The sequence below is a fragment of the Sorex araneus genome, chromosome 6 (assembly GCF_027595985.1).
Source record: "Sorex araneus isolate mSorAra2 chromosome 6, mSorAra2.pri, whole genome shotgun sequence".
NCBI classification, from domain to species: Eukaryota; Metazoa; Chordata; class Mammalia; order Eulipotyphla; family Soricidae; genus Sorex; species Sorex araneus.
Genome location: NC_073307.1, coordinates 89,275,123 through 89,347,211, shown reverse-complemented (window position 1 = coordinate 89,347,211; position 72,089 = coordinate 89,275,123). Strand labels below are relative to the sequence as shown.

General features: G+C 41.3%; 2 protein-coding genes across 2 annotated transcripts; both read left to right on the top strand.

The window, feature by feature from the left end:
- Window positions 1-23,153: 23,153 nt before the first annotated feature.
- Window positions 23,154-43,466, top strand: LOC101548933 (C-type lectin domain family 4 member A-like). The gene is made up of 6 exons (XM_055143601.1): window positions 23,154-23,250; window positions 30,118-30,231; window positions 34,582-34,683; window positions 37,700-37,851; window positions 41,020-41,129; window positions 43,328-43,466. Exons 1-6 carry the CDS (start codon window positions 23,169-23,171, stop codon window positions 43,464-43,466), a joined length of 699 nt encoding a protein of 232 aa, XP_054999576.1. The 5' UTR covers window positions 23,154-23,168.
- A 4,016-nt stretch (window positions 43,467-47,482) lies between these two features.
- On the top strand, window positions 47,483-62,805 carry LOC105943072 (C-type lectin domain family 4 member A-like). The gene is made up of 6 exons (XM_055143600.1): window positions 47,483-47,564; window positions 51,729-51,842; window positions 55,865-55,966; window positions 58,377-58,528; window positions 60,437-60,549; window positions 62,661-62,805. The coding sequence occupies exons 1-6, from the start codon at window positions 47,483-47,485 to the stop codon at window positions 62,803-62,805; spliced, it is 708 nt and encodes a 235-aa protein (XP_054999575.1).
- The last annotated feature ends 9,284 nt before the right edge of the window (window positions 62,806-72,089 follow it).

The following is a 72,089-nucleotide window of genomic DNA, read 5'->3' as shown; positions in this document are numbered from 1 at the left end:
TACTTCTGTCTCTACACTCAGGAATTATCTCTGGCAGTGATCAGGGACCATATGGGATGCTGGGAATCGAACCCAGGGCGTGCAAGGCAAACGCCCTACCTGCTGTGCTATTGCTCCAGCCCCCCCTGGAGTGTTTTTAATGGACCAGTGGAACTTTTACAAAATCTATCTAGATTTTTAAAAACGATAATTGAAAGTGTATTTTTAGCTACTTCTATAAATATGACACAGAACACATACAAGCAAAGCACAGCAATTTCCATGCAACCAGTAACAACAATTTACTAATGGGAGTTATAGGTTTAAGCACATGGAATACTTCGGGAGCGTTTTGTCCTTCCTGATTTACCTATGTAATCCTCCAGTGTAGTATGATTTTAAACTTTAGTATTGACTGGTCCTCGCTCAATAAAATTGATGAGCAACAGGATGAATTGTGTTCAACAGCACCACAGTAATTGAATTGAGTCTATGGTCATATTTTTATTGGGCAATCAGGTCCTCAATTTTAAAATGCAAGTTCCTAAGGGTGATTCCCGGAGAAAATTTCTTAGACCCTCTTCTTTTTCCTTTTTCATGACATCCAACCTCATGAACAAGCCTCAAGTCCGTCAGCAAATATTGCATGATCTCAAGCGGACGACCCATGGGGACCCCCACCCCGGCCCCTGGCAGAACCACCTGCGCAGCCTCCTCCAGCCGGGTCGGCCGCTGGACCATCAGCTGCAGCCACAGACGCCGGAGCGCTGGAGCAGCAGCGCAGCCAGATGTGGAGTCGGGCGCCCGGTGCCAGCCGGACTAGTGGCAGGAGTGCCTCCGGGCCCCAGCTGGCACAGGCCCGCCGGAACCTGCACCCTCGGGGCTGCCCATGAGAAAGAAAGACCCCCGGATCCCTTGACTCTTCTGTTTCCCTATGGCCTCGCACCCCAAGCCCTCTTTTTAGTCCCAAGGTCCCCAGAGTCCTCAGTGGGTACAGACCAGTGCCCTGCCTGCCCCAACGCATTCCCCAAGCCCTGCCCCTCTGCAGGAACCTCGCAGCGGCCCTGTGCCAGGGCTTCTGCAGGGACGCGTAAGTGTCCGTTTCCTGTGTCCCCTCGTGTCAGCCCAGACACATGACTGTGGCCTGTGGGAGCCCCACGAAGGGACCTGGTTCCACCCGCCACCAACAGGAGGGCAAGTGGAGGGTCCTCACAGGGGACAGCCCTTGTCCTCCCGAGGGTGTTCAGGGCAGTGGGGGACACCGCACTAGCCACTGCACCCCGTCTTCACCAATGCCCGAGCTGCAACTTATGTAATGTTGGGGAATAAAATCATGATTCAAAATATAAAAAGTTCCTCGTTTATTTTTCTTCCCGTATCTTCTACTTGATTTCCAAGTTCCTATTTTATTACATTTTTCTTCTGAGTTTAAGGGCTCTGACTTTTGCTGTCTTGGTCTTGGGGATCACACCTTTGGCTGAGGGTTTTAGGTGTCATGTGATTCCTCTGAGCCTGTGTGATTGGTGGGACCGCAGTGGTCCTGCAGAGCTGCTTTCAGTTGCTCTCAGAGTGACGGGGAGGCTGGTGTGAAGAGAGCAGAGCGTCTCTCCTCAATATGACGACAGAGATCACTTATGCTGAAGTGAGATTCATAAACGAAGCCCAGGCCTCCTGCACCCCATCACAGGCTCCTGCAGGTAAGAAACGCTTTCTGCAAGTTCATAAGTGATGAAGGACGGGAAAGGAAGAGTGTCAGAGAAGCATAGTTAACAACTGTTGCTAATTTTTTTTCTACTGCATGCAGTTGGGAAATGCGGGTTGTTAGAAGCTTGACTTGTCTAATAAGAAGCAGGAAGGGAGGTGACTACCTCAAAGTGAGGTGTGAGAACTAACTCTCACATCCATCCCCAGCCATGCTAAGGAGAGTGCTGTCTAGTTGAGTGTTTCTCTGCCTTGTGGGGCTGAGTGAGTCGACAGCCAAGAGATGGTGTTCAGCTCTTGTAACCATTGGCCCAGGTGCAGCATCTTTGATGAATGAATAAATGTGCTATATTCATTGATTAGAGAGGAAGAGGTTTTCAGGGACTGTGTGTTTTCATTTGTTAGTTGTGTACTCAGTTATAACAAAGACCTCTGCAAGTTAGAGACCTGAAAGTCTTACAAAGGAAACAGCTCTTCCTCTGCACTCAAAAATGAAAGTCCTGGCTGGGAGTCAAGAGACCATATGGGGTACCTGGGATCAAATTTGGGTCATCTGTGTGCAAAGTAAGCACCTTAACTGCGGGGCTATTTCTATGGCCACACCCAGAAATGTCATGTCATACCAGTTTCCAAGATGGATTAAATACAGTGTTGGAAGTGGAGCAAGGTGATTTGGGTAGCATGTAAGAGATCTTGCACAGAGAGGAAAACAGAGAGAAAAAATCATATATGGAACTATGAAACACTGTGTGTGGTCCTAATTGTTATTGTTTTTCAAAAAGTGGAACCATGAGGAATTCTCAGAAAAATTTCTTCTTCCTGTAACATAAACTACATATAAAGTTTACATCTATTTGAAGTGTTTATTATAGGAAAAATGAGCTTTAAATTATATTTATTCTTATCATCTAGAGATACTACTTGATGATAGTAAATCTATCTTACTAAGATAGATTTTAGTGCATGTAACTCCAGATCTAAGTAATTGTAAGCATTTCTATTGAAAAATAGAAATTGTAATATATATTCCTCAGGGGCTTTCTGCTTACTTGGGGCTATATAATAAATTTGAATATATTAATTAATTTCTGCTTGGAGGCCACATCAGAGCTACTCACGAGCTCCTCCTGGGTCCTTGAGAGGTGTGCCTCCAAAAGATGGTTAGGGGGTCATGTTTTCCCAGAAGGCAACAGGGGCTTCCAGCATGCAAGGCATATGCTCAGTTCTTTAGGCTATATCTCCAGACAAATAGTTTCTTTCATTGAAGTAATACTGGTTTATAACAGGGCTTAAAAAAACTTACCTACTTGAGAACTCTTCTCCTGGGGAATGGAATGTGGGTGCAAGCTGCCAGAAGGACCTCAACTTCATTATGTGGTTGGTTTGGAAGTAAGTTTGGATCATTGCATGTTCAGAAACATTTTAGTACATTTTACTACAAAACTTGACAAGGGTTGACTCTAAGACTTAGCTGCTATGGCATTTTTTAAGAACAGACACAATTTTGCAGGTATCAAAATCCAGATAACAATTTGCCTGTAAACTGAAATACTATGCAAATAGAAAAGAGACTAATAAAGACAAGCTGCTGGTACCAAAATTGATCAAGCTGAAATTTCCATGCTTTCCTAAAGTAGGGGTGGACTCCCTCCCCCAGCATCCCAGTATTTGTGGAAGCACTGGCAGTCACCCCCACAAACCAACCCCAGTGCCACTCTGTCAACTCTTTTACCGGACTTGCTTCAGAGACCCACCAATAAATCTCGAAAGAGATCAAAAGTTCCAGTTAAGCTCAGAAACACGCAAGGCTGAACAGACAGGGTTAATCGGAGGATGTTGGGCGTTGGCCTCTACCAACCCCAGCATTGTCCCTGGAGTCGCTTGTCCCCACAATCCAAAATCACCGCCATATCTGGGCCTGACTCCATAGTCTCAGGACAGACCTCATTGAGACATAATCTATTGACAATTCTGTGAGACAAGTCTGGTTTTTGTGACTAAAATCTTCAGGCCCATAATAAGTTCACACGTATAGAGATATAAAATTTATGGTAAAGAACAAACACCATAAAATAAAGTAAAGCCTCTTCAACAAGGTGGCAGGAAAACAACTGCAAAAACATAAAACTAGATCATTACTTAACAACATAAGCAAAATTAAAACAAAAGACAAAATGCAAAAAAGTTTGGATATTAGACCTCAAACCATAAACTACATAGAAGAAAACAAATTGAAATACTCCAGGGCCTACACTTTAGGACTCTATTTTGGGACTAACTCTAATGTAAGCAAATAAAATACAAAACAAAAGAAAATAAAAGGAAACAAAATCTGAATAAACAAATGGGACTGCATCCAACTAAAATGTTTTTGTCCAGCAAATCATAAATACATCATCCCATAAATCAAAACAGCAGTATAAAACCTAGAGAAATGTTTGCACACCTTGAGTTTGATAAGGGTAAATATCCAAAAACCATAAAGAAAGAACACCTACAACTCAACACCAAAAGAGCAAGCAATCCAATCAAAAAGTGGGCAAAAGATTTGAAAAGACACGTGTTCCCAAAAAATACACAAAGATGTCTTATAAGTACATGAAAAAGTGTTCAGTGTCACTAATGAAAGGGAGATTAAAATCAGAACTACAATGAAATATCATCTCACTCCAATGAGAGTGGCCCATGTTAAAAATATTGGAAACAGTGTTGGCAAGGATTTTGGGGAAAAGGAACTCTGACATACTTTTGGTGAAAATGAAATTGGTGTACCCTGCAGAAAATGCTAGGAGTTTCCTAAGGAAAAGAAACATGAAAATTATGTACGATCCATGATAAATTTACTAGTTGTTGATGTGAAAAACAGAAAAACACTCAAAGAAAAGAAGATGTTTACCTCTATGTTCATAATTGCATTACTCACATTAGCTAAAACATGAGATCAACACAGATGCTCACCAAGAGATGGTTGGATAATGAAATTGTGGTATATGAACTCAATACAAATTGTTTTTAAAAAAGATAAAATCCTGTTTTTTCAGAAAAAACGAATAGAACTTGAGGTGATTATGCTAAGTGAAATTAGAAACTGAAATAAATTTACTAGACCATTGCACTTATTTGTGGAATATAAAGCATCAAAGAAAATGAACTTAAAAACCCAAGAAAATGGGGCATGGGCTAGCTCAGTGGCAGAGTCCTTCCCTTGAAGGCATGAGGTCTAGAGTTTGCTCCCCATCCCTGCCCCACATGTCAAGTGTGATTCTGGCAGCCTCGATATTCATGACTCGTGGTGCCACAGAAGAGTCTGTGCCCCACCACCAAGTGTGTTCCAGCTCTTCACGCGTGTGTAACCCCCGGGGAGCAGCACAGCGAAACTGTGTAGCATTGAAACTAGGTGGGCATTTCCTGTTACAGCAACCAACAACAAAGGGAAAGAAAGGAACAAAACTCTCAGCACAATAAATAAATAAAAAATAAATACAACAATAAAACTAACTCTTAGAAGAGTTTTGTTGGAAACTCTATTTATTGCAGATGTGCGAGGAAAAGTTAGAAGAATCTTTCTGGCAATGTAATGGCCGTAGAACTTTGGTGGTAAGTACGACAAGACTTATCCACATATAGGATTGTGAAAGCAAGCCCCGGAAATTTTTTTCTAATTTTTTAAAAATTTTATTGAATCACCATGAGATAGTTACAAGCTTTCATGTTTGGGTTACATGAAACGCCCATCCCTCCTCCAGTGCATAAACCCCACCACCAATATCCTGTGTATACTCCCCCCTTCCCACCCTCCCCTTGCCTCCATGGCAGACAATATTCCCCATACTCTCTCTCTACTTTTGGGAATTATGGCTTGAAACACAGACACTGAGAGGTCATCATGTTTGATCTATTATCTACTTTCGGCATGCATCTCCCATCCCAACTGGTTCCTCCAGCCATCATTTTCTTAGTGATCCCTTCTCTAGTCCATCTGCCTTCTCCCCTCCACTCAAGAAGCAGGCTTCCAGCTATGGGGCAATCACCTGGACCTTGTATTTACTGTTCTTGAAGCCCCAGAAATTCTATATATTGTGAATCAATGAAAATTAAGAATTACATACCATGTGTTAAAAATAGTACGTCGTCAAATAATATATGGTGATCCAGATACTTTGTAAAATGTTGCTATTAAAATATTTATTATTTATATATTAAATATTTAAGTTATAACACATTTAAATATATTACATTTAAACAATGTATAACTATTTCATGTTAAATTATTTTCATATCAAAATATTAATAACAGTAATCCTTAGTGGTAGGAACTCATGCTCTTACATGTTTTCCTAGGTTTGTACAATGAATGCTATTAGTTACTTTTTTCTTTAATGTCATACTGTCTGTGTTAATGCCCCAATCTCAAAAAGGGAGAAGAGGAAGGACTGGCCTGACTGTATTACTGATGAACCTCATTTGGTTTCTCTTGCAGCTCCCAATGAGAGGACTCGCCCTCCCCCAAGTAACTCTCGGTGCCTCAAACTGCTTCTTGCCGCGTTGCTGATTCTTCTGCTCCTGAAAATCTCATTTTCAATCACTGTTGTCAGTAAGTAGTTAATGGAATCGGGAAGGAATATCTCCCTTACCTGAAGAGATGCATCCTTTAGACAATGGATTCAACCAAAAAGCTGAAGTCTTCTCTAGGGGAAACACTACACACAGGCACCATTGGGAACATGGTGCTTTATTTGAATTTAGTTACTCTTTTGTGAAATAATGACACCAACTTTCTTTGGAGAAAGTAAAGTATATATGTACGTGCACAAGTTTGTGTTTTACAGTGACACTTACAGGGCATCACTGTCTACATTAGACTGCTTGGGTAAATGAGGACAAATGTCTATTCCTTACTACAGTTGTTCAGGCCTTTTAAAGTGCAGGCACATAGTTTGGGATGACCAAGCAGAAAAGAAAATGGGCAAAAATATTTCAGGCAGAGTTTTTTATTGATTTTTTACCTTATTCCTTCTTCCCCTATCAACATAAATGTTGTAAAGTCAGTTGCAAAGAGGTGGACATCCATAACCTACTATCTGCAACATGCATATCTTGGCTTTAAAATTTTTAAAAATCTTCGGGACCACACCCAGAAGTGTTTAGGGCTTACCCCTCACTCTGTGCTCAGGGATCACTCTGGTGGGTCTCAAGGGAGAGTCTATCTACTGCACAGCTCAGGTATTATCACCTCATAACTCAATAATGGAGACATTCTCAGGTAGCAGATTTATGAGTGAGGATGGTGATTTAAACTTTGGGTACATTGTTTTTTGTTGACTCTTGAACATCATGTGTCTCGTGGGAGACATATTGACCAGATTTTGAAAAGGAAGTCTGGATTTTGGAATGATTCCATATCAAAGAGGAAACCGTGGGTACTCATGCTATCACACATGGAGAGGCTTTCAATGAGAGGGAGGATAAGAAATTTACAATTGAAAGAAGGATAGATAAAGAGGAGAGTAAATTAATTAAAGAAGCATCAGTACGAATTGTGAGGAATATTAGATTTTTAAAAGAGGCTTGAAGACTATTGAGATGAAGAAGCATGAGAAAGGATCACTTGGTCACTTGACACATGACATCCTGTTACTCATCCATTTACTCGAGCGGGCACCAGAAATGTCTCCATTCATGCCTGTCATGTGCTAGTGTAGTCCAATGGCGTCTGCTGACTCTAGGAACACGAAGAGACTCAAACCATCCATTCAAGGTCTGACGAAGTCTGACCTTCTCATAGGTTGGAGGCCAAGCGTTCTTTTGACGTCCTGTGGAATCCAGTTGGTAACAACTCTAGTCCAGCAGTCGTCTTCAAATCATGCATTAAGTGTCCTGCCCGTCTGATTTTCAACTCCTTGGCCAACAAGACAGCGTCCCTGATTCTCAATTGTGGACAGAGGTCGAAGCTCCAGATTCCTTCTCTCACTTGAGTGTTATGTGATACTCCAAGCCTAGCTCTTTCGATTCCTCTTTGGGAGATATGAATAGTGTTCTCATCCTCTTTTCATAGGGCCCAGGTCTCTCAGATATATGTTAGTGCAGGAAGAAAAATGGGAGTCAAAGAGATGTGCCCAGAGCCAGATGTTCTTCAACCTCTTAGCTATTTCTTTGGCCTTTTCCTTATCAATCGAACTCACAAGCTTAGGCTCGCCCACTTAGTGCAAAGTGGGGTCCTGGTTCTGCTTCCTGCTTGAGGGCAGCGTCCAAGGACTCATCTTCATGATCTGGTTGGGCACCAACATTATACACAACAAGCAATACAAAATAAAATATTTTAGGCCTGTTCTTGGGGCAGGCATGGGTGGTGGTTGGGAAAATTTGAAATAATAGTGGTGGGAAGGTATAATGGTTGTGGGATTGGTGTTGGAATACTGAATGTAATTAAGTTATTGCGAACAGCTTTATATTCGAAAAATGAATTGTAAGAGGTCCAAGACAAATGCTGTTAGAAGTGTCCCAGGGATGTGGTTTGGACATTCCAAGAGTGCAGTGGTGGAAGTGGAAGCTAGCGTTGGTTGATCAGGGGTGTACTGAGAGGTGAGGAAGAAAATGAGAAATTTCACCATTTAGAGAGGGAAATAGTTTTATTCCAAAATGTGAGAGACTTGAGTGTACTGGTGTGCAGAGGAGTGACAGTTGGGATAGAAGGAAGGGAAAGGATAAAGAAACGTGCTCTCCCCTCCTTGTTAGATTTCTTTAAAAAACGTTCCCTTTCTATAGGTAACCCAGACCTCAGCATTGATGATTTTCTTCCCCAAAGATATGATTTTACATCCTCAGATAGAAATGTTTAATCATTTCTCACCTCTTCGTTATCCAAGGTTTGGCATTTGCATACATATTACCCACTGATCATTAAAGGTGAGGTTGGATAATTGCCTTAAGATAGATTCTACAAGAATTGTCATAACATCTTTCATCCCGTTCTGAAAACAAATCTGTAGCTTCAACATCTGTAGGATTAGAATGTGTTGAATGCTGGGCAATGCGGTATTTTGTTCCACAGTTAGCATCCTTCTATTGGAGAAACTGTGTACTATGGATTTTGTTCAAGAAACTAACAGTAAAAAGAAAAGCCTTAGCAGTACCAGGAAAATGACTGGTGCTATTCTCTTTCTAGTTTTGTTCCAAAAATATTCTAAACTTCTTCAAGAAGAGTTTACACAAGATCTGACTCACACAATGTTGGAATGTAAGAAAGAAAACTTGACCATGAAAGGTAAGAACTAATATGCATATCCTTGAATTGCTGACTATCCTAGTAGAACTAATGATTGTACTTGTAGAATTAATGTATATGTAGTTATTACAAATCAAAATAGCTGTTACTGATATGGAACTATATTACATTTATATAAGTTTCTGACCAAACTAGGTAAGAACAAATATACATGTAATTGAGTTGTGGACTATACTATACTAGCACTACCCCTGTTCTGGCAAGAAACCATGGACCATTTCTCCTGACCCTTATTTCCACTGTCATACCATGTTTTTTTATTAAAATTTAAAAATATTAAATCACTGTGAACTAAACAGTTACAAAGTTGTTTGTGACTGTTTCATTTTACAGTGTTCCCACAACCATCCTTTCACAAGTGTACATTTCCCACACATATCGATAGTTCCAGTAATATTCATGGGTATAGTATATTTAAGAGCAGTTTCATAATAGCTTTAAGTGTGCATCTATATTAGGCTCTAATTGTTTTGTGTGCATATATTTTTAATTAATCTGTGAAAAAGTGATTGATAGCTTTTGGATTCCTTCTCTGTTTTGCCACACCGGGCGGTGCTCAAGTCTTAACCGTGGTTTTGCATTTAGGGATACTCCTTGTTGGTACTCTGAGTATATTATAAGGTGTCATGTGCAAAACCCAAGTCAGCTACATGGAAGGCAAGTGCCTGCCCATTGTACTATAACTCCATTGGATTCCTTTAGTCTTCACTTCTCTATGTACTTTATATTCACTCTTATTCGCCCCCCAACATTTGTTCTAACTGACTTACCCAAGAAAGATCAAAATCAGTAGTATTTTAAGGAAACACAAAGATTTCATGCATTCAAATGGTTTCTTAGAGAATGCACATCATACTTATTGGATAGAGTTGAAAGCTCTGATATACTGTTTCATTTTAGTTTTTTCTACTTTTGAAAGTATACCAAAATGAGAACACAATGTCATTTTGGCTTGCAATGACACCAGCCTGACACCTTAAACAACAGATATTTATTTGTTTCTTTTAATCTTGGAGGCTGGAAAACTGAGGTCAAGGTGCCAGCAGGATTGGTTTTGTTGAGGAAGGGCTCTCTGGCTCACACAGAGCTGGGTTTTGTTTTTTTTGCCTTGTCTTTAAATGACTTCTCATCTTTCCATAGGTGGGGAGAGGGTAGAAGGAGAGTGGGAGAGAGAAAATAGAAGAGAAAAGGGAAAAGAGGAAAAGGAGGTCAGAGAGAGGAAGGAGGAGAGAGGGAAATGAAGATGGAGGAATCGAGAACTAGAAGGAGGGAGAGTGGGAGAGGGACAAGAAGAGGGAGTGAGGGTAGGAAAGAGAGGGAGAAACATTTTTGATGTATGTTTTTCTTTTTGAAAGGTCACAGTTTTACTGGGTGAAAAGGTCTCATTGTTCTGATGCTGTATCACTGTATCACTCTCATCCTGTTGTTCATCCCAGTAATGTCTCCATTCGTCCTAGCCCTGAGATTTTAGCAGCCTCTCCTTACTCGTCCTTCCCACTAGTGCCGCATTGGAGGCACTTTAAGGATCAGGTGAATGAGACCCATCATTGTTACTGTTTTTTGGCTATCAAATACGCCACAGGGAGCTTGCCAGTCTCTGCTCTATTCTGATACTATTTAATCAAAATTATCTTCTAACAGCTTACAATGTTGCGATTCCTGGCAGACATTTCTCTGGACTTAGTTACTAAAATACTAAAATACAGAAATCCAAAACTATGCTGCTGCTAGTGCAGCCTCTTGACCTCATATTTCTTCATTCTCAGCAATGGAAAACAAATTACCAAATGCTTTCTTTTCAGCAGATCGACTTTAGGGGGGAGAAACTCCAAATCAATAATAGTGATTTTTTGTTGAAATATTGAATTTAATCAAAGAAAAGTGAAATTTACCAGTTACACATGCGGGGTGGGCCTGGGGAGGTGGGGGGAAGGGGGAGGTATATCGTGATTCTTGGTGGTGGAATATGTGCACTGGTGAAGGGATGGGTGTTTGAGCATTGTATAACTGAGACTTAAACCCGAAAGCTTTGTAGCTTTCTACATGGTGAATCAATAAAAGAATTTTTTAAAAAAATTATCTTGTAAAGGCTCTGCCCCCAAACATAGTCAAAAAGGATCACAGTTTTTGCATATGTGTTTTAAAGGAACACAATACAAAACCATAGCAATTTTGAGGATTTCATGGTTCTTAGTATAAAGAAGAATTTTCCATAAAAATGGCACACTTTTGCATTTTCTTCTGAGAGTCTGAATCTTGTTTTCTTTTTATACTGTTTTTCCCCCTGTGCACGGAGACTGGTTCTCAGGACTTCTGCTGGCACTACACTCTAGGATCACTCCTGGCGGGGCTTGGGAGACCATTTGTGATACTGAGCATTTGTGTCTGCCGAGTACAGGAAAACACCGTACCCGCTGTACTATTCTCCCTAGCTGCCAAGTCTGGGCCTTTTAAAAATATTTTGGTCGTATGAATGGCCAAAAGGCACATGAAAAAATGCTCCACATCACTAATCATTAGGGAGATGCACATCAAAACAGTCATGAGATACCACCTCACACTACAGAGACTGGCAAACATCCCAAAGAACAAAAGCAACTGCTGTTGGAGAGGATGTGGAGAGAAAGCTATGCTTCTACACTGCTGGTGGGAATGCCAACTGGTCCAGCCCCTTTGGAAAACAATATGGACGCTTCTCAAATAATTAGAAATTGAGCTCCCATTTGACCCAGCAATACCACTGCTGGGAATATATCCCTGAGAAACAAAAACTATAGTCAAAATGACATCTGCACTTATACGTTCATTGCAGCACTGTTTTAAATAGCAAGAATCTGGAAAAAACCCGAGTGCCCGAGAGCAGATGACTAGCTAAAGAAACTTTGGTACATCTATATAATGGATTACTACGCAGCTGGTAGAAAAGATTAAGTCATGAACTTTGCATATAAATGGATCAACATAGAAAGTATCATGCTAAGTGAAATGAGTCAGAAACAGAGAGATAGACATAGAGAGATCGCACTCATCTGTGGAATACAAAATAACAGAGTAGGAGACTAACACCCAAGAATAGTAGAAATAAGTACCAGAAGATTGTTTCCATGGCTTTGAAGACGGCCTCACATGCTGGGGGAAAAGGCAGCTCTGATAGAGAAGGGAACACCGAGTAAAATGTGGTTGGAAATCCCGCATGGGAAGGGAGATTCGTGCTGAAAGTAGACAAGAGACTGAACACGATGGCCACTCAATACCCCTAATTCAAACCACAACACCCAAAAGGAGTACCCTGGCACAGAGTTGGGGCAGGGTGGGGGGGATGGGATTGAGGGGTGGGAGGGATACTGGGTTCATTCTTGGTGAAGAATGGACACTGGTGGAGGGATGGGTCCTCGAACATTGTGTGAAGGGAACACAAGCATGAAAATGTGTAAATCTGTAACAGTACACTCACGGTGATTCACTAATTTTAAAATTAATTCTTAATTAATTAATTAAGAATATTTTGGTCACAGCTATATTTACTGGCTGCGCACAGGCAAGGCAATGGGGAAATGTTTCTTACTGCCTGATGCAGGTGTGCTTGACCTAAGGATGCATGATGGATTCAGATCCTGATTACATAAGTACTGTGATTCCACAAGATCTTTTCACTCTTTCAATAAAACAATGCACCTTCTTTAAAATAACTTGCCTTGGGTGAGAGTACAGTGGTTATGGCACTTGTCTTGTATGTGGTGAACCATAGTTTTATTTCTAACAGCAAGTGTCATCCCCTCTGGACCACCAAGGTGAACTTCTGAGCACTGAACCAGGAGTAGCCCCTGAGTACTGCTGGGTGTGATCCCCAAACTATAAAAACATCTCCTGTCTTATATTGTACTAATATGGCCAAGTATCAACACAGGGAAATCCTGGAGCTGCTGCCCGAAGAATTGGAAGCCATTTGGTTCAAGTTGCTACTTTGTTCCTAATGAGAGAAAAAACTGGACTGACAGTGAGAAGCACTGTGCGGGGATGCAGGCGCATCTGCTGGTGGTCGACAGCAAGGAGGAGCAGGTACTTTCCGGTCAATGTGGGAGTCACGGTCCTGCCAGCTCTGTCCCCCTCTCCTGCTTGGGAGGAAGTTCTCATGGTCAGGGGTGTTGCTGCCGAGGCATAAGGCTTTGGATACAATAGATGGGATTGAACATCTAAGTCTTTGCATTCTACACCTTCTTCTGGTTCCATTTAAATCGTCCCCATTAATACAGTGGCAATTTAGAATTCAATGTGGAGGCTTGAGTGGAAAGATGGGTATATCTGAACATGAATTATCACTTAAATATATGAACCTACAAATAATTTATAAATTATTGCTGTGTAAATGGGGTTATCTCTGGCCCTGTGCCCTGTGCCAGGTTGCTCCTAGCAGAGAGGTTAATCTACCGTCTGCTGATCTGTTTTTGGTGCACCAGCCTTAAGCTCGACCTCCACATTTTGTAGCCAACTGAGAACTACTGGTGGAGTACGGTGGCCTGGCTCTTATGGTCTCCAAGCACTAATAAAATGACAACCACTGTCATAACAACAAGCAGAAGGAGAAAACAAGCAATAAATGATCAACTGAGAACAGCCATGAAGGAAAATAGGAAAGAAAGAAATAGCGACGAAGTGAAATAACTTAAGAAGTTATCATAGGAAGGAGAATTTATATGAAAAATTTCTTCTCCAGAGCTTTGAAGACTCCGATCTCCTACTGAAAAAGTGGGGTGCGTGTCCATGTAAGCATGGGAAGAAATCTCTGCCCTTTGATTGGGCACTGCAGTTCTCTATTGGACTCTGCTCCGAATTCCTATTTGTTTTCAATTGGGAAGAGGCTCTTTTCCTGATCGTACTCTTCTTCTCATCAGGGACATCAGTCTGCATAACTATTTCAGTTGTTTCTAAACTGCCCTGTCTGTAGAGCACTCTAGAGAGGCCTGAACACCTAACACAAACACCAGCTTCCCAAGAGATGCCTTTGATCCTGTTTTTTCATTCACTGAAGACCTAGACCCCGGGGCCGGACCCTGCGTGCCTTTTCATGAACCCTTTCATTTTGGTCTTCTTTCCTCTATGGCATTAAAGAATACAAACTGAAGGGAATGCTACATAAACTCTCACTCACTTCTACTCTTTCCTAGGACTTTATTAACAAGATTGTGGTTATTGGTCGTTATTATTATTTGGGGCTGTCAAATCTGAAGAATGGTCACTGGGAATGGGTTAATGAGACCCCATACAATCAAAATGTCACGTGAGTATTGAATTTGGTAAGGGGATCCTGAGTCCTGCAGACTGTCGGGACTTTAGGGTGCTCCCACTAGCAGCTGTTCAAACAGTAGGGCTCACTCAGGACTTCTGGACATTAGTTTGCATGTTGGAATTTGCATTCTGCTACGAATCACCTCAAGAAGTCTATAGAGCATCATTTTCTCTTTCTCTTTGTAGAAATGAGGGCACTGAATTTAAAGAGTTTAGGTAACACAGGAAAGGTTTTCTGCAGTGGCAATGAGGGTCTTCCAACCCAGGTTTATTTGTTATGAAAGCCTGTGCTTGTGAAATTTACATACTCAAATATAATAGAGTTCATGTCAAGAAAAATCAAAGCCATTCTTAAAATTTAATCCCTGCTCTCAAGAAATAAGCTAAATTCTGATAAGTCCTACGTATCTTATATTTATTTAGTTAAAAATACTGTTAGGCCAGAGAGATAGTACAGCATATAGGGTGTTTGCACACTTGCACACTTCCTCCCTACTACAAAACCTGGATCTATTCCTAGCAAGCCATATGGTCCCACAAGCACGTACAGGAGTTATTCCTGAGGGAAAAGCCAGGAGTAACTCTTGAGCAATTCTGGGTGTGACCCCAAAAACAAAACGAAAACAAAAACAAAAACAATCTACTCTTATATCCTCAAGTACAATTAAATTAGTTAATACCATAGAGACTCATAGGAACTATGTGAAGTGTATAGGGATAGACTCTAGTTCAATTTTTTTAGATTAAGAACAGAAGAAGATATAATAATCTTGGATAATAGTATTTGATATGCCAAAAACAATAACAGCAAGTCTCACAAATGGAGACGTTACTGTGCCTGCTCGAGCAAATCAATGAGCAACAGGATGATAGTGATGATGATGATGACAGATACATAATAGAATACTTAGTAGAATACGAAATATTTATTCTAAGAAATGGAATTTTATTTGTTTGAGAGAATTTTTGTTTTTTCTCGTAAACTTTCTATAAGCACTCTGGCATACTAAATTGTTCATGATGATTTTTTTGTGGGCACTAATATTCCAACACAAATTCCACCATGTTACACTTGCCCTCCACCACTGACTCCTACTTTTCCAACCACTCTTAAGCCTCTTAGCAGGCACTTGATAATTCATTTTATATTGCTCGCTATCATAGCTTGCTAACAGAATGATCATAAATATTTCCCTAGAAGAAATTTAGTGAAGATTGTTGTATCTCACCATGTAGCCATTAAGTTCTTGTATAAGAGATTAATAGGATGCTGACACAGGTTAAGCCTCCTTTTTATATTTTATTCTTCAAGATTGGTTGCCTTCTACAGTACATCTCATCCAATCTGGTGTGTTACTCTTGAGGTTTATCAGTGTAATAGAATTTGAGATGTTGCGTAGCCACAAGAGCTTCAGGACATCCAATATTTTTGATGGGGTGATGCAGCTGGAATTATATTTTTAACTGGGCAGTAGGTTTGGGCCATGTGTGTGTGACTTCCAGGGCTTCCAGAAGAATAGCGAGGTGAGGGGAGATAGTCCATCCCCAAATCTGTGAAAGCCTGGAGATTTCAGTCGTATAATCTACAGACCTGAGCTCTTCTCATGGACTTATTTCTGGATGAGGCTCATCCGAGTAGTGGAGTCCAGCCAGGATCATAGTGATGACCATGGAGAGTGCTGCGGGGACTCTGAGTGGGCGCTGGCCTCACACAGCCCTCTCCGGGATGCCCTGGATGACTCAGCCTTGTGCAGAGTCTAGAGGCATTGAATCAAAGATATTTTAAACAAGTCTCATTCCTCAAAAGTGGTTAATAAAAAAGCCTACACTATCAACCTGACCAGGATAAGATTTTTGATCATTAAAGGAGCCCGTGGAATCAGTCGCAGGCATGGACAGAGAGAGGCAGGTGTGCAGGGAGGGTCTGTGACACAATGGGATGGGGCAGCTCTGGGGGATGGCAGCCCCATTTTCAGGGGAAATGCCAGCAACAGATGGATAGGCCATGTGTGAGGAGGGGGTAAGCAATAATTTGTGTCTCTGACCTGACCTCCATAACATTGTATGGCAGCACTTGCTTCACTGTCTCTTTTCAAAGACAGTTTGAGAGACATACTTACCTTGTTCTCCTTTTTCAGGTTCTGGCATCCAGGTGAACCCACTAATGGCAATGAACATTGTGTTGTGTTGGATTTTAATTACCAATCGCACCAAAGGGGCTGGAATGATGTCCCTTGTTACTCGTATCAGTATTCAATTTGTGAGATGTTGAAGATCTATTTATGAATAGAACATTCTCCATGAACCTGTGGTAGAGTTGTCTTTGTTCCTTATGTGAGAGCTAATTTACTTTTGAGCATCTCTTATAAGGGATCTACAAGAAGCCTTCAGCAGTCTACACTTATCAGTGTACCTATTTCTTCATTGATTAATTTTAAAAAATCCACAATTTTTGAACATTTTTTATTGAAGACTCCATATCAGAGAACCTTTACATCGACAACTGGAGTGAACTTGAGTCTCCTAATTTTTGTCTAATTTCTCAGGAATTGACTGTGTTCACATTATATAGCTCCCTATCTCCAATGCTCTCTGTATGGATTGATCAATATGAAAATAATCCCAACTGTTGATTTTGTTTTTTCCAAGCTAGATGGACCTTTCTGAACTGAAATCACATGATGAAACATTTGAAAAATAATGCATGTCAATGGAAATAAAGCTTTAGGTTTGACCCAGTACCCATTCATATTTTGGGTGATGAATAGACTAGTATTCCTCAGATATTTTACTATTGTTTTGTGTTATTATAGAATAGATTATTTTTAAATATCAGTTATAAAGACTGAGATGAAATGAAAATAGTTCCTGAGCTGCAATAGTGGCTTCTGGGTTTGGTTGGTCTTATCACAAGGGTCCTAGAACAGGCAGGGAAAGTCAAGGAAGACTTTTAAAACCAGAACCTTTTCTACACCCAAGGCATCGGAAACTGGAGCTTTTTCGGTGTGGGGTGGTGGTGGCAATCAAGTTCTTTATTAGTATCTTTTCTATCCATTCTCCTTATTTTATTAAACAGTGTGATTTACAAAGTTACTCATAGTTGAGTTTTACATATACATTGTAGCAGCACCATTCCCACCACCAGTGCCAACTTCCCTCCCTCTTCCACCAGTGTGCCCTCGTTCCATCCCATACCCTCTCCCCACCCCCCAGCCTGTTCTCTTGTCAGGCACCTTTCTAACTTTGGTTGTAGAAGTCTTGATTTTAGTGTGGTTGACCCCGTGGTTTCGACATTTGGCTCTGTCATTCCTTACCACCACCTTTGTAACCTTAATCTCCTCCTCTGGCCCCTTCTTTCTCTCCCCTCCAGTCTTTCTCCTCCCTGTGCTCTTGGCCCAAGGTTGATTTGGGCATTTCCCTCTTAAAACATTGCATTTTCATGTGGTATTTAGAATAATCAGATGAAGAACGTTTATATTTTAATTGTCTCTCTCCTCCAGATCAGCTTGTGTGAACCAGCTACTCAGGCTGTGGCCAGGGTGTGGAACCAAAAACAAAAGAAACTCTTAAAACTCTTTTGAGAACCTGTGTTTGCTACCAAGGCACTCTGGGTATTCCCACGCAAGAGTTTTCCTCTTCTCACAGAGAAATAAACCTGATTTCATGTGCCTCAGCCCTGTCCTGTGATTCTTCACCACCAAGAATCCCAGTATACCCCCATCCCACCCCTCCCCCAGCCTATGTGGCAGATGATTTCCACGTTAGTCTCTCTTCGCTTTGATCACATTCAGTATTTCAACAAAAGACCCACCATTATTATTTGGGATTTCCCCCAATAATCAGACCTGTTGAAAAGGCATCATTAGATAATTTGTTTTCTATCACTGATATGAAGAGCATTTTGGATTTCTGATAGCTTAGTAATTTGTCTAGAGGGATTTCTTCCAAAAGCCGCTGGGTTCCGAGATTGGTCTGAGTGCCTCTGGGATCATTGCTGTTCAGGAGCCAGGAGCCATTCTGGGTGGCAACTTGGGGCCTCCTCTGGGTGGGGAGAGGGACCGGTTCCATCCCTCCACACACACACCATCCTGTGAGGCCCTGCATGTCCGGTCACTGCAGTCTCATACCTGGCTGCCCAATAGGCTCTGAAAAGGTGGCAGCTACTGCGCCACTGGGGAGAAAAGGCGAACGAGCAAACACCTTTCCCCACATGGGGTGGCACGGCACCCTAGTTTAACGCTTAGTCCAGATGCATTTCTGCCAAAACCACTGGGTTCCAAGATTGGTCTGTGTGCCTCTAAGATCATGGCCGTTCAGGAGCCAGGAGTGGTTCATGGGCGGCAATTCGGGGCCTTAGCAGTGAAGAAACCCAGCTGGCACCATGACACCAGAGAATTCTCCTGGCCCCAGCTGATATCTCTGGGACGCCCCAGATGGAGCAGAGTTTCCATGCCCTTTTTAACATGGGCCAGTCTCATTGGAGTGAGATGATATTTCATTATAGGTCTGATTTTAACCTCCCTTTCATTAGTGACAATGCACACTCTTTCATGTACTTGTAAGACATCTTTGTGTATTTTTTGGAACAGGCGCCTATTCAAATCTTTTGTCCACTTTTTGATTGGCTTGCTTGCTCTTTTGGTGTTGAGTTGTAGGTGTTCTGTTTTATGTTTTTTTGATATTTACCCTTATCACACACAATGTGTGCAAACATCTCTCTAGGTTTTATATTGCTGTTTTGATTTATAGGATGATGTACTTATGATTTACTGGACAAAAACTTTTTAGTTTGAAGCAGTCCCATTTGTTTATTCTGATTTATTTTCTTTTTTTTCCTTTCTTTTTTTTGTATTTTATTTCCTTTGCCGTTAGAGTTAGTCCCCAAATAGAGCTCTAAAGTTTAGGTCCTGGAGTGTTTCAATTTGTTTTCTTCTAGGTAGTTTGTGGTTTCAGGTCCAATATCCAAACTTTATTGTAAGGAGTTGCTCCTGACTCTGCACTCAGCAATTACTCCTGGTGGTGTTTGGGGACCTCATGGGATGCTGGGATGGAAGACAGTCAGCTGCATTCAAGGCAAGCTTCCTACCATCTGTAGTATCACTCTGCAATCAAAAGCAAGTTTCTGCACAGCTACATAAAAAAATGGGCTTAGATCTCCACCTATCACCATATACAAAAGTCAGATCAACATAGATTAAATACCACAACATCAGACCGGAATTCATAAGGCACATTGAAGACAAGGTCGGCAAAGCCCTCCACGATGGTTGAAGCCAACGGTATCTTCAAAGATGACATGCCACTGGTCAAGCAAGTGAAAACAGAGATAAACAAATGGGACTATCTTAAACTAAGAAGCTTCTGCACCTCAAAAGAAACAGTCACCAAAGTACAAAGACAGTCTACAGAATGGGAAAGGATATTCACCCAATACCCATCCGATAAGGGGTTGATATCAAGGATAAACAAGGCACTGTATTGTGGTTGAACTACACAAGAAGAAAACTGCCAACCCGATCAAAAAATGGGCTGATGAAATGAACAGAAACTGTCTCAAAGAAGAAATCCGAATGGGTCAGAGACATATGAGAAAATGCTCTACATCACTAATCATCAGGGAGATGCAGATCAAAACAACAATGAGATATCATCTCACACCACAGAGACTGGCCCACATCCAAAAAAACAAAACCAACCGGTGTTGGCGTGGTTGTGGGGAGAAAAGGACTCTCTTCCACTGCTGGTGGGAATGCCGACTGGTTCAGCCCTTTTAGAATATAATATGCAAGATTCTAAAATTATTAGAAATTGAGCTCCCATTTGACCCAACAATACCACTCCTGGGAATATATCCCACAGTGGCAAAAAGGTATAGTAGTAATGACATCTGCACTTGTATGTTCATTGCAGTATGTTTACAACAGCCAAAATCTGGAAAAAACCGGAGTGCCCAAAAACAGATGAATGCTTAAAGAAACTTTGGTACATCTACACAATGGAATATTATCCAGCTGTTAGAAAAGTTAAAGTTATGAAATTTGCATATAAGTGCATCAACATGGAAAGTATCATGTTGAGTGAAATGAGTCAGAAAGAAAGAGACAGACATAGTAAGATCACACTCATTTGTGGAATCTAAAGTAGCATAATGGGAGACTAACATCCAAGAGTAGTAGAGATAAGAACCAGAGATCTGCCCCACAGCTTGGAAACTGGTCTCACATGCTGGGGGAAAAGGCAGCTGATATAGAGAAGGGAACACCTAGTAGACAATTTTGGAAGGACACACTTGGGTTGAAAGCTGCGTGCCAAAAGTAGACTATAGACTGAACATGATGGCCACTCAATACCTCTATTGCAAACTATAACATCCAACAGGAGAGAGAACAACAGCGAGTGCCCTGCCACAGAGGCAGAGTGAGGTGTTTTGTGTTGGGGTAGGGGTGGTGGGAGGGATACTAGGAACATTGGTGGAGGAGAATGGGCACTGGTGAAGGGATGTAAACGAAATGCAAACATGAAAGTTCATAAGTTTGTAACTGTGTCTCACAGTGATTCACTAATAAAAATTTTTAAGAAATCAAGATTGTTCTGATCACAGAAGGGACTGAGAAATAAGGGAGAAAACTTGAATGAAATCTTTGTGTTTGATTGGAATTAAAGGTATCATTGTTGATGCATTGTTGAATTTTCAATGTGCTAAAATATAAAATGAAATGAGGGTTGTGTGCTTGTGTGAATGTGTGTGTGTATGATGCAAGGAAAGGAGGAAGTGAGGGAGTTGAATAATAAACATCTGTGAAGAGTGAAATCTAGGGTGTACTGTGGAGAGATTCCACATGGAGAATTAAATTTTTGATGTTTCCTTCTGGCCTAGGGGAAAAAAATTCCCATGCAGCTATTAGTTGATCTTCTCCATTCTGAGTTTTCTTCTTTTATCAGTGGCTACTTCTGGCTCTGTTTGGTGGTTGTGGTTGTCTGTGTCTGGGCCCCCAGTAGTTCCAGATACAAAATGTGGGTGTCCTGCTTGCAAAGCATGCCCTTAGCACATGGACTATCTCTCCAGCCCTCCTTCTCCATTCTGAGAGGATTACATTTTTCTGGAAAATAATCTGCATGATTATCTGTTTTGGTTTGGTGGGGGAGGCTGGAGATGAGATCAGGGAAATTTAGAGTTGCCGCTTCTCTAATCTCTGAGAAAGAACGCTCCCTTTGGGAGATGATGGACATGTCTAGGGCTAGGGTTCAGGTTAGGGTTAGTATAGAGTTAGGAAATGAGAGACGGTTTATGATAAAGTTAATGATCAACTCCAGGGGGAAAGGGGTCCCGAGGAGCAGTGTAAAGCACCATCTGATCTCAAATCTGCCTTGCCGGTACCTGAAGGGTTGATGACTGTTAGAAGCAGGGAAGAAGGTTGACTGTAGCTGTGTCTTCTGGGTCTTCCATTCTCTGATGAGTCACACAGGGTGGGGGGCACGCAGCATCAACAAGCACGTGTCAAGGGTTGGTCTTCCATCATGTTTGGGTGCACAGACCCACAGATGCTTGAGCTTTTTACACTATCTAAATAAAATGTTATTGATTTACAAGTAGTTCAGAATCATTTAAAATTTCTAAAATTGAGCTTCTCATCGCTATGTTTGTGGGAACTTTAACACACCCACCAAGTTCTAGAGCCCCCATGCGATTCAAATGACTCTCTGTGCTTCTTCGTTGCACTCCCCCTTCCCTTTTCCTCTGGTGACCTCCATGCAAACACCCTATTTTTTATTTTATTTTACTTTTTGCTTTTTTTTGGTGGGGTCACACCAAGCTATGCTCAGAAGTGAATCTTGGCTCTGTGCTCAGGAGTTGAGGAACCATATGGGATACTGGGGATTGAACCCCGGTTGGCCTTGTGTAAGGTAAACACCCTACCCGCTATAGTGTCGCTCTGGCCCCAAAAACCATAGGTTTAGAGTTCAAGGACTAAATGAGTTCTGTTCTCATTTAGAACCACCTGGGCAGCCTCCTCCAGGTAGGCCAGCAGCTGGCCCAGTAGCTACAGCCGCAGACGTCGGAGTGGCTGGAGCAGCGGCGCAGCCAGATGCGGAGTCTGGCACCCAGTGCCAGCCGGACTAGCGGCAGGAGTAACCCCGAGGCCCAATTGGCACAGGCCCGCCTGAACCTGCACCCTAGGGGCTGCCCTCGAGAAAAGAAAAACCCCGTGATCCCTTGACTCTTCTGTTTTGCTATGGCCTCGCACCCCAACACCTACTTTTAGTCCCCAGAGTCCTCAGTGGGTAGAGACCAGTGCCCTGCCCCGCCCCTACCAGGCAGGTGTCGCCCCTCACCCCTCAATCCCTGGCCCTAGTCAAGGACCTAGCAGCGGCCCTGTGCCAGGGCTACTGGAGGGACGCGTAGGTGTCCAGTTCCTGCGTCCCCTCAGGTCAGCTCAGACACGTGACTGTGGCCTGTGGGAGCCCCACGGAGGGACCTAATGCCACCCGCCACCTCCAGGAAGGCCAATGGAGGTCCTCACAGGGGACAGCCAGTGTTCCCCCTAGCGTGGTCAGGGCGGTGGGGGAAACCCCACTAGCCACTGCAGCCCATCTCCCCCAGTGCCCGAGCTGCAACTTGTGTAATGGTGGGAAATAAATTCGGGACTCAAAAAAGACAAAAAGTTCCTCTTCTCTTTTCCTTCTACTCGGTTTCCAAGTTCCTATTTTGATGACATTTTTCTTCTGAGTTTAAGGGCTCTGACTTTTGCTGTGTTGGTCTTGGGGATCAAACCGCTAGCTAAGGGTTTTAGTTGTCATGCAATTCCTCTGAGCCTGTGTGATTGGTGGGACCGTGGTGGTCCTGCAGTGCTGCTTTCAGTTGTTCTCAGAGTGATGGGGAGGCTGGTGTGAAGAGAGCAGAGCGTCTCTCCTCAATATGACGACAGAGATCACTTACGCTGAAGTGAGATTCAAAAACGAAGCCAAGGCCTCGGGCACCCCATCAGAGGCTCCTGCAGGTAAGAAACGTTTTCTGCAAGCTCATAAGGAGATGAAGGATGGGAAAGGAAGAGTGTCAGAGAAGCATAGGTGACATTGGTGGTTAATTTTTTCTACTGCATGCAGTTGGGAAAGGCAGGTTGTTAGTAGCTTGACTTGTCTAGTAAGAAGCAGGAAGGGAGGTGACTACCCCTAAAGTGAGGTGTAAGAACTAACTCTCACATCCAACCGCAGCCATGCTAAGGAGAGTGCTGTCTAGTTGAGTGTTGTTCTGCCTTGTAGGGCTGAGTGAGTCGACAGCCAAGAGATGGTGTTCAGCTCTTGTAACCACTGGCCCAAGTGCAGCACCTTTGATGAATGAATAAATGGGCTCCATTAATTGATTAGAGAGGAAAAGGTGTTCAGGGATTGTGTTTCTTCATTTGTTAGTTGTGTACTCAGTTATATCAAAAGACCTCTGCAGGTTAAACACTAGAAAGTCTTACAAAGGCAGATTACTACTTCTCAAAGGAAACAGCTCTGCCATCAGAAAATCCTTTACTTAATGGTGGGGGCACTTGAGACAATGCTTGGCCGTTATTCTTATCTGTGCACTCAAAAATCAAAGCCCTATATGGGGCTCAAGGGACCATATGGGGTACCCGAGTTCAAATCCAGGTAAGCCGTGTGCAAAGTAAGCACCTTATGTGCTGGGCTATTTCTATGAACCCAGCCAGAAATTTCATGTCATACCAGTTTACAAGATGGATTAAATACAGTGTTGGGAAGTGGAGCAAGGTGATTTGAGTAGCATGTAAGATATCTTGCACAGAGAGGAAAACAGAGAGAAGAAAAACATATAAGGAACTAAGAAACACTACGTGTGTGGTCATAATCGTTCATGCTTTCCAAAAAATGGAACTATGAAGAATTCTCAGGAAAATTTCTTCTTCCTATAACATAAACTGCATATAGAGTTTACCATACATTGAAGTATTCATTATAGGTAAAAAGAAGTTTAAATTATATTAATTCTTATCATCTAAAGATACTTGTAATGTCGATTTTAGTACGTGTAACTCCAGATCTAAGTAAATGGAAGCATTTCTTTTGTAAAATAGATATTGTAATATGATTACTTCAAGGGGTTTCTCCTTCCTTGGGAATATATCACAAGTTTGAGAAAATTTATTTTCACTTGGGGGCCACATCAGACCTACTCACCAGCTCTTCCTGGGTCCAAGGGGGGTGGTCCCTCCCTGTGATGGTTAGGGGGTCGTGTGTTGGCAGAAGGGTAACACGAGCCTCCAGCATGCAAGTCATATGCTCAGTTCTTTAGGCTATATCTCCAGCCAAATAGTTTCTTTCTTTGAAGTAATATTGGTTTATAATAGGGCTTAAAAAACTTATCTACTTGAGAACTCTTCTCCTGGGGAGTGAAGTGTGGGTACAAGCTGCCAGAAAGACCCCGACTTCATTATGTCTTGGTTTGGAAGTAAGTTCGGGTCATTGCATGTTCAGAAACATTTGAATACATTTTACCACAAGACTTGATAAGGGTTGATTCTAAGACTTAGCTGCTACGGCATTATTTAAGAATAGACAAAATTTTCAACTATACTTTTTTGCCTCTCTGGGATATATTCCCAGCAGTGGTATTGCTGGGTCAAATGGGAGCTCAATATCTAATTTTTTGAGAATTGTCTATATTGTTGAAGAAACTTTGGTACATCTATGCAGTGGAATACTATGCAGCTGTTAGAAAAAAGGAGATCATGAATTTTGCATATATGTGGATCAGCATTGAAAGTTTCATGCTAAGTGAAATGAGTCAGAAAGAGAGAGACAGACATAGAAAGATTGCACTCATCTGTGGTATATAGAATAACAGAGTGGGAGACTAACACCCAAGAATTATAGAAATAAGTATCAGGAGGTTGACTCCATGGTTTGGAGGCTGGCCTCACATTCTGGGGAAAGGGCAACTCAGAGAAGGGATCACCAACTATGATGTGGTCGAAGGCCATGTGGGGGAAGGGTGTTGCAGGCTGAATGTGGGCTAGAGACTGAGCACAGTGGCCACTCAACACCTTTATTGCAAACCACAACAGCTAATTAGAGAGAGAGAACAGAAGGGAATGCCCTGCCACAGTGGCAGGGTGGGGTGGGGGGAGATGGGATTGGGGAGGGTGGGAAGGATGCTGGGTTTACTGGTGGTGGAGAATGGGCACTGGTGAAGGGATGGGTTCCTGAACTTTGTATGAGGGAAATATGAGCACAAAAGTGTATAAATCTGTAACTGTGCCCTCATGGTGATTCACTAATTAAAAATAAATAAATTTTTAAAAATAAATAAATAAGAATAGACAAAATTTTGAAGGTATCAAAATCCAGATAACTATTTGCCTGTAAACTAAAATACTATACAAATAGAAAAGAGAGTATTGCAGCAAAGCTGCTGGTACAAAAATTGATCATGCTGAAATTTCCATGGGCCTGACTCCGCTGTCTCAGGACTGACCTCATGGAGACATAATCTGTTAACAATTCTGGTATGCATGCGTTTTTTGCGTTTTTTTAAATTTTTTTTATTTTTTAATTAGTGAGTCACTGTGAGGGTACAGTTACAGATTTACATATTTTCATGCTTGTGTTTCCCTCACACAATGTTCGAGAAACCATCTATCCATCAGTGTCCATTCTCCACCATCAATGAACCCAGAATCCCAATCCCTCCCACCCCCCAATCTCATCCCCCTCCACCCCACCCTACCTCTGTGGCAGGGTATTCCCTTTTGTTCTCTCTCTCCTCTTGGGTGTTGTGGTTTGCAATAGGGGCATTGAGTGGCCATTGTGTTCGGTCTATAGTCTACTTTCAGCACGCATCTCCCTTCCCGCGCGGGCTCTCCAATTTTACTTTTACCCTTTTCTATCTGGGCTGCCTTTCCCACAGAATGTGAGGCCAGCTTCCAAGCCGTGGAGCCAACCTCCTGGTATTATATACTACTATTCTTGGGTGTTAGTCTCCTACTCTGTTATTTTATATTCCACATATGAGTGCAATCTTTCTATGTCTGTCCCTGTCTTTCTGACTCATTTCACTTAGCATGATACTTTCCATGTTGATCCACTTATACTCAAAGTTCATGACTTCATCTTTTCTAACAGCAGCAGCATAGTATTCCATTGTATAGATGTACCAAAGTTTCTTTAATCTGTCATCTGTTCTTGGGCACTTGGGTTTTTTTCCAGATTCTGGCTATTGTAAACAGTGCTGCTATGAACATATAAGTACAGATGTCATTTCAACTATACTTTTTTGCTTCCCCAGGATATATTCTCAGAAGTGGTATTGCTGGATCAAATGGGAGCTTTATTTCTAATTTTTTGAGAAGCATCCATATTGTTTTCCAAAGGGGCTGAACCAGTCGGCATTCCCACCAGCAGTGTGAAAGGGTCCCTTTCTCCCCACATCCTCTCCAATAGCGGTTGCTTTGTTCTTTTGGATGTGTGCCAGTCTCTGTGGTGTGAGGTGGTATCTCATGGTTGTTTTGATCTGCCTCTTCCTGATGATTAGCTATGCGGAACATTTTTCATGTGCCTTTTGGTCATTCTCTTCCTTGGGAAAGTTTCTGTTCATTTCTTCGGCCCATTTTTTGATGGGGTTGGATGTTTTCTTCTTGTAGAATTCAACCAATGGTTTATGTACCCTTGATATCAACCCCTTATTGTGTGGGTATTGGGTGAATATCCTTTCCCATTCTTGGTATGCGGGTTTTTTTTTTTTTTTGTGACTGAAATCTCAAAGCCCATAAATAAGTTCACACATATAGACATATAAAATTTGTGGTAAAAGAATAAAGAGCATACAATAAAGTAAAGCCTCTTCAACAAGGTGGCAGGAAAACAACTGCAAAAACATAAAACATATGGGGCTGGTGTGATAGCACAGCGGATTGGGCATTTGCCTTGCTCGCAGGTGACCCGGGTTTGATTCCCAGCATCCCATATAGTGCCCTGAGCACCGCCAGGGGTAATTCCTGAGTTCAGATCCAGGAGTGACCCTGTGCATCGCTGGGTGTCACCGAAAATGCAAAAAAAAAAAAACAACTAGATCATGACTTAACAACATAAGCAAAAATTAACTCAAAAGGCAAAATGCATTAAAGTTTGGTTATTAGACCTGAAACCATAATCTACATAGAAGGAAACAAATTGAAATACTCCAGTACCTAAACTTTAGACCTCTATTTGGGTACTCAATTCTAATGGTAAAGGAAATAAAATACAAAACAAAAAAGAAGAAAGAGGAAACAAAATCAGAATAAACAAATGGGACTGCATCAAACTAAAAAGTTTTTGTCCAGTAAATCATAAATAAATAATCCCATAAATCAAAACAACAATATAAAACCTGGAGAAATGTTTGCGCACATTGTGTTTGATAAGGGATAAATACCAAAAAAAAAAAAACATAAAAAAGAACACCTACAACTCAACACCAAAATAGCAAGCAAGCCAATCAAAAAGTGGACAAAATATTTGAATAGACACTTGCTCCAAAATATACACAAAGATGTCCTATGAATACATGAAAAAGTGCTCAGTGTCACTAATGAAAGGGAGATTAAAATCAGAACTACAGTGAAATATCACCTTACACCAATGAGAATAGCCTATGTTAAAAATATTGGAAAGAGTGTTGGCAAGGATTTGGGGAAGAGGAACTCTGAGATTTGGTGAAAATGAAATTGATGTACCCTTGTAGAAAATGCTATGGAGGTTCCTAAGGAAAATAAACATGAAAATTACGTATGATCCATGATAACATTCCTAGTTATTTATTTGAAAAACAGGAAAACACTCAAAGAAAAGAATATGTTTACCTGCATGTTCATAATTGCATTATTCTCACATTAACCAAAACATGGGATCAACATACATGCTCATCAAGAGATGGTCGGATAATGAAATTGTGGTATATGAACTTGATACAAATTGTTGTTAAAAAAGATAAAATTATGATTTTTTGGACAAAGTGGATGGAACTTGAGTTGATTATGCTAAGTAAAATAAGAAACTGGAAAACATTTATACACATATAAATGTATAAATTTATAAAGCAATGAAGCAAATGAACTCACAAAACCCAAAAGAACGGGGCCTGGGGCTAATTCAGTGGCAGAGTGCTTCCCTTGAAGGCATGAGGTCTAGAGTTCGATCCCCATCCCTGCCCACATGCCAAGTGTGATTCTGGCAGCATCACTGTCCATGACTCGTGGTGCCACAGAGGAGTCTGTGTCCCACCACCAAACATGTTCCAGCTCTTCAATGTGTGTGAAACCTCTGGTGCGCACCACAACAAAAGTGTGTAGCATTGCAACTAGGTGGGTACTTCCTGTCACGGCAACCAACGACAAAGGAAAAGAAAGGAACAAAATCTTAGGCCCAATAAACAAATAAATATAAAAAGCAATAAAACTAACTCTTAGAAGAGTTTTGTTGGAAACTCTACTACTTGCAGAGGTGTGAGAAAAGGTTAGAAGGGTCTTTCTGGCAATGTAATGGCAGTAGAACTTTGGTGGTAGGTACGATAAGACTTATACACATATAGGAATGTAAAAGCAAGCCCCGGAAACTCCATAATATTGTAAATAATGAAAAATAAGAATTACATACATATTTTATTTGTTAAAAATAGTAGGTTGTATATGGAGATCTAGATATTTTGTAAATTGCTATTAAAATATTTAATATTTATATATTAAATATTCAAATTATAACACATTTAAATATATTACAATTAAATGATGTATAAATATTGGGCACTGGTGGAGAGATGGGTCAACGATCTCTGTATGAGTGAAATGCAAACACAAAAGTTCATAAGTTAGTAACTATACATCACAGTGATTCTCTAATAAAATTTTTTAAAAGATGTATAAATATTCAATGTTAAATTATTTTCATATCAAAATATTTAAAACAGTACTCCTTAAAGGTAAGAACTCATGCTCTCACAGTGTTTCCTGGGTTTCTACTATAAGTGCTATTACTTTTAAATGTTCTTTTAAATGTAATACTTTCTATATTAATGCGCCAATCACGAAAAGAGGGAAGATAAAGTACTGGTCTGACTGTATTACTGATGAACCTAATTTGATTTCTCTTGCAGCTCCCGAAGAGACTAGCCCTCGCCCAAGTAACTCTGGTAATTTCAAACTACTTCTTGAACACAAAAGTTCATAAGTTAGTAACTGTACAATCGCAGTGATTATCTAATAAAAAAATTTTAAAGATGTATAAATATTTAATATTAAATTATTTTCATATAAAAATATTAAAAACAGTACTCCTTAATGGTAAGAACTCATGCTCTTACAGTGTTTCCTGGGCTTCTACTATGAGTGCTATTAGTTGCTTTTAAATGTTCTTTTAAATGTAATACTTTCTATGTTAATGCACCAATCACAAAAGGAGGGAAGATAAAGTACTGGTCTGACTGTATTAGTGATGAACCTAATTTGATTTCTCTTGCAGCTCCTGAAGAGAAGACTAGCCCTCCCCCAAGTAACTCTGGTAATTTCAAACTACTTCTTGAACACAAAAGTTCATAAGTTAGTAACTGTACAAGCGCAGTGATTGTCTAATAAAAAAATTTTTAAGATGTATAAATATTTAATATTAAATTATTTTCATATCAAAATATCAAAAACAGTACTCCTTAATGGTAAGAACTCATGCTCTTACAGTGTTTCCTGGGTTTCTACTATGAGTGCTATTAGTTGCTTTTAAATGTTCTTTTAAATGTAATACTTTCTATATTAATGCACCAATCACGAAAGGAGGGAAGATAAAGTACTGGTCTGACTATATTACTGATGAACCTAATTTGATTTCTCTTGCAGCTCCCAAAGAGAAGACTAGCCCTACCCCAAGTAACTCTCGTAACTTCAAACTACTTCTTGCCGCAGTGGTGATTCTTCTGCTGCTGACAATCTCATTTTTTATCGCCTTTGTCAGTAAGTAACTAATAGAATCAGGAAGAAATATCTCCCTTACCTGAACAGATTAGCAACCTTTAGACACTGATAATTTAGCACTGGATTTAACCAGAGAAAAGCTGAAGGCTCCTCTAGGGAAAACAGGACAAGTAGGCATCCATTGGAAACTTGGTGCTTTATTTGAATTTAGTTACTCTTCCACGAAATAATAACACCAACACTCTGGAGAAAGTAAAGTATATATGTATGTGCACAAGTTTGTCTTTCAAAGTGAAACTTATAGGACATCACTATGTACGCTAGACTGTTGGATAAATGAAGACAAAGGTCTATTCCTTAGTAGTGTTGTTCAGGCCTTTTAACATACTGGCACATAGCTTGGGATGACCAAGAAAAAAAAGGAAACGGGGAAAAATATTTCAGGCAGAGATTTCTAGTGAATTTTTACCTTTTTTCCCTATCAACATAGATGTTGTAAAAGTCAGTTGCAAAGAGGTACATATTCATATCCTGCTATCTGCAATATGCATATCTTTGGCTTCAGAATTTTAAAAACCTTCTTTAAAAGCCACACCCAGAAGTGTTTAGGGCTTACTCCTCAGTCTGTGCTCAGGATTCACTCCGGTGGGACTCAGGGGACCATCTATCTACTGTACTATCTCTTCGGCCCCTGGCTTTGAGAATTTTTAAGATTTTTAATAGGTATGAAAACCAGTGTATATTTGGATGTATATTTCATTCACCATTTTGGTCATTCATTATGCAATAATAATTTTTTTAATTTCCACCACTGGAGCAATGTAAAAAGAGCCATAGAAAAATTTCCCATAGTCTCAAGAAGTGCAGAGAATAGTGCAAAATTTTCGAATCAACCAGTGGTTTCAACTCTATATAAGCATGTGGGTGAGATGCACAGGAGACATATAGGTTTACTGAAAGAAGTGTTTTCTAGAGCTGTGTATTAAGAATAACAGAGAGGTAAGAAAGGTAAGGTAGGAAAATCTGGGCAGCATGATTATGAATAACTGGAACAAACGATGTTAAGGAGCTGTGAGAAATAAAGTTGTACATGCAAGGAATATGGCCCTCAGAGCCTGAAGAGCGTTATGTGCAATACTAATAGTCTAGAATTTTTGTTTGATTGTTTTGGAGTCTTACTCCATAATGCTAATGTCTACTGACTCAGAGCTTGGGGGTAGTTCCATGAGGTGCTGAGGATGGAGCTAAGAGCACCTGCAAGAAAAGCAAACAGTCAGCCCTGTGAGCTATTTCCTAGCCCCAATCTGTTGTTTCTTCCCGAAGGGTTTTTTGAATCACTTACCCTTTGCTGATGAATAAAACAATTTTCACTTAGCAGTTAAAATAACAAACACTTGATTCTATGGGTTGACAATTTTAATCAATCAACTAGGAGGTTCTTTTTTGTCTGGCTTAAATTATTCACACACAAGCACCCAGGTACCAGTTGCAGACAACTTAGTGTTGGAAGAAAAGGATGTCAGTTGGCAAGACATGGGCAATTTGGTCACATTTATTTCCCAATTCCCCAGACTAGCCTGAGTTTGTTTGGAAGGTAACTTTTAGGTTTCCAAGAATGAGAGTGGATGTCAGAGAAATCTCTTCTAACCATAGCATAGAACTAATCAGAATTGCTTCTATATATTCCCATGATTAAGGAAGTCTTAAAACCATCATAGTATTCTTGTCTTCTCCCACCTCCCCAATCTTGGGGTGCAAGGTACTGAACCCAAGTCCCCACACATGCCACAGAAACATTCTATCATTGATATCAATATCCCTCAGACCAAACTAAAGGAAGTCATAGGGTTGTCTCAAGTTGAAGTGATGTAGAATTAAATTCCACTTGTTGCGAAGTAATATTGAAAATGAGTATGGCTACAGGAAAGATGGAAAATCATAAACTTTCTTATAATAACAGTTACTGAGAGTTACTGTAGAATTTAAAACATGGAGGAGATATTGTAATCAAATTTGACAGATAGGAATACAATTTTGTCAATAGTTATTGAAACTGACAATTGAAATACTTTTGAAATTCACTTAATTGCAATGATGTACATTAATTGAAATATACTTTTGTAAGATGTGTTAACCGAATATGCCAGGACAGAGTTGATAATAGATAATAGAATGCCAGTTCATTATATATTTGCAAAATAGTGAGAACTTAACCCAAGCTTTGTGGTAGTAAAGAATAAAGGAGGAATCTTTGAATAATAATGGGAAGGTAGAACCAAGGAGGCAGATCTAAAAATCTAAAGATAAGGTATTATAAGAACTCAAGTATAGCTCAGGTATTTTCACCTGATAACTCAATAATGGAGATATTCACAGATAGCAGGTTTAGGAGTGAAGATGGTGTTTTTCTAGTGGGGCACACTGATTCTTATTGACTCTTGAACCTCATGTGGATCTGTCTAGTGGGAGACATATTGGCCAGATTTTGAAAAAGAACTCTGGATTTTGGAATTATTCCATGTTGCAGAGAAAACAGTGGCTACTCAAGCTATCACTCAGGGAGAAGTTTTTAATGAGAAGGAGGAAAAGAAATTTACAATTTGAAGAAGATAGATAAAGAGGAGTGTAAAGTAATTACACTCAGCAAAAATTGTGAGGAATATTAGATTTTTAAAAGAGGTGAGAAGACTAATGAGATAAAGAAGCATCAGGAAGAATGGAGGGGCAAAACCAGAAAACAGTGGTGTCCTGAGAATGAAGTGAAAAGAACTGAATTCAAGAATTGCAGAGGTCCCAAACCTAGAGGCTCTCACAGAGTCAGGAATAGATGACCTCCCCCCGCCTCCCTGTTCTTCTGGGAGCATGACAGTCATGCCCATGAACTGCTTCTCATGCCATAACAAGTTCATTAACGGCCATGATCCAGACATTCACAGATAAATTTTGGAAGAGATCATCAGCAAGCTCCAGAGATGCCTTTGGAGCCCAAAGTCCCCATCCAGTTAAGAATGTAACTCTAGTTGTATCACCCTCTTCAAAATTTTAGAATTCTGGAGTGTGAGGATGCAAATGAGCTGTACAACATCTCATACTCTGGACCATTGCTGTACCAGGAGTAGCACAACACACTGGATGGCTGTAAAGTAGAGAGCAACCAATCTCCATAAAACAAAACAAAACAAACACACATAAAAGCACACAAGGGTCAACTTGTAAAAACATGTGAGTAATTTCTTATACAAGGGCTCAATGGCTCCAGGTGAGATACAAGAATCTTTACACACTTTTTTCTAAAGAAAGGTTTGGGGATCATTTTTAGTGAATTATACAAAAAGAATCAATTCAAAATAAAAGATTTCAGGCCTGCTCTTGGGGCAGGCTTGGGTGGTGGTTTGGAAAATTTGAAATAATGATGGTGGGAAGGTGTAATGGTGGTGGAATTGGTGTTAGAATATTGAATGTAATAGATTATTGTGAACTTTATATTCCAAAAAAGAATTGCAAGAGGTCCAAAATAAGAGCTGTTAGAAGTGTCCCAGGGATGTGGTTGGGCCATTGCAAGAGTGCAGTGGTTGAAGTGGAAGTTAGCATTGGTTGATCAGGGAGGTAATGGGAGGTGAAGAAGAAAAGAGACATTTCACTATTTAGAGAGGGAAGTAGATTTATCTTAAAATGTGAGAGACTTGGGGCCAGAGTGATAGTACAGTGGGTAGGGCGTTTGCCTTGTACACGGCCAACCTGGGTTCAATCTCCAGCATCCCGTATCCTCAACACTGCCAGGAGTGATTCCTTAGTGCAGAGCCAGGAGGAACCCCTGAGCATCACTTGTTCTGACCCAATAGCCAAAACACACACACAAGAAAGTGAGAGACTTGCGTGTACTGGTGTGCAGAGAAGTGACAGTTGGGATAGAAGGAAGTGAAAAGGATAAAGAAACAAATGCTCTTTCCCTCCTTGTTAGATTTTTTAAAGATGTTCCCCTTCTACAGGTAAACTAGACCTCAGAATTGATGGTTTTCTTCCCCAAAGACATGATTTTACATCCTCAGATAGAAATGTTTAACCATTTCTCACCTCTCCCTTCTCCAAGGTTTAGCATCTGTATATACATATCACCCACTTATCGTTGAAGGAGAAGCTGGATAATTGCCTTTAGGTCCATTTTACAAGAATTGTCATAGCATCTTTCATCCCATTCTGAAAAAGAATCTGTGGTTTCAACGTCTGTTGGATTAGAATGTGTTGAATGCTGGGCAATGAGGTATTTTTCCACAGTTAGCATCCTTCTATTGGAGCAATTGTGTATTATGGGTTTTGTTCAAGACAGTAACAGTAAAAAGAAAAGCCTTAGCAGTACCAGGAAAATGATTGGTGTTATTCTCTTTCTAGGTTTTTTCCCAAAATATTCCAAACTTGTTCAAGAACAAAAGTTTGCACAAGAACTGACTCATACAGCGTTGGAATGTAAGAAAGCAAATTTGACCATGAAAGGTAAGAACTAGTATTTATATAATTGAATTGCTGACTATACTAGTAGAACTAATGACTATACTAGTAGAACTAATGTAATACAATTATTATGAATTATAATAATTATTACTCATCTGGAACTAATATACTTATATTCATATAAGTTTCTGACCAAACTAGGTAAGAACTAGTTGTGGACTACACTCTAGTTGTGGAAGATACTATACTACACCCTACCCCCATTGTGGCAAGCTTCCAACCATGGTCCATTCCTCCTGACCTTTGTTTCCACTGTCCTGTTTCCACTGTCATACTATGTTTTTAATTATTTTTTTTTCTTTTTGGGTCACATCTGGCGGTGCACAGGGGTTACTCCTGGCTCATGCACTCAGGAATTACTCCTGGTGGTGCTCAGGGAACCATATGGAATGCTGGGAATAGAACCTGGGTAAACGCCCTACCCAGTATGCTATCACTCCAGCCCCTCATTTAAAATTTTTAAATTAAATAACTGTGAAACAAATAATTACAAAGTTGTCCATGACTGGGTTTCATCATACAATGTTCCGACACCCATCCCTTCACCAGTGTACATTCCTCACACATATCAATAGTTCCAGTAAGAATTGTGGATACAGCATACTTAAGAGCTGTTTCATAATAGTTTTAAGTGTGCATCTATATCAGGCCTCAATTATTTTGTGTGCATTGTTTTAGATAATCTGTGAAAAAGTGATTGCATAGCTTTTGGATTTCTTCTCTGTTTTGCCACACCTGGGGGTGCTCAGGTCGCTGCATTTAGGGATCACTCCTTGGCGGTGCTCTGAGTATATTATAGGGTGTGAGGTGTGAAATCCACGTCAGCCACATGGAAGGCAAGTGCTTGCCCATTGTACTATAGTTCCATTGGATTTCTTTAGTCTTCACTTCTCTGTGTACTTTATGTTCACTCTTATTTCCCCCATATATCTGTTAAAACTGACTTACTCAAGAGAGATCTAATTCAGATGTTTTTTAAAATTTTTTATACTTCCATAAAGACACTTTATATTTTAAATTTTTGTATATTTTTAATAGAATCACCATGAGAACAGTTACAAAGCTCTCAGTCATACAATGTTCAAACACCCATCCCTTCACCAGTGCACACGACCATCAAGAACCCCAGTATACCCCCATCCCACCCTCCACCCTGCTTGTGTGGCAGATGATTTTCATTATATTCTCTCTTTACTTTGATTATATTCAATGTTTCGACAGAAAACCCATTATTATTATTTGGAATTTTCCCCCAACAGTCAGACCTGCCGAAAAGACATCATTTGGTAATTTGTTTTCTATTGCTGATATTGAAGATTATATATCTCGGCTGCGCAGTTGTGGATTTCTGGTATTTTAGTAATTAAGTCCAGAGGGATTTCTGCCAGAAGTCACTGGGTTTCAAAATTGTTTTGTGTGACTCTGGGATCATGGCCAATCAGGAGCGGAGGAGCCATTCGTGGGTGGCCACTCTGGGTCTCGTCTGGCAGGGAGCAGGGCCAGTTCTGGCCCCGCTCCCGAGAGTCCCCAAGTCCCCGTCACTGCAAACTCATACCTCTGTCCAATAGGCTCAGTCAGTTGTGTTTTAAGAAAACACAAATATTTCATGCATTCAAATGGTTTCTTAGGGAATACACAACATACTTATTGAATAGAGTTGAAGGCTCTGATATTGTTTTATTTCAGTTTCCTCTACTTTTAAGGTACCCAAATGACAACCAATGTCATATTGGGTTGCAATGACAACACAGACTGAATAAGTAAATAATAAATAAATAAATAGATATTTATTTCTTCTAGTCTTGGAGGCTGGAAGGCTGAGGTCAGGTGCCAGCAGGATGGTTTCTGTTGAGGAAGGGCTCTCTGGATTAGAGATAGCTGTTTTTTGGCTCTATCTTCAAGTGACTTCTCATCTTTAGGTAGGTCAGGGAGAGGGGAGAAGGAGAGAGGGAGAGAGGACAATGAAGAGTCAAGGGGAAAGAGGGGAAGGAGGAGAGAGAGCAAGAAGGAGAGAGAAGAAATGGAGATGGAGGAAGAGAGAAACAGAGAGAAGGGAGAGTGGGAGAGGAAGAAGAAGAGGGAGAGAGGACAGTAAAGAGAGGGAGAAACATTTTTTATGTCTGTTTCTCTTTTTGAAACATCCAAGGCTTACTGGGTTTTACTGGGTTAAAAGGTCCCATTGTTCTGACTCGATTTAATCAAAATTTTCTTCTAAAGGCTCTGCCTCCAAACATAGTCACTCAAGGATCATAGTTTTAGTGTATCTGTTTTAAGGGAACACAATACAACCATAGCAATTTTGAGAATTTAATAGTTCTCAGCATAAAGAGTAATTTTCCACTGAAAGGGGGACATTTTTGCATTTTCTTCTGAGGGTCTGAATCTTTTCTCTCTTTTTTTTATGTTTTTCCCCTTTGCAAATCCTGTGATTCTCAGGGCTACTCCTGGCACGACACTCTAGGATCACTCCTAGTGGGGCTCGGGGGACCATTTGTGATACTGAGCACTGAATTTGTGTCTGCTGTGTACAGGCAAACACCCTGCCTGCCTTACTATCTGCCTAGCTGCCAAGTCTGGGCCTTTAAAATATTTTGGTTCTAGCTACATTTACTGACTGCACGCAGGCAAGCGAAATGCTTGTTACTGCCTGTTTCAGGTGGGCTTGACCCACGGGATGCATGATGGGTAAAGATCCTGATTACTGTTCAGTGAACATGGGTATTGCGATTCCACAAGATCTCTTTTGCTCTTAAACTTGAAACTACCCTACTTTAAAATTACTTGTCATGGAGAGAGTACAGTGGTTATGGCACTTGTCTTGTATGTGGTCAACCATAGTTTTATTTCTGACGCCAAGTATGATCCCCTAAGGACCACCAATTGTGCACTCCTGAGCACAGAATCAGGAGTAGCCCCTGAACACTGCTGGGTGTGATTCCAAAACAATAAAAGCATCACCTGTCTTATATTGTACTAATATGGCCAAGTATCAACACAGTTAAATCCTGGAGCTGTTGCCCAAAGAATTGGGAGCCATTTGGTTCAAGTTGCTACTTTATTTCTTCTGAGACAAAAAATTGGACTGACAGTGAGAAGAACTGTGAAAGGATGCAGGCGCATCTGCTGGTGGTCGACAGCAAGGAGGAGCAGGTACTTTCCGGTCAACATGGGACTCATGGTCCTGCCAGCTCTGTCCCCCTCTTGCTTGGGAGGATGTCCTCATGGTCAGGGGTGTTGCTGCTGAGGTATAAGGCTTTGGATACAATAGTTGGGGTTGGATATCTAAGTCTTTGCATTCTGCACCTTCTTCTGATTCCATTTAAATCCTCCGCATCAATGTAGTTGGGTATTTAGAGTACAATGTGGAGGCTTGAATGGAAAAATGTGTATATTTGAACCTGAATTATCAGTTAATTATATGAACCTACATACATTATATTAATTACTGCTGTTTCAATGGGGGCTATGTATTTATTTATGCCCACTCGAGCAAATCGATGAAAAACAGATGACAGAGATACAGTAATACAGTGATTTATTTAAATTTTATTGAATCACGTGCAATGGATAAGCCTCGCTCTGGGAAAACCACCTTCATGATCATGGTATCTCTCCTGCCAGGTAAGTATATTGAATGGTTCATCACCTCCATGATTGCGTGAAAAATGCCAGACAAGGTCAGACCCAAACACCTGAGAAATGTGCCGCCAGTTCTCATCAACACACTGGCTCAGCTCTTCACACACTATCTGTCTGAATGCAAGGTTCCGTCCCAGTGGAAAACCAGCAGGACCGCCCTGTTGTACAAGAAGGGAGGCATCCATGACACAAGCAACTATCGCCCAATCTGCCTGTTGTCCATTGTCTACAAGTTGTTCACTCAAGTCATCCTGAGTGCAATAGGCGGAACACTAGATGAAGGACAATCATGTGATCAAGCCGGGTTCTGAAAAGGATTCAGCACTATCGACCATATCCACACAGTGACCAAACTCATTGAAGTTTTGCTAGAGTTCAAGATGCCACTCTGTCTAACGTTCATCGATTTAAAGAAGGCCTTCGATTCTGTTGAGACTGAAGTGGTCATCGAAGCCCTAGCCAAATAGGGCGTTCAAACTCAGTACATTAAGATCCTCCAAGAGCTGTATTACAGATTCACAACCAGGGTCTCACCATTCTACAAGGAAGTGATCATTGATGTAAAGAAAGGGGTTCGGTAGGGTGACACCATTTCACCAACTCTTCAGTGCCACTCTCGAGAACATATGTGATGACTGGAATGGGAAGGAATGGGAATGAAGATAGACGGTCAGCAACTACACCACCTCTGCTTCACTGATGTCATGGTTCTAATAACACCAAACATTAGCCAAGCAGCACAAATGCTGGTCGACTTCAACCACCGCGAGTATGAAAAGGTCGGACTGCAGCTGATTCTCAGCAAACGATGTTCATGAAAAACAAACTAGTCTCTGACATTCCATTTGCTCTCAATGGAACAAACATCTCCAAATGCAGCATCTATGGGTTCTGGGTCGAGAACTCAACATGAGGAACAACTTAGTGCCAGAAATGTGCAGGAAGTAGAGAGCAGTGTGGAATGCCTTCAAGAGCATCAAAGAAGTGGTTAAGAGGACAAAAAACCTCTGGCTCTGGGCACATCTTTTTGACTCCACGGTTCTTTCTGCACTAACATACACCGCAGAGACCTGGGTCCTACAAAAACAGGATGAGAACATTATTCCAAAGAGATATCCCAAAGAGGAATATCCTCTTTTGGGTATCCCAAAGAGGAATCAAAAGAGCTATGCTAGGAGTATCACGTTTCACTCAAGTGAAAGAAGGAATCCAGTGTTCCAACCTCCATCTACGGTCAAGAATCAGGGAGGCTGTCTCGTTTGCCAAAGTGTCAAAAATCAGGTGGGCTGGACACGTAATGCAATTCAGAGATGACCACTGGACTAGAGCTATTACCAACTGGATTCCATGGGATGTCAAAAGACCGTGTGGCCACCCACCTATGAGATGGTCAGACTTCTTTGTCAAAACCCTGAATGAATGATTTGAGGCTCTTCCTGTTACTGGAGCGAGCAGATATCATTGGGCTACACTAGCACAACAGGGACAAATGGAGATGTTACTGGCACCTGCTAGAGCAAATCAAAGATCAACGGGATGACAAGTGATACAAGTGACAAGTGAATCACCATAAGATAGTTACAAGCTTTCATGTTTGGGTTACAATCACATAATGATCAAACACCCATAACTCCACCAGTGCACATTCCCCACCACCAATATCCCCAGTATACCCTCCTTCTCCCACCTTCCCCCTGCCTCCATGGCAGACAGTATTCCCTATACTCTCTCTTTACTTTTGAGCATTATGGCTTACAACACAGACACTAAGGGGTCATCATGTTTGGTCCATTATCTACTTTCAGCATGCATCTCCCATCCAGACTGATTCCTCCAGCCATCATTTTCTTAGTGATCCCTTCTCTATTCCAGCTGCCTTCTCAATGGGAGCTATTTCTGGCCCTGTGATTGGATATTGTTCCTAGCGGAGAGGTTAATCTACTGGCAGCTAATCTGCTTTTGATGCACCAGCCCTAAGCTTGAACTCCAACATTTTGTACCCAGTTGAGACTACTGGTGGAGTAGGATGGCCTGGCTTTTATGGTTTCCAAGCACTAATAAAATGACAACAACTGTCATAACAACAAGCAGAAGGAGAAAACAAGCAATAATGATCAATTGAAAAAAGCCATGAAGAGAAATAGGAAAGAAATAAAAAGTGATGAAGTGAAATAACTTAAGTGAAGTTATCAAAGGGAAGAGAATTCATATGAAACATTTCTTCTCCAGAGCTTTGAAGACTCCCATCTCCTACTGATAAAGTGGGGGTGGGTATCCATGTGAGCATGGACAGAAATCTCTGCCCTATGGGTGGGCACTGCAGTTCTCTAATGGACTCTGCTACGAATTACTATTAGTTTTCAATTGGGAACAGGCTCTTTTCCTGATCATACTGTTCTTCTGATCAGGGACATCAGTCCGCATGACTTTTTCAGTTGTTTATAAGATGCCCTGTCTGTAGAGCACTATAGAGTGGCCTGAACACCTAAGACAAACACCATCTTCCCAAGAGATGCCTTTGATCCTGTTTTGTTCAGTCACAGAAGACCTAGACCTCTGGGCCGGACCCTGGGTGCCTTTTCGTGGACCTTATATTTTTGCTGTTCTTTACCTTAAGGTTTTAAACGCAAATCTACGGGAATTCTACATAAACTCTCACTCACTTCTATTCTTTCCTAGGACTTTGTTAAAAATCTTTTGATTAGTGGTTCTTATTATTTGGGGCTGTCGGATCTGAAGAATGGTCACTGGGAATGGGTTAATGAGACCCCGTACAATCAAAGTGCCACGTGAGTATTGAATTTGGTAAGGGAATCCTGAGTCTTGAAGACAGTAGGGACTTTAGGGTGCTCCAACTAGCAGCTTTTAAAACAATAGAGCTCACTCAGGACTTCTGGACATTAGTTTGCATGTTGGAATTTGAGTTCTGCTACTAGTCACCTCAAGAAGTCTACCAAGCATCATTTTTTCTTTCTCTTTGTAGAAAAGAGGAACTGAATCTAAAGAGTTTAGATAACTCAGGAAGGTTTTCTGTGGTGGCAGTGAGGATCTTCCAACCCAGGTGTATTTGATATGATAGCCTGTGCTTGTGACATTTACATATTCAAATGTAATATAATTCATGTCAAGAAAAATCAAAGCCATTCTTAAAATTTAATCCCTGCCCTAAAGCAATAAGCTAAATTCTGATAGTCCTAAATTATCTTATATTTATTAAGTAAAAAAAAACTGTTAGGCCAGACAGATAGTACAGCATATAGGATGTTTTCCTTGCATGCACTCCCCCGCACCTCCCGGATCTATCCCTAGCAACCCATATGGTCCCCCAAGCACTTATAGGAGTAATTCCTGAGTGAAGAGCCAGGAGTAACCCCTGAGCAACGCTGGGTGTGACCCAAAAAGCAAAACAAAAGCAAAAACAAACAAAAAAAAACTCTGACTCTTAGATCCTTAAGTACAATTTAGCAAGTTAATTCCTTAGAGACTCATATGAACTATGTGAAGTGTATAGGGATAGACTCTAGATCAATATTTTTAGGTTAAGACAGATTGAGATACAATGATCTTAGACAAGAATAGTAGAATCCGAGATATTTATTCTAAGAAATGTAATTTTATTTATTTAAAAAAATGTTTCTCCCTTAAACTTTATCTATAAACACTCTGGTATACAAAGTTGTTCATGATAATATTTTATAGGCACTAATATTCCAACGTCAATCCCACCGCCATTATACCTTCCCTCTCCCTTGGCCTCCTACTTTTCCAACCACCCTTCAGCCTCATAGCAGGCCCTCTATAATTCATTTTATATTGCTTGCTATCAATAGCTTGCTAACAGAATGATCATAAATATTTCCCTAGAAGAAAGCTAGTGAAGATTGTTGTATCTCACCATGGAGCCATTTAGTTCTTGTATAAGAGATTACTAATATATTGATACAAGTTAAGCCTCCTTTTAAAATGTTATTCATTAAGATTTGTTGCCTTCTACAGTGCATCCCATCCAATCTTGTATGCTACTCCTGTTTATCAGTGTAATAGGTTTTGAGATGTTGCACAGCTGCAAAAGCTTCAGGAAGTCCAAAATTTTTGATGGGGTGATATAACTGGAGTTATTATTTTTTTTTTGCTTTTTGGGTCTCACCTGATGATGCATAGGGGTTCCTCCTGGCTCATGCACTCAGAAATTACTCCTGGCCATGCTTGGGGGACCCTATGGGATTCTGGGAATCGAACCTGGGTCGGCTGCTTGCAAGTCAAATGCCCTACCCGCTGTGCTATCACTCCAGCCCCTGGAGTTAAATTTTTAACTGGGTGGCAGTTTGGGGCCCTGTTTGTGTGACTTCTGGGGCTTCCAGAAGTCCAGGGGGATGGGTGGGGTAGCCCATCCCCAACTCTGTGAAAGCCTGGAGATTTCAGCCACCAAATCTGCAAATCTGAGTTTTCCCCATGGATGCATTTCTGGGTTGAGGCTCACCCAGAACAGTGGAGTTCGGCAAGAGCATGGTGGTCATTGGGAAGAGTGCGGCTGGGGTCCTAGCAGGCACGAGGCTCACCCGGCCCTCTCAGCAGTGCCCTTGATGACTTAGCCTTGTGTGAGCCTAGAAGCATCGAATCAAAGATATTTTAAACGAGTCTCATACTCCAAAAGTACTACATAAAAAAGCCCACGCTATCAATATGACCAGGATAAAATTTTTGATCACTAAAGGAGCCCATGGGATCAGGGCACAAGCATGGGCTGAGAGATGCAGGTGTGCAGGGAGGGTGTGTGACACAATGGGATGGGGCAGCTCTGGGGATGGCAGCACCATTTTCAGAGGAAATGGCAGCAACAGATGGTTGGGTCATGTGTGAGGAGGGGGGAAGCAATGATTTTTGTGTCTCTGACCTGACCTCCATAACATTGTATGGCAGCCCTTGCTTCACTGTCTCTTTTCAAAGACAGTTTGAGAAACACACTTACCCTGTTCTCCTTTTTCAGGTTCTGGCACCCAGGTGAACCCAGTAATGGCAATGAACACTGTGTTGTGTTGCGATTTAATTCCTTCTGGGGCTGGAATGATATCTCTTGTTACTTGCCTCAGAATTCAATTTGTGAGATGTTGAAGATCTACTTCTGATTGGAACATTCTCCATGATCCTGTGGTAGTTGTCCTTGTTCCTTACAGAGAGAGCTAATTTGCTTTTGTGCATCTCTTCTAAGGGATCAACAAAGAAACTTTCAGCAGTCTACCACTAATGACAACTCAGTGTACCTAATTCTTCATTCATTCATTAAAAAAAAACAACAATTATTGAATACTTTCCATTGAAGACACCATACCAGAGAACCTTTTCATCAACAATTAGAGGGAACCTGAGTCTCCTAATTTTTGTCTAATTGCTCAGGGGTTAGCTGTGATTACATTATGTGGCTCCTAATCTGCAATGCTCTCTTTATGGATTGATCAATAGGAAAATAATCCCAACTGCTGGTTTTGGTTTTTCTGAGCTAGATGGATCATTCTGAACTAAAATCACATTATGAAACAGTTGAAAAATAATACACATTAGTAGAATAGAAGCTTTAACTTTAACCCAGTGTACTAACATTTAATCTTGTTTTGGGTCATGAACAGACTAGTATTCCTCAGGTATTTGGATATTATTTTAGTGTTATTATAACATCACTTGTATCGCTTGTGTCACTTGTCATCTCGTTGTTCTTCGATTTGCTCAAGCGGGTGCCAGTAATGTCTCCATATGTTAGAGAGAACAAAAGAGAATGCCCTGCCGCAGAGGCAGAGTGGGGTGGTGGGGGATGGGGTGGGAGTGCGAGAGGGATACTGGGATCTTTGGTGTAGGTAAATGAGCACTGGTGGAGGGATGGGTAAACGATCACTGTGTGAGTGAAATGCAAACACAAAAGTTCATAAGTTTGTAACTGTACATCACAGTGATTCTCTAATAAAAAAAATTAAAAAACAAATTTCCAAAGTTGAGCTTTTCATCACTATGTTTATGTTAACTTTAACACAACCCACCAAGTTCTAGTCTCTCGTGCAATTCAAATGACTCTCTCTGCTTGTTTTACTCCCCTTTCTCTTTTCTTCTGGTGACCTTCCTACAAACACCATAGTTTTTTTTAAATTTATTTATTTTTTAATTAGTGAGTCACAGTGAGGGTACAGTTACAGATTCACACATTTTCGTGCTTGTTTTTCCCTCATGCAATGTTTAAGAGCCCATCCCTCCACCAGTGTCCATTCTCCGCCACCCATGAACCCAGTGTCCCTCCCACCCCCCCAGTCCCACCCCCCCCACCCCACCTCACCTCTGTGGCAGGGCATTCCAACTTGATATCTCTCTTTCCTTTTGGGTGTTGTGGTTTGCAATAGGGGTATTGAGTGGTTATCCTATTCAGTCTCTAGTGTACTTTCAGCACGCATCTCTCTTCCCGCACAGGATCTCCAATCACATATTACTTGGTGTTCCCTTCTCTATCTGGGATGACTTTCCCCCAGCGCAAACACCATAGTTTTTATTTTGTTTCACTTTTTGCTTTTCTGGTGATAGGGGTCACAGCAAGCTATGCTCAGAGGTTAATCCTGGCTCTCTGCTCAGGAGTTGGGGGACCATATGGGATACTGAGGATTGAACCCCGGTTAGCCTTGTGTGAGGCAAATGCCCTACCCACTATAGTATCTCTCTGGCCCCAAACACCGTGGTTTTTAGAGTTCAAGGGCTAAATGAGATCTTTTCTGTTTCAAAATTTCTCAAACTCTTGAATTTATTTCCTGACACCAACTAAATTTTGCAAGTTGTATTACAGTATTAGTCTAACATTAAGCATTTTAAATGCCTGAACACAACTTTCTTGATAAATAACCTTTAATATAGTGTTCTTTAAAAATAAATATAGAAAATATATTTATTTTCTCCTGCCTGCACACCTGGCTGTCTTCCCCGGGGCCCCTCGGAGGGGATGGGCTCCAGCTTCCCTCCCCGCCCCGAGCAGAGCTCCTGGCAGCCGATGACCTCTGGAACCTAGCCACAGCCATACTCAAGGCCCCTCTCCACATGTTCAGACAAGCCTCATGCATGAAGGTACCAGAGAGGAACCCAGGTGTGTATAATCCCATCAACGGCCAACATCCCGAGACTTAAAAGCAAGCTCCCAGAAGTGCAAAGCAGCTGAGCGATATCTTATGACCTACTTCTCCCTCTGGGAGAAACTAGCAAGCTACTGAAAGTTTCCTGCCCACATGGAAGAGCCTCGTAAGCTTCCCATGGCGTATTTATATGCCAAGGCCAGTAACAAGCTGGATCTTGTTCCCCTGACCTTAAGAGAGCCTCCAATGCGGCATCGTTGGGAAGGCCGAGTAGAGAGAGGCTTCTAAAATCTCAGGGATAGGACAAATGGAGAGGTCACTGAGCCCACTTGAGAAATTTGACGATCAACGGGATTTTGTGATTCGTGATTAGTGAATGCTGATGCTCTTTAAAAACTGAAGCACTGTTTATTTATTTGGTTTTGGACCACACTTACTGGTGCTCAGGGCTTTTTCCTAACTCTGTATCAGGAATTACTCTCAGCTGTCTTCTAGGTCTCTTATAGGATGCCAGAAATTGAATACAGGTCAGTCGTGTGCGTACAGAAAAGGGCCCTACCCACTACTCACTCCAGCTTCTGGAGTGTTTTTAATGGAACCTTGGAACTTTTACAAAATCTATCTAGATTTTTAAAAACGATTATTGAAAGTGCATTTTTATCTATTTCCCTAAATATCACATGGATGGTGTACAAGCAAAGCACAGCAATTTCCATCCAACCAGTAACAACAATTTACTAATGAGAATTATAATTTTAAGTCACGGAATAATTTGGAAGTGTTTTGTCCTTTCTGATTTACCTATGCAATCCTCCAGTGTAGTATGATTTTAAACTTTAGTATTGACTGGTGCCCGCTCAAGCAAATCAATGAGCAACAGGATGACAGTGACACAGTGATTGATTTGAGTCTATGGTCATATTTTTACTGGGCAAGCAGGTCTTCAGTTTTAAAATGCAAGTTCTTAAGGGTGATTCACAGAGAAAATTTCTTAGTCCCTCTTCTTTTTCCTTTTTCATGACATCCAACCTCATGAACAACTCTCAAGTCCAGCAGCAAATATTGCATCATCTGAAGCGGACGACCCCTGGGGACCCCCACCCCAGCCCCTGGCAGAACCACCTGGGCAGCCTCCTCCAGGCGGGCCAGCAGCTGGACCAGCAGCTGCAGCCGCAGACGCCGGAGTGGCTGGAGCAGCGGCACAGCCAGATGCGGAGTCTGGCACCCAGTGCCAGCCGGACTAGCGGCAGGAGTGACCCCGGGGTCCAGCTGGCACAGGCCCGCCGGAACCTGCACCCTCGGGGCTGCCCATGAGAAAAGAAAGACCCCGGGATCCCTTGACTCTTCTGTTTTGCTATGGCCTCGAACCTCAACACCTACTTTTAGTCCCCAGAGTCCTCAGTGGGTAGAGACCAGTGCCCTGCCCCGCCCCTACCAGGCAGGTATCGCCCCTCACCCCTCAATCCCCGGCCCTAGTCAAGGACCTCGCAGCGGCCCTGTGCCAGGGCTACTGGAGGGACGCGTAGGTGTCTGGTTCCTGCGTCCCCTCAGGTCAGCTCAGACACGTGACACTGGCCTGTGGGAGCCCCACGGAGGGACCTGATGCCACCAGCCACCTCCAGGAAGGCCAATGGAGGGTCATCACCGAGGACAGCCAGTGTCCCCCGGAGCGTGGTCAGGGCAGTGGGGGACATTCCATTAAACCACACCCCGTCTCCCCCAGTGCCTGAGCTGCAACTTGTGCAATGGTGGGAAACAAATTCGTGACTTAAAAAAATAAGTTCCTCTTTTCTTTTCCTTCCTATATCTTCTACTTGGTTTCCAAGTTCCTATTTTGATGACATTTTTCTTCTGAGTTTAAGGGCTCTGACTTTTGCTGTGTTAGTCTTGAGGAATCAAACCTCTGGCTGAGGGTTTTAGTTGTCATGCGATCCCTCTGAGCCTGTGTGATTGGTGGGACCACAGTGGTCCTGTAGAGCTGCTTTCAGTTGTTCTCAGAGTGATGGGGAGGCTGGTGTGAAGAGAGCAGAGCGTCTCTCCTCAATATGACGACAGAGATCACTTACGCTGAAGTGAAATTCAAAAACGCAGCCCAGTCCTTGGCCGTCCCATCACAGGCTCCTGCAGGTAAGAAACGCTTTCTGCAAGCTCATAAGGAGATGAGGGATGGGGAAGGAAGAGTGACAGAGAAGCATAGGTGACATTAGTGGCTAATTTTTTCTACTGGATGCAGTTGGGAAAGGCAGGTTGTTAGTAGCTTGAGTTGTCTAATAAGAAGCAGGAAGAGATGTGACTACCCCAAAAGTGAGGTGTGGGAACTGACCCTCACATCTAACCGCAGCCATGCTAAGGAGAGTGCTGTCTAGTTGAGGGTTGCTCTGCCTTGTAGGGCTGAGTGCCTTTACAGACAATAGATGGTGTTCAGCTCTTGTAACCACTGGCCCGGGTACAGCAGCCTTTGATGAATCAATGAATGGGCTCTGTTCATTGATTAGAGAGGAAGGGGTTTTCAGGGACTGTGTGTGTTCATTTGTTAGTTGCGTACTCAGTTATAACAAAGACCTCTGCAGATTAAACACTAGTAAGGCTTACAAAGACAGTTTACCACTTCTCAAACGAAACAGCTCTGCCATCAGAAAATTCATTTCTTGGTGGTGGGTGGCACATGAGACAATGCTTGGCAGTTATTCTTATCTGTGCACTCAAAAATCAAAGCCCTATATGGGGCTCAAGGGACCATATGGGGTACCCGAGTTCAAAGCCAGTAAAGTAAGCACCTTATGTGCTGGGCTATTTCTATGGCCCCAGCCAGAAATTTCATGTCATACCAGTTTCCAATGTGGATTAAATACAGTGTTGGGAAGTGGAGCAAGGTGATTTGAGTAGCATGTAAGATATCTTGCACAAAGAGAAAAATGGAGAGAAAAAATCATATATTTTTTAAATATATAATTAAAAATCATATATATGTTTAAGATTAAAAATCATATATATTTTTAAGAAACTAAGAAACACTGTGTGTGGTCATAATTGTTCATGTTTTCCAAAAAGTGGAACTATGAAGAATTCTCAGGAAAATTTCTTCTTCCTGTAACATAAACTGCATATAAAGTTTACCATACATTGAAGTATTAAATTATAGGGAAAAAATTAAGTTTAAATTATATTTATTCTTATTATCTAGAGATACTAGTAATATAGATTTTAGTACATGTAACTCCAGATCTAAGTAAATGGAAGCATTTCTTTTGTAAAATAGAAACTGTAATATATATTAATCAGGGGGTTTCTTCTTACTTGGGACTATATCATAAGTTTGAGAAAATTAATTAATTTTTTGCTTGGAGGCCACATCAAAGCTATTCACGAGCTCCCCTGGGGTCCATCACGGGGGTCCTTAAGGTCCATGGGGAGGAGTAGTTAGGGGATCCTGTGTTGGCAGAAGGTAACAGGGCCTGCAGTATACAAGGCATATGCTCAGTTCTTTATGCTATATCTCCACCCAAATAGTTTCTTTCATTGAAGTAATATTGTATAACGGGCTTATAAAACTTATCTACTTGAGAACTCTTCTCCTGGGGGATGCAATGTGGGTGCAAGCTGCCAGAAAGACCTCAACTTCATTAGGTGGTTGGTTTTGAAGTAAGTTTGGGTCATTGCATGTTCAGAAACATTTGAATACATTTTACTACAAGTCTTGATAAAGGGTTGACTCTAAGACTTAGCTGCTATGGCTTTATTTAAGAACAGACAAAATTTTGAAAGTATCAAAATCTATATAACTATTTATCTGTAAACTGAAATACTATGCAAATAGAAAAGAGAGTATTGAAGAAAAGCTGCTGGTACAAAAATTGATCATGCTGAAATTTCCATGATTTCTCAAAGTGGGGATGGACTCCCTCCCCCGACATCCCAGTATTCATGGAAGCACTGGCAGTCACCACAAACCAACTCAAGTGCCACCCTGTCAATTCTTCTATCAGCCTTGCTTCAGAAACCCATAAAAAGTTTCAGTTAAGCTTAGACCCGCCCTAAGCTGAACAGACAGGGTTAATCGGAGGATGACAGGGGTTTTCCTGGACCCAACCAAGCATTGCCCCCAAGAGTCGCTTGTTCCCACAATCCAAAATCGTCACCATAGCTGGGCCTGATTCTGCTGTCTCACGACAGACCTCATGGAGACATAAACTGTTAACAATTCTGGTATGTGTTTTTTTTTTTTTTTTTGTGACTGAAATCTCCAGGCCCATAAATAAGTTTACACGTATAGAGATATAACATTTGTGGTAAAAGAACAAAGACCATACAATAAAGTCTATTTAATAGGGTGGCAGGAAAACAACTGCAAAAACATAAAACATAAAACTAGATCATGACTTAACAACATAAGCAAAAATCAACTCAAAAAGCAAGATGCATTAAAGTTTGGAATTAGACCTGAAACCATAAACTACATAGAAAAAAAAATTGAGATACTCCAGGACCAAAACTTTAGGCCTCTATTGGGGGACTCAACTTTAATGGTAAAGGAAATAAAATACAAAAAAAAAAAAGAAAGAGGAAACAAAATCAGAATAAACAAATGGAACTGCATCCAACTAAAATGTTTTTGTCCAGTAAATCATAAATAAATTATTCCATAAATCAAAACAGCAATATAAAACCTGGAGAAACGTTTGCACACATTGTATTTGATACGGGGCAAATATAAAAAAAAATAAAAATAAAGAACACCTAAACTCAACACCAAAATAGCAAGCAAGCCAATCAAAAAATGGACAAAATATTTGAAAAGACACTTGTTCCAAAAAATACACAGAGATGTCTTATAAATACATGAAAAAGTGTTCAGTGTCACTAATGAAAGGAAGATTAAATTCAGAACTACAGTGAAATATCATCTCACTCCAATGAGAATGGCCCATGTTAAAAATATTGGAAAAAGTGTTGGCAAGGATTTGGGGAAAAGGAACTCTGACATTTGGTGAAAATGAAATTGGTGTATCCTGTAGAAAATGCTATGGAGGTTCCTAACGAAAATAAACATGAAAATTACGTATGATCCACGATAACATTCCTAGTTATTTATGTGAAAAACAGGAAGACACTCAAAGAAAAGAATACGTTTACCTGCATGTTCATAATTGCATTATTCTCACATTAGCCAAAACATGGGATCAACACACATGCTCATCAAGATATGGTTGGATAATGAAATTGTGGTATATGAACTCAATACAAATTGTTGTTTAAAAAGATAAAATCCTAATTTTTTTGACAAAATGGATGGAACTTGAGTTGATTATGAAATAAGAAACTGAAAAAATTTATATATATATATATAAATGTATGAATTTATAAAGCAATGAAGCAAATCAACTCACAAAACCCAAGATAACTGAACCTGGGCTAGTTCAGTGGTAGAGTGCTTCCCTTGAAGGCATGAGGTCTAGAGTTTGATCCCCATCCCTGCCCCATATGCCAAGTGTGATTCTGGCAGCCTTGATGATCATGACTCGTGGTGCCACAGAAGAGTCTGTGCCCCACCACCAAGTGTGTTCCAGCTCTTCAACCCTGTGTGAAACCTCTGGTGAGCACCACCATGAAAGAGTGTAGCACTGCAGCTAGGTGGGTATTTCCTGTCATAGCAACCAACGAAAAAGGGAAAGAAAGGGACAAAACCCTCGGCCCAATAAAAAAATAAATAGATAAATACAGAAAGCAATAAAACTCTTAGAAGAATTTTGTTGGAAACTGTATTAATTGCAGAGGCGTGAGGAAAGGTTAGAAGAATCTTTCTGGCATTGTAATGGCAGTAGAACTTTGGTGGTAGGTACGATAAGACTTATACACATAGGAATGTGAAAGCAAGCCTGGAAATTCCATAATACGGTAAATCAATGAAAAACAAGAATTACATACCATGTGTTAAAAACAGCAGGTCGTCAAATAATCTGTGGTGATCCAGATATTTTGTAAAATGTTGCTATTAAAATATTTATTGTTTAAATATTAAATACTTGTTATAACACATTTAATACATTACAATTAAAAATTTATAAATATTTAATGTTAAATTATTTTCGTATCAAAATATTAAAAACAGTACTCCTTAATGGTAGGAACTCATGCTTTCACTTGTTTTCCTAGGTTTCTGCAATGAATGTTATTAGTTACTTTTCTTTTAAATATCATATTGTCCGTATTAATGCGCCAATCATGAAAGGGAGAAGAGGAAGGACTGGCCTGACTGTATTACTGATGAACCTCATTTGATTTCTCTTGCAGCTCCTGAAGAGAAGACTAGCCCTCCCCCAAGTAACTCTGGTAACTTCAAACTACTTCTTGCCGCAGTGGTGATTCTTCTGCTGCTGACAATCTCATTTTTAATCGCCTTTGTCAGTAAGTAGCTAATAGAATCGGGAAGGAATATCTCCCTTACCTGACGAGATACCATCCTTTAGACATTGGCAATTTAACACTGGATTTAACCAGAAAAGCTGCAGCCTTCTGTAGGAGAAACAGTATAAACAGGCAGTCATTGGGAACTTGGTGCTTTATTTGAATGTAGCTACTCTTCTGTGAAATTATGACACTAACTTTCTATGGAGAAAATAAAGTATATATGTATGTGCACTAGTTTGTCTTTTTAAGTAACACTTACAGGGCATCACTGTTTACATTAGACTGTTTGGGTAAATGAAGACAAATGTCTATTCCTTACTAGTGTTGTTCAGGCCTTTTAAAGTACAGTCACATCATTTGGGATGACCAAGCAGAAAAGGAAAGGGTAAAAAATAATTCAGGCAGAGTTTTCTATTGAATTTTTACCTTATTCCTTTTTTTCCTATCAACATAGATGTTGTAAAAGTCAGTTAGCAAAAAGGGAGACATCCATATCCTGCTATCTGCAACATGCATATCTTTGGCCTCAGAATTTTAAAAATCTTTGGGGCCATACCCAGAAGTGTTTAGGGCTTACTCCTCACTCTGTGCTCAGGGGTCATTCTGGTGGGACTCAAGGCACCTTCGATCTACTGCACAGCTCAGGTATTATCACCTGATAACTCAATAATGGAGATATTCACAGGTAGCAGGTTTATGAGAGAGGATGGTGATTTAAGTTTGGGATACATTGAATTTTGTTGACTCTTGAACCTCATGTGGGCTTGTCTAGTGGGTGACATATTAGCCAGATTTTGAAAAAAAAGTCTGGATTTTGGAATCATTCCATATTGCAGAGGGAACCGTGGGTACTCATGCTATCACTCAGGAGAGGCTTTTCAATGAGATAAAAGATAAGAAATGTGTCAATTGAAATAAAGGTGGATAAAGAGGAGTGTAAAGTAATTAAAGAAGCATCAACAAGAATTGTGAGGAATATTAGATTTTTTTATTATTTTATTTTTTTATTTTTAAATTTTTATTGAAACACCGTGAGAGCAGTTACAGAGTTTTCGGTTTAAGTCTCAGTCATACAATGATGAAACACCTGGCCCTTCATCAGTGCACATTTTCCACCACCAAAAACCCCAGTATCCCCCCCATCCCACACCCGCCCCCTACCCATGTGGCATATGATTTCCACGTTACTCTCTCTCTACTTTGATTACATTCAGCAAATTTGACACCAAACCCACCATTATTATTTGGGATTTTACCCCAACACTCAGATCTGTGGAAAAGGCAACATTAGACAATTTGTTTTCTATTGCTGGTTATGAATTGCATATGATGACTTTGGAATTCTGAAGTTTAAATAATTAAATCTAGAGGGATTTCTGCCAAAACCAACTGTGTTCTGAACTTTGTTTCTGAGTCTCTGGATCATGGCAGATAAACAGGTCAATCGGCAGCCAGAGGGCTCGTTCATGTTTGGCAACTTGGAGTCCCCTGGTAGGGGGAAGTAGCGGCTTCGCCCCTATCCCATGAGGGCCCAAGTTCCTCATCACTGCAGGCTCCTCCCTGGTTGTCCCTGGGCCTCTGAAAGATGGCGGCAGCAACCAAGCTGCCAGGGGAAACAGGCCAAGACACGAAACCTATTCCCATCTGGGGTGGTCCGGCATCGGAAACCTAATGAGTATTACAGGAGCATTACTGCCCAAAGCCACATGATTGATATTCAGCAATAAAATGATTGATCACCCATCCCTCCACCAGTGCAAACTTTCCACCACCCGTATCCCTGTTATCCCTTCTTTTTCCATTTCAGTCCTTACCCTTCCTCTATGGCAGACAATTGTTCAGATACTCTCTCTATAGTTTTGGGCATTATATTTTCCTTGGATATTCCCACCACCATTCAAACCTGCCTTCCAGGGGCAGATGCTAGATCATCAATTTTCCATTGCTCACTTTGCATATCAGGAAAGGTCGCGCAGCCACATAAGCAGCCATGCAGTGTGGGGGAATAGTCCTGGTCCCCACATACTGGAGCCATGCTTGTAGAAGCTCATGGTTGCTGGGATTCCATCTGAAGAAGTCGGGGAGACTGCACCTGCTCCATCTGGGGCACCCCGGTGATATCGGCTCAGTTTGGGGCCCGGAGCATTCTCCAGTGTTATGACACCCACCAGAGAGAATTCTTCACTGCTGAGTGTGGCCAGGAATATTAGATTTTTTAAAGAGGTGAGATGACTATTGAGATGAAGAAGCATCAAAAAGAATGGAGGGACAAAACCAGGAAACAGTGGTGTCTTGAGAATGAAGTCAAAAGAACTGAGTTCAAGAATGGCATAGGTTCAAAATATCCAGGCTCTCACAGAGTCAGGAATAGGTGACCTCCCTCATCTTCTCGGAGCCTGGAAGTCATGTTCACAAACTGACTCTGGTGCCATAGAAGCTCATTAATGGCCACGATCCAGAGACTCACTAATAAGTTTCAGAAGAGATCATCAACAAGCTGCAGAGATGCCTCCAGACCCCAAAGTCCCCATCCAGTTAAAAATGTAACTCTAGCTGTATCACCTTCTTCAAAATTTTAGAATTCCTGGAGTGTGAGGCTGCAAATGAGCTGTACAACATCTCATACTCTGGACCATTGCTGTACCAGGAGTAGCACACCACATTGGATGGCTGCAAAGTAGAAAGCAACCAATCTCCATAAAACAAAACAAAACAAAACAAAACAAAACAAACACACATAAAAGCACATGAGGTTCAACCTGCAACAACGTGTGAGTAATCTTTCTACAAGGGCTTAATGGCTCCAGGGTGAGATACAACAGTCTTCACACACTTTTTCCAAAGAAACTTTTTTGATCATTTTTAGTGAAATATACATAAGAAGTCACTATCACTGTCACTGTCATCCTTGTTGCTCATCGATTTGTTCAAGCGGGCACCAGTAACATCTCTCATTGTGAGACTTATTGTTACTGTTTTTGGCATATCCACTACGCCACGGATAGCGTGCCAGGCTCTGCCGTGTGGGCGCGATACTCTTGGTAGCTTGCCGGGCTCTCCGAGAGGGGCGGAGGAATCGAACACGGGTCGGCCGCGTGAAAGGTGAATGCCCTACCGCTGTGCTATCGCTCCAGCCCTACATAAGAAGTCATTTAAAAAAAAAAAAACTATTTCAAGCCTTCTCTTTTGGCAGGCTTGGGTGGTGGCTGGGAAAGTTTGAAATAATGGTGGTGGGAAGGTGTAATCGTGGTTGGTTTGGTGTTGGAATATTGAATGTAATAAATTATTGTGAACAACTTTATATTCCAAAAAAAGAATTGCAAGAGGTCCAAAATTAGAGCTGTTAGAAGTGTTCCATGGATGTGGTTTTGACATTGCAAGAGTGCAGTGGTTGAAGTGGAAGTTAGCATTGGTTGATCAGGGAGTTAATGGGAGGCGAGGAAGAAAAAGAGAAATTTCGTCATTTAGAGAGGGAAGTACATTTTTCTTAAAATGTGAGAGACTTGGAGCCAGAGCAACAGTACAGCGGGTAGGGTGTTTGCCTTGTATGCGGCCAACCTGGGTTCAATCCCTGGCATCCCACATGGTCCCCCAGCACCGCCAGGAGTGATTCCTCAGTGCAGAGCCAGGAGGAACCCCTGAGCATTGCTGGGTGTGACCCAAAAAGCTAAAAAATATGTGAGAGACTTGCGTGTACTGGTGTGCAGAAGAGTGACAATTGGGATAGAAGAAAGGGAAAGGATAAATAAACAAATGCTTTTCCCTCCTTGTTAGAATTTTTTTTAATTTTCCCTTTCTACAGGTAACCCAGACCTCAGAATTGGTGATTTTCTTCCCCAAAGACATGATTTTACATCCTCAGATAGAAATGTTTAACCATTTCTCACCTCTCCCTTCTCCAAGGTTTAGCATTTGTACACATATCACCCACTGATCATTGAAGATGAGGTGGGATAATTGCCTTTAGATCCATTTCACTAGAATTGTCATAGCAATGATTGGTGTTATTCTCTTTCCAGCTTTTTTCCAAAAATATTCTAACCTTATTCAAGAAAAAAAGTTGACACAAGAACCGACTCACACAATGTTGGAATGTAAGAAAGAAAAGTTGAACATGAAAGGTAAGAACCAATATGCATATAATTGAATTGCTGACTATACTAGTAGAACCAATGACTGTACTCATAGAACTAATGTACATATAGTTATTACTAATTATAATTGTTACTAATATGAAACTATTATATTTATGTAAGTTTCTGACCAAACTAGGTAAGAACAAATATGCATATAATTGAGTTGTGGACTACACTATACTACACCCTACCCCTCTTCTGGCAAGCTTCCAACCATGGATCATTCCTCCTGACCCTTGTTTCCACTGTCATATCATGTTTTTCATTAAAATTTTTTTAAAATTAAATAACTGTGAAATAAACAGTTGCATAGTTGTTCGTGACTGGGTTTCATCATACCGTGTTACAATACCCATTGCTTCACCAGTGAACATTCCCCACACATCAATCGTTCCAGTAAGATTCATGGGGAAAGCATACTTAAGAGATGTTTCATAGTAGCTTTAGGTGTGCATCCATATCAGGCCTTAATTATTTTGTGTGCATAGTTTTAATTAATCTGTGAAAAAGTGATTGCATGGTTTTTGGATTTATTCTGTGTTTTGCCACACTGGGAGCCCTCAGGCCTTAACCCTGGGGCTGCATTTAGGAATCACTCTTTGTTGGTGCTCTGAGTATATTATAGGTTGTCAGGTGTAAAACCCAAGTCAGCCACATGACGGTGAGCGCTGCTCATGGTACTATAACTTCACTGGATTTCTTTAGTCTTCATTTCTCTCTGTGCTTTATGTTTGCTCTTATTTCCCCCACAATACTGACTTACTCAAGAGACATCTAATTCTGTTGTGTTTTAAGAAAACACAAATATTTCATGCATATAAGTGGTTTCTTAGAGATTATACAACATATTTGTTGGCTAGAGTTGAAGGCGCTGATATTTTGTTTTGTTTCCGTTTTCTCCACTGAAGGTACCAAAATGAGAACACTGGGGCTAGAGCAATAGCATGGCGGGTAGGGCATTTGCCTTGCACTCGGCCAACCTGGGTTCGATTCCCAGCATCCCATAGGGTCCCCTGAGCACTTCCAGGAGTAATTCCTGAGTGCAGAGCCAGGAGTGACCCCTGTGCATCGCCAGGTGTGACCCAAAAAGCGAAAACGAAAAAAAATGAGAACACAATATCATTTGGGGTTGCAATGACACCACAGACTGACACCTTAAACAATAGATATTTATTTAATTCTTCTAGGCTTGGAGGCTGGAAGGCTGAGGTCAGGTGCCAGCAGGATTGGTTTCTGTTGAGGAAGGCTCTCTGGCTCACAGATAGCTGTTTTGTTTTTTTGTTTGTTTGTTTTGTTGCGTTTTCAAGTGACTTCTCATCTTTCCATAGATGGGGAGAGGGAGAGAGGAAAATGAAGGGACAAGGGGAGAGAGGAGGAGAGAGAGGAAAGAGGAGAGAGAGGAAAAATGAGATGGGGGAAGGAGAAAATAGAGAGGAGAGAAATTGGGAGAGGGAGAAGAAGAGGCAGAGAAGGTAGGAAAGAGAGGGAGAAACATTTTTGATATATGTTTCTCATTTGAAAGGTCAAAGTTTTACTGGGTTAAAAAGTCCCATTATTCTGACTATATATATTAAAAATTATCTCCTAACGGCTCTGCCCCCAAACATAGTCATTCAAGGATCACAGTTTTAGCATATGTGTTTTAAGGAAACACAATACAACCATAGCAATTTTGAGAAATTCATGGTTCTTGGTATAAAGAGTAATTTCCCACTGAAAATGGGACATTTTTGCATTTTCTTCTGAGAGTCTGAATCTTCTCTTTCTTTTTTTTTTATGTTTTTCCCCTTTACAAATCCTGTGATTCTCAGGGCTACTCCTGGCACTAAACTCTAGGATCACTCCTGAGTATATTATACTGGGGCTCGGAGGATCAGCTGTGATACTGAGCATTGAATTTGTGTTTGTTATGTACAGGCAAGCACCCTGCCTGCTGTACTATCTCCCTAGCTGCCAAGTCTGGGCCTTTTAAAAATGTTTTGGTTCCAGCTACCTTTACTGAATACACACAGGCAAGGAAATGGGGAAATGTTTGTTACTGCCTGGTGCAGGTGGCTTCACCTGCACATTGCATGATGGGTACAGATCCTGATTACTATTACGTGAACACAGGTACTGTGATTCCACAAGATCTCCTTTGCTCTTTAAATTTAACAATACAACGACCTTAAAATTACTTGCCTTGGGCCAGAGTACATTGGTTATGGCACTTGTCTTGTATGTGGTCAACCATGGTTTTATTTCTGACACCGAGTATGATCCCCTAAGGACCACCAATTGTGCACTCCTGAGCACAGAACCAGGAGTAGCCCCTGAACACTCCTGGGTGTGGTATAAAAACAATAAAAACATCACTTGCCTAATATTTTACTAAAATGGCCAAGTATCAACACAGGAAAATCCAGGAGCTGCTGCCCGAAGAATTGGGAGCCATTTGGTTCAAGTTGCTACTTTTTTTCTACTGAGACAAGAAATTGGACTGACAGTGAGAAGAACTGTGAAAGGATGCAGGCACATCTGCTGGTGGTCGACAGCAAGGAGGAGCAGGTACTTTCCGGTCAACATGGGACTCACGGTCCTGCCAGCTCTGTCCCCCTCTCCTGCTTCGGAGGAAGTTCTCATGGTCAGGGATGTTGCTGCCGAGGCATAAGGCTTGGAATAAAATATATGAGATTAGATATCTAAGTCTATGCATCCTACACCTTCTTCTGATTCCATTTAAATCCTCCCGTCAATACAGTTGGGTATTTAGAGTATGATGTGGAGGCTTGAATGGAAAGATGGGTATATTTGAACCTGAATTATCAGGTAATTATATGAACCTACATACATTTTATTAATTATTGCTGTTTCAATGGGGGCTATGTATTTATTTAAATTTTATTGAATCACCGTGAGATAGTTACAAGCTTTCATGTTTGGGTTACAATCACACAATGATCAAACACCCATCTCTCCACCAGTGCACATTCCCCACCAACAATATCCCCAGTGTATCCCCCCTTCCCACCCTCCCCCTGTCTCCATGGAGAACAATATTCCCCATACTCTCTACTTTGTGGCCTTATGACTTGCAACACAGACACTGAGAGGTCATCATGTTTGGTCCATTATCTACTTTCAGCAACCATCTCCCATCTCGACTTATTCCTCCAGCCATCATTTTCTTAGTGATACCTTCTCTATCCTATCTGCCTTCTCAATGGGGGCTATTTCTGGCCCTGCTATTGAATGTTGTTCCTAGCAGAGAGGTTAATCTTCCGGCAACTGACCTGCTTTTGGTGTACCAGCCCTAAGCTTAAACTCCAACATTTTGTAGCCAGTTGAGAACTACTGGTGGAGTAGGCTGGACAGGTTTTTATGGTCTCCAAGCACTAATAATATGACAACAACTGTCATAACAACAAGCAGAAAGAGAAACCAAGCAATAAATGATCAATTGATAAAAGCCATGAAGGGAAATAGGAAAGAAATTAAAAAAGCGATGAAGTGAAATAACTTAAGAAATTCTCAAAGGAAAGAGAATTCATATGAAAAATTTCTTCTCAAGGACTGCACTCATTTGTGGAGTGTAGGGTAGCATCACATGAGGCTGACACCCAAGGACGGTAGATCCAGGCGGATTGCCCCATAGCTGGAAGCCTGCTTCATGAGCGGAGGGGAGAAGGCAGATGGAATAGAGAAGGGATCAGTAAGAAAACGATGGCTGGAGGAACCAGTTGGGATGGGAGATGCATGCCGAAAGTAGATAATGGACCAAACTTGATGACCTCTCAGTGTCTGTGTTGCAAGCCATAATGCCCAAAAGGTAAGAGAGAGTATGGGGATTATTGTCTGCCTTAGAAGCAGGGGTAGGGTGGGAAAGGGAGGTATACCCAGGATATTGGTGATGGGGAATGTGCACTGGTGAAGGGATGGGTGTTTGATCATTGTGAGATTGTAACCCAAACATGAAAGCTTATAACTGTCTCATGGTGATTCAATAAAATTTTAAAAATTAAAAAAAAAGAAAGAAAAGAAAAATTTCTTCTCCAGAGCTTTGAAGACTCCCATCTCCTACTGATAAAGTGGGGGTGAGTGTCCATGTGAGCATGGACAGAAATCTCTGCCCTATAGTGGGCACTGCAGTTCTCTATTGGACTCTGCTCCGAATTCCTATTAGTTTTCAATTGGGAACAGGCTCTTTTCCTGATCGTACTGTTCTTCTGATCAGGGACATCAATCTGCATAACTATTTCAGTTGTTTATAAACTATCCTGTCTCGGAGCACTATAGAGAGGCCTGAACAGCCAAAAGTCACAGTCACAAGAGTCACAGAAGACCTAGACCTCTGGGCTGGACCCTGGGTGCTTTTCCATGGACCCTTTCATTCTGTTGCTCTTTCTCCTAAGGCTGTAAAGAATGCAACTTGAGGGGAAGGTACATAAACTCTCACTCACTTCTATTCTTTCCTAGGATTTTGTTAACGAGCATGGGAACCAAAGTCATGCTTATTATTTGGGACTGTCGGATTGGAAGAATGGTCACTGGGAATGGGTTAATGAGACCCCATACAATCAAAATGTCACGTGAGTATTGAATTTGGTAAGGGGATCCTGAGTCCTGCAGACTGTCGGGACTTTAGGGTGCTCCCACTAGCAGCTTTTCAAACAGTAGAGCTCACTCAGGACTTCTGGACATTAGTTTGCATGTTGGAATTTTCATTCTGCTACAAATCACCTCAAGAAGTCTATGGAGCATCATTTTCTCTTTCTCTCTGTAGAAATGAGGGCACTGAATTTAAAGAGTTTAGGTAACTCACGAAAGGTTTTCTGTAGTGGCAGTGAGGATCTTCCAACCCAGGTTTATTTGATATGAAAGTCTGTGCTTGTGAAATTGACATCACTGTCACTGTCATCCCGTTGCTCATTGATTTGTTTGAGAGGGCACCAGTAACGTCTCTCATTGAGAGACTTGTTGTTCCTGTTTTTGGCATATCCAATACACACGGGTAGCTTGCCAGGCTCTGCCGTGTGGGCTCCATATTCTCGGTAGCTTGCCAGTCTCTCCAAGAGGGGCGGAGGAATCGAACATGGGTCGGCAGCATGAAAGGCGAAAGCCCAACCACTGTGCTAGAGCGATAGCACAGTGAAATTGACATATTCAAATATAATATAATTCATGTCAAGAAAAATCAGAGCCATTCTCAAAATTTTATCCCTGCCCTAAAGCAATAAGCTAAATCCAATAGCCTAAATTATCTTATATTTATTTAGTTAAAAAAAAAAAACTGTTAGGCCAGAGAGATAGTCCAGCATGTAGGATGTTTGCTTTGCCAGTACCCTCCCCCACAACCCGGGTCTATTCCTAGCAACATAGAGAGTCCCCCAAGTACTTATCGGAGTCATTTCTGAGTGAAGAGCCAGGAGCAACCCCTGAGCAATGCTGGGTGTGACCCAAAAAGCAAAACAAAAACAAAAACAAAATCAACTCTTAGATCCATAAGTACCTTTAAGTTAGTTAGTAACTTAGAGACTCATAAGAACTATGTGAAATGTATACGGATAGACTCTAGTTCGATTTTTTTTTAGATTAAGAAAAGAATAAGATATAATAATCTTATATAATAGTAGAATCTGAGATGTTTATTCTAAGAAATGGAATTTTATTTATTCTAAAAAATTGTTGTTTTTCCCTTAAACTTTCTCTGGCATGCAAAATTTTTCATGATGATTTTTTTATAGGCACTAATATTTCAACGTCAATCCCACCACCATTACACTTTCCCTCCAACATTGTCATAAAAACTTCCCTAGAAGAAACCTAGTGAAGATTATTGTATCTCATCATGGAGCCATTAAGTTCTTGTATAAGAGATTACTAGGATGTAAATACAGGTGAAGCCTCCTTTTTATATTTTATTCATCAAGATTGGTTGCCTTCTCCAGTACATCCTATCCAATCTTGTATACTCCTCTTGGTTTATCAGTGTAATGGAGTTTGAGATGTTGCACAGCTGCAAAAGCTTCAAGAAGTCCCAATTTTTTGATGGGGTGATTCAGCTGGAGTTCAATTTTTAACTGGGTGGCAGCTTTGGGGCATGTGTGTGTGACTTAGGGACTTCCAGAAGTACTGGGGGATGGTAGAGGGGGAGGTAGCTCATCCCCAAATCTGTGGATAGTTCAGTCATAAAATCTGCACACCTGAGCTTTTCCCATGTATTCATTTCTGGGTGAGGCTCACCCCAAGCAATGGAGTCCAACCAGGAGCCCAGCCCTCTCAGCAGTGCCCTTGATGACTCAGCCTTGTTCGGAGTGTAGAAGCATCGAATCAAAGTATTTCAAACAAGTCTCATACTCCAAAAGTAGTACATAAAAGATCCCACACTATCAATATGACCAGAATAAAATTTTTGATCACTAAAGGAGCCCATGGGATCAGGGCACATGCAAGGACTGAGAGAGGCAGGTCTGCAGGGAGGGTGTCTGACACAATGGGATAGGGCAGCTCTGGGGGATGGCAGCCCCATTTTCAGGGGAAATTGCGGCAAGAGATGGATGAGCCATGTGCAAGGTAGGGGGAAGCCATGATTTGTGTGTCTCTGACCTGACCTCCATAACGCTCTATGGCAGCCCTTGCTTCACTGTCTCTTTTCAAAGACAGTTTAAGAAACATACCTACCCTGTTCTCCTTTTTTCAGGTTCTGGCACCCAGATGAACCCACTAATGGCATTGAACATTGTGTTGTGTTAGATTTTACTGAAAAGTCGAAGTGGGGCTGGAATGATATTCCTTGTGACTTACCTCGGAATTCAATTTGTGAGATGTTGAAGATCTACTTATGAATGGAACATTCTCCATGAACCTATGGTAGAGTTGTCCTTGTTCTTTACAGAGAGAGGTAATTTGCTTTTGTGCATCTCTTATAAGGAATCAACAAAGAAGCTTTCAGCAGTCTACCACTTATGACCAGTGTACCTATTTCTTCATTTCTTCATTCATAAAAATCATTGAACATCAACAATTATTGAACATTTTCCAGTGAAGACACTGTATCAGAGAACCTTTTCATTGACACCTAGAGGGTGCCTGAATCTCCTAACTGTTGCCTAACTTTTCAGGAATTAGCTGTGATTACATTATGTGGCTCCCTATCTGCAATGCTCTCTTTATGGATAGATCAAAAGGGAAATTATCCCAACTGTTGATTTTTAGTTTTTTTCTGAGCTAGATAGGTCTTTCGGAATGAACTGAATATCTGAATATTTCAATAATGAACTGAAATATCATTATGAAACATTTGAAAAATAATACATGTTAATGGAAGAAAGGGACTCCGCACCAGGTTGTTTTAACTCGGGATGCCCTAGAGTGGGGCGGGTAGGAGCCGTCCCTGCCCCAAAGGACCCAACCCTGTCAGCTGACCTCCACAACCCAACTGCCACCACGTTCCAGGACGCTTTCCGTATGCTCCGGCTGAACTTCACATATGAGAACACATCATAAGACACTCCCTACTCATTTTCCATAATTACCACACCATATTTGATTGGAGGCACGATGGCACTGCCACCACCTGAAACCTTGGCGCTGTCCCGAACCCGGCTCACCATCTTGCCTTAGAAAACGCCCGGCTCAGCACGCAAGGCATGAAACTCTATGAGCGATCCCTTCTGGAACTCTCCACGTGATTCCTGATGGACATTGCCAGCTGTTTTGCAAAATTCGGACAGAATGGCATAGGCAGGGCACGGAGAAACCAAGGCAGAGGCTGCAGGGTCCCCACCTGCCCCAGCTGGGCCGAGTCACAGTGCCATCGGACATAGAGCCATGGCGGCAGTGCAGGCAGTGGCTCATCCACTGTGGGGTGCTGTCAGCCAACCACCTGGTGACCTGGGACTCGATGCAGGTGTTCAACCTGGCACAGACCCTCTGCAATAGGGTCCTGCTCTGCCAGCTGCTCAACAACCTCTGGGCACACTCCATCAACCTCAAGAAGATCAACCTGAGGCCGCAGATGTCCCAGGTGCTGTCCAGAGATGCAGGCAGGTGTGTGTTTTGTCGGTGTGCAGATCGTTACAACATGCCAGTCGACCAAAAGCTTACATTTGGTAGACTGGGAACACTTGTAAAAGTGATTAGAGGCTGCCCCAAAAACGTCCATCCCTCTCAGAGAGCCTGGCAAATTACCGAGAGTGTCCAACCCGCAAGGCAGAGCCTCGCAAGCTACCTGTGATGTACTCAACATGCCAAAAACAGTAACAATGATGGTCCTCATTCCTCCCTGATCCTGAAAGAGCCCCCAATACGCCATCGGGCTACACTAGCACATGACAGGGGTGAATGGAGATGTTACTGGCGCCCGCTTGATCAAATCCATGAACAACGAGATGATAGTGATACAGTGATACAGTGAATGAAAGAAAATCTTTAGTTTTAACCCAGTGCACTTACATTTAATCAGGTTTTGGGTGATGAACAGACTAGTATTCCTCAGGTATTTTGATATTATCTTAGTGTTGTTATGGCATATGCTATTTTTAAATATCTGTTATGAAGACTGAGATAAAAGTACAATCTTTTCTGAGGTGGAATAGAAGGTTTTGGGATTGGTTGGCATGACCATGAGGGCCCCAGAACAGACAGGAAAAGCCAAGGAAGACTTTTAAAACCAGAACCCTTCCTTCTTAACCCGCAAGGCCTTTTTTTGTGGGAGATGGAGGTGGGGTGGTGGCAATCAAGTTCTTTACTAGTACATTTCCTTTTCCTTCTCCTTATTTTGTTAAACAGTGTGATTTACAAAGTGACTCTTAGTTGAGTTTTAGACATCCAGTATTGCAGCACTGATCCCCCCCCACGAGTGCCAACTTCCCTCTCCCCTCTCCAATGTCTAAAACTCAACTAATCCCCTCATCTGTCCCCTTCTCTCTCTCCCCTCTAGTCTTTCCCCTCCCTGTGCTCTGGGCCCAAGGTTGATCTGGGCATCCCTCCTTTTTTTTAATTAATTAATTTATTTTTTAATAAGTGAATCACCGTGAGGGTACAGTTACAGATTTATACATTTTTGTGCTCATGTTTCCCTCATACAAAGTTTGAGAACTCATCCCTTCACCAGTGCTCATTCTCCACCACCAATAAACCCAGCATCCCTCCCACCCTCCCCAATCCCATCTCCCCCCACCCCACCCTGTCACTGTGGCAGGGTATTCCCTTTTGTTCTCTCTCTCTGATTAGGTGTTGTGGTTTGCAATAAAGGTGTTGAGTGGCCATTGTGTTCAGTCTCTAGTCTACATTCAGCACGCGTCACCCTTCCCCCACATGGCCTCCAACCACATTTTACTTGGTGTTCCCTTCTCTTGGGCATCCCTCCATTAAAACATTGCATTTATATGTGGCAGTTCCAATAACCAGATGAACATTCATATCTTAACATTCTCATCTCTTTCCTTCAGATCACCTTGTAAGAACCACGTGTTCATGCCATGGCCTCGGTACAGAACCAGAAAGTTATAATGCTCTTTTGAGAACCTGTGTTTGTTACCAAGGCACTTTGGGTACTCCCACTCAAGAGTTTTGGCAAGGGGAAATAAACTTGATTTCATTTGCCTCAGCGCTGTCCTGTGAGTTTTCTCCCATCGATGGGCAAGAGCAAGTCATGAGGATTTCTTAGCAATGTTTTTTTGGTCTCAGTGTCATAGTTCTTCTATGTGCATTTCTACTCAAATGGTACATTTGCATTTTTTTAGTCAAGTTCTTACAAGTAACTTTCACTCTGTAACAATATGAAACAGTATCACTGTCACTGTCACTGTCATCCCGTTGCTCATGGATTTGTTCAAGCAGGCACCAGTAACGTCTCTCATTGTGAGACTTATTGTTACTGTTTTTGGCATCTCCAATACGCCATGGGTAGCTTGCCATGCCCTGCCATGCAGGCGCGATACTCTCGGTAGCTTGCCAGGATCTCCAAGAGGGACAGAGGAATCTAACAGTATATTTATAGTAAAACCTATAATGTATTCCCTATCATGATGATTGTAATGGATTGTGATGAATCTCATTCTCGCTGTGGCTATTCTGTGGCCTCTTGAGGCTATATGTTTGATGCGACTAAATAGTTACACTTGTCACCCAGTTTTCGAATTGATCTAAAGATTGTTACTTTTATATATATCTAACTATGTCCATGGTATGAAGAATCTGCCAGGTTACTTTCCAGAAATCAATTTGTATTCTGGGGTAGTGGGGAACTTGATCTACAATAAACCTTTTCTACTATTATTTAAATAAAATTGGAATGAAATAAATGAAGATTAAAAATATCTTTAGTGGGGCTGGAGAGATAGCACAGCGGGTGGGGCATTTGCCTTGCACACGGCCGACCCGGGTTCAAATCCCAGCATCCCATATGGTCCCCTGAGCACGGCCAGGGGTAATTCCTGAGTGCAGAGCCAGGAGTAACCCCTGTGCATCGCCAGGTGTGACCCAAAAAGCAATATATATATATATATATATATATATATATATATATATATCTTTAGTAAGTGTTTTTTGTTGAAATGGATTGTGAGCAAGAACGGCAGTGAAATAGGGATAGTGAGTTTAGTAAATCTTATGACTCTCTTTCCTCTACATTGCTTTTTTGAATGTGGCTCAGAGGCTATTTCCTTTCATTTTCTCTAGTGCCAGTATAAAATTAAGTTTATATAACTGATTTTATGTAAACTTTATATTTAAAAGTGGTATTTTTTTAAAAGTGATATTTAAGTGAAGAAGCATCTGTTGAATTTCAATCAATGGACAGACAGAACACAAAAAATAATAATATAGTTCCTTTTACTTATTTATTTATTTATTTATTGCAATTCTCAGGGGTTACTCCTGGCTTTGCACTCAGGAATTACTCCTGGCAGTGCTTGGGGAACCATATGGGATGCTGAGGATCGAACCCGGGTCGGCCACATGCAAGGCAAATGCCCTACCCGCTGTGCTATCACTCCATCCCCTCTTTTTATTTTTTAAATTTTACTTTTTTCAGCTTTTTGGGTCACATCCAGCAATGATGAGGTGTTACACATGGCTCTACATTCAGGAATTACTACCAGAGGTGGTCGGGATACCAATAGGGGATTTTAGGGATAAAACCTAAAACGGGCTCATGCAAGGCAAAAGCACTACCCCACGTACTATCGCTCCAGTTCACATTTGGGGGTGGCTTCTTTCTCTGTTATAGAACTGAAATCCATGGAAGTATAGTAGTTTGACCAAGGTTCTACCCAAAAGGGAAACTAATAAATCAACTTCTATCTCTGAAAATACCAACAACAGTTTTATATGAAAATATAATAGTGTTGCCGCAGTGAATAAAATAAAATCATTAATTTTAATTGATAGAATTTAATTATAGTTTTTACACAGTAGGTACTAGATGGTAGATTATTTTTTACATTAAATAGTATGAATTTAAAACATTTTAAAAAGGTATTCTCAAATTACTCTTCAAATGACTTCAGTTAAAAGTTCTGCTTTGGGGCTGGAGTGATAGCACAGCGGGGAGGGCATTTGCTTTGCACGCAGCCAACCCGGGTTCGATTCCCAGCATCCCATATGGTCCCCCAAGCACCACCAGGAGTAATTCCTGAGTGTATGGCACCTGGAGCCAGGGTGTGGGTGTGGCAGCCAGGACCCCAGGCAGGTGGGGAGAGGGTAGGGCCCACCCATCTCCGCTGTCACTATGTGGCCTGAGTCTTAGTCCTTAAACCCGTGTACCTAGGTTTTGCTTCTGGATGCTCATGGCCACCGGGATTTCATCTGGAGTGGGCTCTGTCCTTATTATCTTAACACAACTGATGACTGAATTTACCACTCATTTTCCGATGGCTCTAAAAATGAGCCATACACACACACACACACACACACACACACACACACAAACACACAAACACACAAACACACACACAATCTTAGCATTTGTATTTAGATTTTACCAGTTGCTTCCAGAAAGTCACTTACCTAAAGGTATTGAGAGGTTATATGGGAACTTTACTCATAACACATTTTTCTCACTATTATTCTCCTGCCCCCGTGCCTGACTGTCCTCACCGGGGCCCCTTGGAGAGGGGCAGGTTGACTTTCCCTCCCCGCCCCAAGCAGAGCCCTGGCAGCCGAAAACATCCAGAGCCCAGCCACAGCCATGCTTAGGGCCACTCTACACATGCTCGGACGAGCCTCACGCATGAAGGAATTGACAGAGGAACCCAGGCATGCGGGACCCGGGCCTGAGATCTCCAAGACTGCTCGGATCGGGACTGGGCCTCCTCCATTCAGATCCCACATTTTCCAGTAGCTTCAAAGTTACACCCACAATCTGCCCCTAACATCATGTAATCCCATCAATGGCCAAGATCCAGAGACTATAAAACAAAGCTCCCTGAAGCGCACTGCTGCACACATGTGTTGGTTTTAACATACTTGCTTATATTCTCTTATATACATTCTCCGTCCCTCTCAAAGAGCCCAGCAAGCTACCAAGAGTATCCCGCCCACATGGCAGAGCCTGGAAAGCTCCCCGTGGTGATATGCCAAATACAGTGACAGTAGCAGGTCTCATTCCCCTGACCCAGAACGAGCCTCCAACGCTAAACATTTGGAAGAACAAGTAGGGAGAGGCTGCTAAAATCTCAGGGCTGGGATAAATGGAGTTGTTACTGGCGCCTGCTTGAGCAAATAGATGAAAAATGGGATGACAGTGATACAGTGATACAGTGATTATTCCAATAATGATGGGGTGGAATGAGAAAACAATGATCACCATTGGAAATTTCTTTTGTCAGAATAAGAGTTCCTTGAATGGGTGTGATAATGGTTACATTAGTGTTGCAAGTTTATTCTTTTCTCCACTTTTCACTTTTATTTATATGGCTCAGAGTCTATTAAAGTGTATATTTTCCCCTAGGGCAACTTTGTTTACATAGATGAATGTAAGATTTGTGTTTGCTGGTGGAGGGATGGGTGTTTGATCATTGTGTGATTGTAACCCAAACATGAAAGCTTGTAACTTTCTCATGGTGATTCAATGAAATTAAAAGAAAAAAAGAAAAAAAGATTTGTGTTTAAGGTGACTTCAATGGAAGAAGTTGATTTCCAATCAGTGGAAAGAAGGATGAAAACGAAATAGTTTATTGGGGGTGCTCAGAGAGTCCAGGTTGCGTCAGCTGAGGGCGGCACTTCATTGGTAAGGCCTGAGGATGCAGAACTGCTGTGGGATCAGAGACCACCAGGCCACCCAGCAGTGCTCAGGGGTCTCCAGAGCTTCACCTGGAAGGGTGGGTGGGGGCATGTGGTGTTCAGGTTGGACCGCAGGTCCCAGAGCACATGAAATATGTGTCTCTGACCACTGACTTTCCTTGCCACTCTCTAAGCTCTCTTTTTATTTTAGTTGAATCTCCGTGAGATACAGCTACAAAGGTTTCAGTTTGAGTTTCAGTCATACAACGATGAACAACCCACCCCTCCACCAGTGCACATTTTCCACCACCCATGTCCCCAGTACCCCACCCCTATCCCTGCCCTCCCCCTGCCTCTGTGGCAGACAATTTCCCACATACTCTCTATTTTTGGGCATCATGACTTGCATGCAGATACCGAGAGGCTGTCACGTTTGGTCCTTTATCTACTTTCAGCACACATCTCCCATCCTGAGGATCCCTCTAACCATCACTGACTTAGTGAGCCCTTCTCTATCCCAGCTGCCTTCTCCCCCAGCTCAGTAGGCAGGCTTCCAACCGTGGAGCAATCTTCCTGGTCCTGTCTCTACTGTCCTTGGGTATCAGTCTCATATTATGCTATTTTATATTTCACAAACGAGTGCATTTGTGTTCAAACACAAACATTCTATATCTGTCCCTCCCTTTCTGACTCATTTCACTTAGCATGATACTCTCCATGACCCTCCACTTACAAGCAAATTTCATGACTTCATCTTTCCTATCAGCTTAAGCTCTTACTTTTGAATAGAATTTAATTCCCACATTGTTGTAGTGAGCATATAATGCTACACGATAAGAACAAGGTTTTGAAATCAATTTTAATATAAAGTTTGCATATTAAATTTTTCTATTATTATTTTGAGTCCACTTTTCTAGAACATGGTCTTTGAAATTGTTATTGGAGTTTAGGGAAATGCCATTTTGAGGTTAACAATTTGACAATTTGAAGAAAATGTGGTAATATATTGCTTTATTTTAGGCTCTGTATTCATATTTACAATTACTATTAAATACTATCACTATCACTATCATCTTGTTGATCGTCAATTTGCTAAGCGAGCCAAGTAACATCTCCATTCGCCCTATCCCTGAGATTTTAGCAGCCTCTTTTTTTTTGTTTTGTTTTATTGAATCACCATGTGTAAAGTTACAAAGCTTTCAGGCTTAAATCTCAGTTACACAATGCTTGAACACCCATCCCTTCACCAGTGCACATATTCCATCACCAAGAAACACAGTAAACCTCCCCTTCACCCCGCTCTCCCAGCCCCCGCCCCACCTGTGTAACTGATAAATTTCACTTTACTTTCTCTTTACTTTGATTACATTCAATATTTCAACAAAAAACTCACTGTTATTGTTTGGAGTTTCCCCCCCAAAGTCAGACCTTAGCAGCCTCTCTTTACTCATCCTTCCCAACAGTGCCACATTAGAGGTTCTTTCAGGGTCAGGAGAATGAGACCCACCATTGTTTCTGTATTTGGCATATGAATATGCCACAGGGAGATTTCCAGGCTCTCCCGTGTGGGCAGGAAACTCTCAGTAGCTTGCCAGGTTCTCCAAGAGAAGAAAAAATTGTTTATATGAAAATTTATCACGGAAATTAAAATTTAAATCACAAATAATATATCATCATCGTAAGTAGCATATAACAGACATTGCAGAAACTACCATTGATGGCAGAGAGCTACAGTAAAAATCTATGTTATTGATGGGAATGTCATACAGCTCAGTCTCTGAAAAAACAGTATGAAGACATCTCAAAAAGCTAAACATAGAAGGTTTATATGAGCCAGTGATTTCACTCCTTGGAACCTATCCTAAGAAAGCAAAAACATTCATTTAAAATGATATTAGCTGAGGGGGCGGGGTGGAGCTATACTGGGATTCTTGGTGGTGGAATATGAGCACTGGTGAAGGGATGGGTATTCGAGCATTGTATAACTGAGATTTAAACCTGAAAACTTTGTAACTTTGTAACTTTCCACAATAAAAAAAAAATAAATAAAAAAAAATAAAAGAAATAACAGTCAAAAAAAAATTAAATTAAATTAAAAAAAATAATAAAAAAATAAAATGATATTAGCTCAATTATGTTCATGAAGTATTATTTATAATAGCCAAGATCTGGAAACAATGCTAATGCCCAATGACATATGAGTGGATAAGGAAATTGTAGCACAAAATACAGAACCAAAGATTACTGAAACAAGCAAGAGAGAAGCAAAAACTCATGAATAAAGGAACTCCCAGAAGGCTTGTATTGGATTTCTCAAATGAAGCCCTTAAGCAAGAAGGGAATGTTTTGATATATCCAAATTACTCAATGGAAAGACTCCCTAACCAAGAATACTTTACCCTGTCATATTATTACTTAGTGTTGAGGGAGTGGTAAAATATTCTTGGTTAAACAATCACTAAAGGCATTTAAAAAAGTCTCTAAATCAGCTTTGTATGAAGTATTAAAATAATCTCTTAGAAAGGGCAAGGGAAATTACATTCAGAAGCAAAAGGATATATAAAAGTCACATAATGTTGGAAAGATGGAGAATATTGAAAGAGACTCAGACTTGTGAGTTACAGAAGAGAATGGGTGCATGGGATGCATGCATTTGGTGGCCGAGAACCGTTGCCCTTGCTGGCCCAAGTGACATACGGATGAAGGACTGGGGCATGGGGGGAACGTAGGAACAGCGCCCAAGACTGGTTGGTAGTCAATTTATTTCTCTCTCTTCCCCAACATAGTTCTATCTCTCCCCTTACGGCTTAGTATTTCACTTCCTATAATAGTAATTTCTCTCCCCTTACAGTATAGTAAATTCTCTTCTCCTTTCTTCCTCCTTACAGCATAGTTATATAGA

Bases quoted from the DNA above. Each gene is read 5' to 3' on its own strand.
- LOC105943072 (XM_055143600.1), top strand. From the start codon at position 47,483: ATGACGACAGAGATCACTTACGCTGAAGTGAAATTCAAAAACGCAGCC. The intron at 51,843-55,864 runs GTAAGTAGCTAA...TTCTCTTTCCAG, and splicing joins ATTTTTAATCGCCTTTGTCA to CTTTTTTCCAAAAATATTCT. The intron at 55,967-58,376 runs GTAAGAACCAAT...GTATCAACACAG, and splicing joins AGAAAAGTTGAACATGAAAG to GAAAATCCAGGAGCTGCTGC.
- LOC101548933 (XM_055143601.1), top strand. From the start codon at position 23,169: ATGACGACAGAGATCACTTACGCTGAAGTGAGATTCAAAAACGAAGCC. The intron at 23,251-30,117 runs GTAAGAAACGTT...TTTCTCTTGCAG, and splicing joins CCCATCAGAGGCTCCTGCAG to CTCCCAAAGAGAAGACTAGC. The intron at 41,130-43,327 runs GTGAGTATTGAA...CTCCTTTTTCAG, and splicing joins CCGTACAATCAAAGTGCCAC to GTTCTGGCACCCAGGTGAAC.